We start from the raw sequence: 61,616 nt of genomic DNA on the forward strand, positions 1-61,616 counted from the left end.
GTAAATTTCACTTGAGACTTTACAGTATACAGCACTTTACATGAATGGCAACAAATACCTAGTAAAGACTGGGTGGCACATATGTTTTAGCAAACATCTTCTCACAATTAAGTAGGAAGATGGCATGTACTGGTATAGGATGTACACTCTACATTGGTAAGATATAGATTACATACACAAAATCAATACCTAAGAAGTAATTGGCTGGGCAAGGGGCTTAATACACCTTTTACTTAGTTCTGGGTAAGCACTCTCTCGTTGAGTTATGCCCTCGGCACTGATCTCACTTCATTCTGAAAGAAAAATTGGATACTTCTCTTTACAGTATTTAAATGAAAAATAATCAAACACATGCACAAATTATTGCAATCAAAGATTAGTAACAGTAAATACTACTCTAATAGCATTAGAATTTAGGGTTGATGAATAATCCAAATGGAGTGGGTTGGGGTGATAATTATTCAAAGGCAAACTTCATGTTGCACCCATGTTCCTTGCGGCGATACTCCTCAAAGGCCTTAGTAACTTCTTCTACCTTCCTCTGCATTATGCCTATAGGGGACAAGTCATATAATCATTAGTCAATGTCACATTCCAGAGACACAACCACGTGCCCTCCCCTCAATTATGACATATAAAACTTTACATCTCAATTTTAATAGTTTTAATTCTTAGAAAATGAGAGAGAAAAAGTCATCCTTTTGGAAACTATGAAAACAGTGGATGAGAATAATCTATTTTGTTCTCGAGCTTTTGGACAATAAGAGTCTACCTTAAGTTTGTGTTTTGTTGGAGGGAGGACTGACTTTATTTTTACCCTTCAGTGCCAAAAAGGTGCTCAGGAAACCAACTGCATAGATTTTGGTAGGTCTGAGCTACCTACAACTCTTGAGTTCATTGGGAATATTTACATCTCTGTTGTTTTTTAATGATTTATTTACCTTGGTGGTTCTTAAGTTTGCTCAGGGGCAGTGTCCTGCCAAATGCCATTAATAGTTACCATATCAAATTGCACTTTTCTCCCATGAAAAATAAACTGTTGCAGGAAGTATGTTATTCAAAGATTTTCTACAAAAATGTACAAATAGAACCGGGCATTAATGTGTAGTAGGTGATAAATAATAGTTGGTACCCCTAGGGAAAGAAAAGTTTTGCAAAATAAAAACTAAAATTCTAATTGATTTACTTCATTTCTTTCAGTCAACCAGAACACTCTTAATGTCTGCTCAGTTTCTTTAAAAGCATAATGCCTCCTCTTATCATATAACATATATACATTCTGCAAGATCACACTCTAAGAATGGACAATTTAAATGATGATTATCTGTTGAGGGGACAGAACAACAATGAATAATGAGCTTGACTAAATAAATCTCTTGTTGTAATAACAAACTGCAGGGTGCAGATCCCCCCGACCCCAAGTAACTGTTTTAATGTGATGGAATCATAAAGGAGCAGTGCAACGAGCCATTAACTTCAGACTAGAGATGGCAACATAAGCACAATTCACTAATTTGCTGATTGATACATATTAAATGCAAAGAAGTACATTTATAACAATCTTAAAAATCAATAAAATGTCAAGAAACACAAGTCAGCATTATTAAGAGAAGCTTACTCTAAACATTTTGTCATGTCTTCTAATTGAATTCCCAGGGCTATTTTTGTATTAACTCACTTTAAATGTTTTAGGCCTTTCATTCATTAAGAATAAACACTGCACATGTTACTTACTGCCCAGAATTCTGGTCCCAAGACCAGCATTATTGATTTGTTTCTGTCAATATATTAAGTTAATACATCATAGATCATAGCAGAAGTAAATTGTAGTAGTAGTCACTTCGAAGAAAATATACCATACACATTTTTCATTATTAAAAATACACCTGGGCTGGAAAGATGGCTCAGAGGTTAAGAGCACTAATTGCTCTTCCAGAGGACCCGGGTTTCATTCCCAGCACCTACATGGCAGCTCACAATTGCCTATAACTCCAGTTTCAGTGGGTTCAATACCCTCACACTGATACACATGCAGGTAAAACACCAGTGCTCATAAAAGAAAAATAAATAAATTTAAAAAGCTTAAGAGATAAAAAAAAAAAGCCAGGCAGTGGTGGCACACGCCTTTAATCCCAGCACTTGGGAGGCAGAAGCAGACAGATCTCTGTGAATTCAAGTCCAGCCTGGTCTACAGAGTGAGTTCCAGGACATCCAGGACTGTTACACAGAGAAACCCTGTCTCAAAAAACCACACACACACACACACACACACACACACACACACACACACACGGAATACAGAAAAACAAAAATTCTTTTCCCAATAGGAAACTTGGGAGCAAGGAAAACATTCAAACACTAGAATGCTTGATGTTTGTACAACTCTACAGAATAATTTAATTGGTCTGTGGCAAAGATTATGTATTTAGGCATGAAATCTCAACAATATATTTTCATAAACATGACATGCATTATGATCACAGCCAACATAGTCGGGGGGAATTTCACAAGGTCATGCCATTAGATGAAGTGCTATAGACAGTCAATGGCTTCAGAGGGAGAGAAAGCTAGTTTTCTTTGGGGATGAGCTCCCTTGATAGTTAATCTAATCCCAAGTGCCCAGCCCTAAACATATGTACATAGGTGCAACACTAAATGGACACAGTAGGTTTTACACATAGACGCATGCATGTACACACACTCAGTTTCCTTTCTTAAACACACCAGGACCACCTGCCCATGGGCTGAGCACCACCCACAGAGAACTGGATGTTCCCACATTAATATCTAGAAAATGTCCTACATACTTGCCTTCAGGAATCTGATAAAGTTCTTTTTCTCAAATGAGTTCCCAATGCTCTGCCCAAATGCTAGCTTGTGTTAAGTTGACCCTCCCAAAAAATAACAACAAAAACAAGACATCCCCCCACCAAAAGATTTTGGTAAAACTACTCCCAGCTCATCTTCTGATTTGAGGATATATTTTCTTTCAACTTAGCCTGACTTGCAAATGTTTTAGGCAATGATGTATAGAAACTTCCCTAGAAGGTTACAAAAAGAAGAGATTTTTTTTGTCATTAAGTTAAAACAGTTTTTAACTATAATTAGTATTTTTAATGGATGGACTAGAAAAAACCATCATGAATGAGGTAATCCAGACCCAGAAACACAAGCACAATGTGTACTCTAAGTGGATATTAGAAATAAAGCAAAGGATAACCAGCCTTCAGTCCACTACCCCAGAGAAGCTAGGTAACAAAGAGGACCCTAAGAGAAACATTAATGGATCCCCCTGGGAAGAGGAAATGAACAAGATCTCCTGAGTAAATTGGCAGGGAGAAGAAAGGGTGGAAGGAGGGGGGGAGAAGGGAAGGGGGAGGAGAATTTGAGGGAATGGGATGATCTAGTTGGGGGAAAGGGCAGAGAGGGAGAACAAAGAAAGATATCTCAATAGAGGAAGCCATTACGGTTTAGCAAGAAATCTGGCACCAGGGAAAGTCCCAGGAATCCACAAGGATGAACCCAGCTAAGAATCTAAGTAATAGTGGAGAGGGTGTCTGAACTGCCCTTTCCCTGTAATCAGACTGATGACTACCTTATTGTCATCATAGAACCTTCATCTAGTAAGTAATGGAAGCAGATGCAGAGATTTACAGCTAAGCACTGGGCCAAGATCCTGGAGTTCAGTCAAAGAGAGAGAGGAGTGATAATATGAGCAAAGGGGTCAAGACCATGACGAGAAGAAAACCCACAGAAACGGCTGACCCTCGAGCATAGTGATATTTCATTTATATTTTAATAAATAAAACTTACCTGAAGTTCAGAGAGTAAAACAGCCACACTGGCCAGTCTTACAGACCAGGCCGCAATAACACACACCTTTGAACCCAGGAGCCATGCTAGTTTGCCATAGAAACTGGGTGGCGCACGCCTTTAATCCCAGAACTAGAGAGGAATATAAAATGGGAGGAGACAGCTCTCAGTCTCAGTCTCATTCTGAGATTCCTGGAGGCAGGATCACCATTTCAGACTAAGGCTGAGAGCCAGTGGCTGGGTGTTTACTTTTCAGATCTTCAGGTTGGACCCCAATTTCTCTCTCTGAGTTTTTATTAATCCTGCTTCATCCAAGCTCATGGGAGCTCACTAATTCCAGAAAGACAGTTGGTGAACCTGCATAGGACTGAACTAGGCCCTCTGAATGTGGGTGACAGTTGTGTGGCTTGGATAGTTTGTAGGGTCACTGGCAGTGAGACCAGAATTTATCCCTGGTGTATGAACTAGCTCTTTGGAGCCCATACCCTATGGAGAGATACCTTGTTCAGCCTAGAAACAGGGGGAAGCCTTGGTCCTGCTTCAAAGTGATGTGCTAGACTTTGTTGATGCCCCATGGGGACCCTACCCTGAGGGGTGGATGGGTGGTCGTGGAGCTGGGGGGGGGCGGGAGGAGGGAAGCTGGGATTAGTATGTAAAATAAAAAAATATTAATTACACATAAACATTGGATACTATTAAATTCACTGTAGAAGAAGATACTGTACTCTCAAAAGCATTGTTATAGTGTACTACTTTCTCCTAGGAAAATAATTGGGGCAGTGAGAGAAAAAAAATACCCTGACAGAAAAATGGTCAGAAACACAAATAGGCAACTCATTAGCTGGTATGTAGATTGCTTACAAGTATTTCAAAATACTTATCATAAATAACCTGGACCAGAGAAATAGTTTTGCATGTTTTGTCAAGAAATGGCGGTAGTGGTGTTGCTGGTAATTACAAAGGCAGTAAAAGGAGTGCAGAAAAATAGGTCCTCTAATGAATGAATGGTTGATAGAAATACAAACTAGTTCACCTTATCTGAAAGAAAACACACACACACACACACACATATGCACACACACAAGTCTTTAAAACAACACTGCTTGTGATTTAGCATTTTAACTTGTAAGAACTATATTTACATCCTCGAATGATGGTGTGTATTAAAATCAGTAACAGAGGAGCTGGAGAGGTAGTCCAGTGGTTCAGGGCAGTTGCTAAACATTCCTGATTAGTTCCCAGCACCCACATGGTACCTAGTGACCATCTGTAACTCGAGTTCCAGAGTTTCTGATGCTCTTTTGGCCTCTTTGGGTACAGCATGCACATGGTGTAGAGATATACATATAGGCAAAACATCCATACATATAACCTTAAAAGAAATAAATTTCACAAAACTATTGATAAGTACATATAATATAGAACAATTTAAAATAAAAAACAAATTGAGAACTTTAAGGCTTAACAATGGGTTCTCAAAAATCTTTGTATGTATATACATATATACATGTAACAACAATTAATTTTAAAAGGTGCCATGAATTTGAAAGAGGGAAAGGAGGGTACATGGAAAGTCTAGGAGGAAGGAAAAGGAAGTGGGAATGATGTAATTATATTATGATCTCAAAACTAGAAGAAATAAAAACAAACAGTATGGCATATCCACATATGTAGCAGTCATTAGCAGAATGGAAAGATATTCATGAGTACGGGTCTGTCAGCTGTCAGTTTTGTGTCTTCTCTTTCACCAAAAGCTGACGAGTTGGGGAAGATAGCTCAGTTGGCTAAACGCTTGCTGTGTAAGTATGAGAGCTTAAGTTCAAGTCCCAACACCCTTGTAAAAGGTGCTGCAGAAGTGGAGACAGCTAGATTCCTTGGGCCTGCTGGCCAACCTGCCTAGACGATGAGCCCAAGGTCCCAGTGGGAGATCCTGTCTCAAAAGACAAGGTATGATAGCTCCTGATGAATGACACTGAGGCTGAGCTCTGGCCTCCCTCCAATGACACAGACACACACACACACACACACACACACACAGAGAGAGAGAGAGAGAGAGAGAGAGAGAGAGAGAGAGAGATACACATACATGCACATTTGTATACACACACAACCATAGCCTTCACAACAATAACATTCATTAACAGTAACAATAAGAAGCTGAATATAGTGTGCTTGGGTACACATTGGGGACAGATAAACTGTAACTGTCTACTAAACCCTAAGGTCATAGCTGCATTTTGAAAATATGGAAACACTAATGCACAATCTCCGTGAATAAGTTAAAAACTACTCTGTGTATCATGCCAAGAACAAGAATTTATTTCTGAACAATCAAAAGTAGAGGAGCTTTAATGAAGAGATAATCATTTCATGAGGATCATTCTGGCAATAGTGTGGGAATGAACTGAAGTAGAGTGAGATGAGATATGAGCAGATCACAAAAAAAGATCAACAAAGGATTTCTACAGGATAAAGCCATAAACCTGTAACATAGCAGTAAAGACATGTTTAAAGGCGGTAAAAGACAAACGCACCAAAACATTCAAGATACAAAGAAAGGAGCAAAACACTTTAAAAATTGCGACAAGTTTTGCACTAGATTTACGGAATTAGTAGGACTAGATAATTCCAAATTTCTAAAGTGGAGTTCAAAGTTCAAAGTGGAGCCGAAAACAGGATGCATGACTAAGAGGCGCACCCTCCCCCTCCTCCCTATCTTACATTTGGCTCACACTCCCTCATCAAGTGCTGCAGAAGGGTTTTCCTTTGAAGACTGCGAACAAGCTAAACTATGGAACAGAGATAGCAGACCAAGTTAAGGGCAGGCATTCTGTACGAAAACTAAGGATTAATCAGAAGTTTCCGAGATCTTAAGTGGATGCTCACAAAGGAGCATGCCGAGCCTACTTCTCTATAGCTCCAAGATTGCTGGCTTAGTGCGGACCTTACTAACCTACAGCCAGGGACTGGAAGATTCTTCTCCAGAGACTTTGACGGGCGGCTAGACAGAGGGATTCTAAAGACAGTGGCTAGAAGTCCTCCAGTGAATGGGAAAAAGGGGAGGAGAATCTAATCAGATTAGCCCACAGTCAGTTAACAAGCCCAGGTACGAAAAAGGCTTCATGTAGCTTTTTTGAGTATAAGAACATTTGAGGGAAACTTCTTACTTTGAGAGAAGTTAAAACAAAATGAAAAGCTGAAAGCAACAAATTAAGAAGGACAAACTATTTTTTTTTGAAAAAATTGAACCCCATCAGGAATGATCCTGAATCTAAGAAACAGGAATGCATGCTACTAAATGCATATACACACTGTCGTATGACAGAAAGCTCTTGCACATGGAAGCTGTGGCAGAAAGTAAAGAGCAACAAAAAGTTTAGACTGCAGATCCAAAAATTTTAACAAAAATATAGTGACACTAGGAAAGAATAAAAGTGTAGATGAGTTCAGGGAACCAAACATTAGATTAAATATATTTCTGAAAAGTGGAACACAGATAACATAAGCAAAAAAAAAAAAATAGCAGAAAGTTATTTAAGAATACAGCCCCAAAATTTTCATTACAGAAAAAAAATGAAGAAGTCCATCAAAAGTTCTGAATCAGAATGGCCATCAGAGTTAGAAGGTAAGAGAACTACTTCATCAAAAGGCCCCAGAAAATTATTTCCAAACTATAATTCAATACATAATATTATCAGTCAAGTGTGATAGTGGGATATCTATCTTTTCAGAAATGGACAAAATCAAAATATTGATATACCATTTACTCTTTCTGGAAGCTACTGGAATATGTGCCAAACTGGAACCAAGGGGATAAACAAAGGGACCAGAAATAAGAGCCATAAAATCAATTTGTCAGTTCAGTAATTGGACAGAAGGGGAACCTACCAGAAGAGTAAGTTCAAGACTCACTCTTCAAGACAGCAACTATTTCAGAAGGTGCAATAGAGGAGGCCTGGGGGTATAGTTCAGCTGTAGAGCCTATGCTTAGCAGGTATAGGTCCTAGGCTCAATCCCAGGGACTACTACCACCATCAAAAGGCAAATCAACATCCCAGGAAAGCAACAGTACAATGGAGCTTAAAAGACTATAGAAGAGAGGAGTCTTGGAATTTGAACTAGGTAAAACTTTAATTTAAATTAAAAGCAGGGATTTTGGTACTAACATACTGATAAGTATATAGAAAGCTAAGTAAAAACGTAAAAATAAAATTCAAAAGTAAACAAAAAGTTGTAAGAAGAAAGAAAACATAATATTCTAGGCTGTAAACAGCACCTGTATGATCATAATGAAAAGAGTAATGATCAAAGTGAAATTTATGATATATATCATCTATAAATATATATTTACCAAAGATAGTAGAGACTTAATGAAGGATAACTAAAAAGTAAATAGGTTTTGGCAAATTTCATTGAATCTGAGGTGTCTTTAGCATATCGACGTGCAAACGCTTATTAATGCAGAGTTTTGACAATGAAAATAAAATAACCATCCAAGAAAGTGAGGGCTGGAGATGACAACTGGGATCAAACATACCGCTGGCTAAGAGAAATGCCTTTTTACAGGCATACCATTAGAAACAAGGAGTGGATTCCAATTAGCATTCTAAGTACCTACCTTAGAAAATAGAAAAAGGACAAAATTAACACAAAGCAAGCAAAGGGAGGAAATAATAAAGAGCGGTGTGCAATACAACCGCAACCAGAATCACCGGAGAGAAAAATCAATGAGCTAAAAAGCTAATTCTTTGAGAAAAAAGTCAATAAAATTAATAAACTTCTGGGCAAGAGGGAGAAATTTAAGCTCAGAAAAACGTTAGTCACCAGCATCAGTAAAGAAACAGGGTCCGCCACTACAAAACTACTCTATATTTACAGTTTACCAGCCTAACAGGGATGTACCAATTCTCTGAGAAACCACAAGGTTTCAAAATTTAACCAAGATAAAATCCACCATCAGAAAAGTTTTAAAAACAAGTGAAAATATCCCCCTACAAAAATACTCAGGTCCAAATAGATTCACTGACGATCTAGTGCTCAAGAAGAATTAACACCAATGCCTCACAAATCCTAATAAAACAGTAGTAATACCTAAACCAGGAAAAGGCAGTACAAAAACAAAAGAGAAAACTACAGACTGATAAATCTGAAGAATACTTAAAATAGCCCATAATATTTAAAGACCTGTTGCAAAACAGATCCAAATAAAAGTAGATTTTTATTCTGCATATATATGGCTGACGCTGTATCTGAAAAATGTCCCTGTTTCCATTATATAAACAAAATAAATTAGAAAAATAATGTAACAATTAATACAGATTTGATTAAATCTAGTATCTACTTAGGATTAAAACAAAATCACCTACCTAGAAATAGATGCATATTACATGAACTCGATAAAGAGCATCCACCAAAACCCTACAGCTCATATTCTCTATTAAGAAGAAAGACTGAAGGCTTAGTGTATATGACCAGAAATGTACAAAAAATTAAGTAAATAAATACAAACAAAGTTAGGGCTGGGGATATAACTAAATGGTAGAGTGCTCGCCTAGAAAGTACAAGACCCGAGGTTTGATCTCAGCAACACATACAGGAAGGAGAGAGAAACAAAACAAGGATGTGTATTCTCATTTATCATATTTGAGAGAATTTCTAGAAGTTCTAGCTCATGAAAAAAATGCAAGAAAAAATAATGGCATGAAAATTGGAAAGAATGAAACAATGTTTATTTGAAGATCTCTTAACTGCCTATTGTAGAAAATTCTAAATAATCTACAATTATTTAAGATTATTTAATTAATTAAGAAGTGAGTTATAAATCAGGCATGGTAGCACATGCCTTTAATCTCAGCACTCAGAAGCAGAGGCAGGTGAATCTCTATTAGACGAGGCCAGCCTGGTCTACAGAGTGAGCACCAGAACAGCCAGGGCTAACACAACAAAAACAAAAACAAAAGTGGGTCATTTTTTTAACAATTAGATTTACTTATTATGTTTCATGAGTGTCTTGTTTTCGTGTATGCATATGCTCTATGTGCCGTTCTGGTGCCCACAAAGCACGAAGAGGGTGTCCGATCCCCTGAATCTGGAGTTACAGATGTTTGTGAACCACTGTGTGGGTGCTGGGAAGGAACCCTTGTCCTCTGTGAGAGTAACATGTGTTCTTAACAACTAAACCAGCTCTCCAGTCCTTGTCTTAGAAGATCAAAAGATGATCGATAAACAAAATTGGTCTTATATATTACCAATGAACATATGAAACACAATCCACTTAAAAATCACTGTAAATAAAATAAAAACATGTATGTAAAGTGTGTGAAAAAATTACAAAATGATGATGAAAGAAATCAAAGAAGACCTAGTAAAACTTTGAGACACAATATGTTTGTGGCTGGGAAGGCTCATAATATCGTTAAGATGTCAATTCCGCCAAATCCATCTATAGTCTAAAATGTAAGCTTTAAATGCAATTCTTAACAAATACCATAAAAACGTTTGTAGAAAAGCAAAAGAACTAAAATAGCTAAAACACTTTTGACTGAAGGAAATAAATATTATTTATTATATTATATTTATAATTATACTTATAAAATATGTAGCTACAACAATGATGGCAGTGTGATATTTAAGCGGAAAGAATCAAAGATCCACAAAATAAAGAGCTCAGAAAAAAATTCAAGCATACACCAAGCAGACTTTTGACCAGGCACGAAAGCAAATTCAAGGACCAGATATGGTGGTTCATATCGGCAATCCCATGTTTAAGGAGGTTGGGGCAGGGGTATTGCTGTGAGTTAGAGACCAACTTTGGCTATGATGTCAGAGCCTGTCTTTAAAAGGGAAAGGAATTTGCATTACAAGATGGCTCAGCAGGTAAGAGTGCTTGCCACCAAAGTTGAGCACCCAAGTTCAATACCTGAAATCCACATGGTAGAGAGAACTGACTCCTGCAAGCTGTCTTCTTACTTTGATATGCGTGTTGTGGCATGTGTATGCATGTGAACACACACACATGCAATAGAAACAAACAAACTTAATAAGAAAATAAAATAAACCCAACTGACCAAGGACAGCTTTTCCAAATAGTATTGGATCAACTGAATGAGTTTAGGCAAAATTAGCAAACAAGAAAAATCCTTGATCTAAACTTATTATACAAAATAAAACCAAAATGGATAACAACCTTAAAAAATATAAAAAGATAAAATTTTCTGAAAAAAAAATTAGAGAAAAATCTTTGGGATATAAGCAAAATTAATCAAACAAATGCTGAGAAATTGCCTATCATCAAAATCATACTTCTGTTCTGTGACTAAGTCCCATAAAGAAGATGATAAGCTAGATGAGATATAGAGGGGGAAGATTATCTTCAAGCTACATATCTGATAAGGAGCTACTATCTAGAATACAAGAAAAATCCTTAAAACTTCAGAGTAAAGAAGAATTATAAAGGGAAAAAGAAGCATGGAAGACATTTTACTGCAGTAAGCCAAGGAGACTTAGATTACCAAAAAGTGGTAAGGGACACACACACATCATACAACTCATACATTGCTGGTGCCAATGTAAAGCGATACAACCACTATAGAAAACTGTGACCCTTTCTTGCTATGTGGCTGGGCTTCGTAGAGTATACCTGTAATCCCAATACTTGGGAGATGGAAGCAAGAGGATCAGAAATTCAAAGCCAATCTCAGCTACACAGTGAGCTCAAGGCCAGCCTGGGCTACATGAGACCCTGTCTGAAAACAAGTAAACATGCGATTGCCATAGCATCTAACAACTATAGTCTAAGACACTTATCCTACAGAAGTGAAAATTTCTATCAACTTAAATATCTGTCCATGGATGTTCATAGCAGCTTTCCTCAATTTATCCCCAAATGTCCTAGATAGATTAATAACAAGTTAGACAAATGGTGCTATACCTATACTGGAATACTGCTTACCAACAAGGAGAGTCAAATTGGTCACATGCTCAACAAGCCAACCAAATCTTTAGGGAATTTTGCAGAATGGGGAAAAAGTCATTCTTCAAAGGTCACGTTCTACACAATTCTATTTATATAATAAATCACAATACATTTCAGCAAAGCAGACTAGATCAGTTGTTTCCAGGAGGTTAAAACTCAGGCTTGAACTCTAAGACAAGGACGGGCTCTGTGTGAGCCTTGTCAGTTTGGTTGCTCACCTTCCTGGACCTGGGGGGAGTTGGGAGGACCTTGGACTTAACATAGTATAGGGAACCCTGATGGCTCTTTGGCCTGGAGAAGGAGGGAGTGGAGGTATAGGTGGAAGGGAGGGGAGGGAAGGGGGAGGAAGAGGGGAGGAGATGGAAATTTTTAATAAAAAAATGAGGAAAAAAGGCAAAAAAATCTCAGAGGTAAGGCAGGGATCAGATGGGAAAATGGGCGTGGTGATTAAAGGACACATGAACAAGCCATGTGGCATGGAACTGGTGAGCATTTGTGCTGCTGTGATACATGTAAAATCCTACACATATACAATAAAGCTGCATATAATTAGCATGTATACAATTAAAACTGAACAAATCCATGACAGGCTGAGTCAATGTCAGTATCCTGATTATGGTATTATACGACAGTTTTGTAAACTATAACTGGGAAAAATAAAGTTACAATAAGTAGGGTTTCTATACTATTTCTTACAACTATGTGTGAAGCTAAATTGACCACAGAAAGATTTTAATAACAAAAAGACCAACACATATAAATATGGTATTTTGTTATTGCTGTTGTTTGAAACAGTCTTTTTTCTCTGTAGTTAAAGCTGGCCTGGAACGCACTATGACATTCAGGCTGGCCTCAAACTTGTGACTATCCTACCGTTAGCCTCCCTAGGTATACCACATGCTAAGGTTTTAGCTGTTGCGGAATATATCCTATATATTATGAGGTTAAGTTGCTTCTGAATTCTTTTGAATTCTTGGAATTTAATATAATTAGTGTTTCCTTGCAATTCAGAAAATGAGAGTGAAGAGAACAGCGGGGAGGGGGAGACAGAATATGCGATTATCCTCTGACTAGTCACAGCTACTTGAAGACATTTCGTTTATTGAAATTCAAGTAACGGATGGACAGACTTAAGTTCTTGGTGGCATATACTGATGGATAGGCGAAGTATTTAGAGATGCTCAAAGCTCTCACCTCCACCATAAGAATCTATCTGGTCTCCTTGTTGATCTATTAAAGTGATGATGAGATAGTATGCTTGGTACAGCGCTGCTCTTCAGACACAATCAATGAAAAACACATTTCAAAGAGCAATAAAGAAGAAAGATGACCAAATGGCAAGGTGTCCTGAATTATTGCAGACATGTGGTAAGTAGCCCAGGTAATAGAGTTATTTTACATTTTTATGTGGCCTTCATCTGGGAATTTATCAAAATTATCAAAATATTACTCATTATAGAAATCTCACTTCAAATACCCTCTTTCAGAAAATAAACAAAACAAACAAAACCCCGCTGAGCCATTTTGCCCACCCTGTTTTTCTTCTTTATCACACCTTGCCTCCTCCTTTTGTACCTGCTGAAGGCAGAGATAATACATTGACATAACATAAAATGATATTATAACACTGATAATAATATATGCCTGCTACAGAGTAACACAGGGCCTTGATACATAGTGGGTGCTCTACTCAACATCTAGACAACTTATAAAACTACAATATCTAATCACATAGCACTGCAGTGATAATTTGTTCGTATTCTAACAAAGTTTGCCTGAAGATCAGAGTGCAGAGCTAAGCCACTAGCTAGTCATAGAAGTCAGGCATTGGTGGCACATCTTGAATCCCAGCACTCAGGAGACAGAGGCTGATGAAGCTCTGTGAGTTCAAGGCCACTCTGGGCTACACAAGATTGAATCTGTCTAAAAGAGAAACAGAACTCACACAAAGGTGATCCATGGGATCACATGTTTTTAATCCCAGCACTAGGGAGGTGGAGACAGGAGTGATATGGTTGGGCCAAAAGAGGAATATAAGATGGGAGTAGACAGGAGCTCAGGGGCAGGCTGAGGTTTCATAGAGATAGAATTTTAGTCTGAGGAGTCATAGAGACAGGGCCACCCCTTTAATCTGAGCATTGGTAGAGGTAAGAACTCTCTAGTGACTGGCTGCTCTGTTTCCCTGATCTTTTTCAACATTCGCCCCTGATAGCTGACTCTGGATTTTTATTATTAAGACCAATTAGAATTCATGCTACATAGCACTTTGATTGTTTGTGTGTGTGTGTGTGTGTGTGTGTGTGTGTGTGTGTGTGTGTATGTACAGTGTATGTGTGTGTGGTCTATGTGCATGAGTGTGCACAGCTGTGCACGCAGAGGACATCAGGTGTCCATGTATCACTCTTTGCCCTGTTCCATTGAGACAGGCTATTGTACTGCATAGGAGCCAGGCTAGCAGCCTGTCCCTTACCTTTTCAGCGCTGTGTTTATAGGCAGAATTGGCAACACCCAGCTTTTCATACCAGTGCTGGGAATCTGAAGCCAGGTCCTCATGACTGCGCAGCAATTACTCTTACCCACTGAGTCATCTCCAAGCCCATCACTTGTGTTTCCAATGCCTGTGGATGCTACTTTGATTCTCACAATACTTTGTGGTGGCAAATAAAAGTGTAGGAAGGCTCAAACAACTTCTCAGAGGCCTAAGCTAACTAGGATTCATAGTTGGGCTTGTACCGTTGACTCCTATCTAACAGTGCTTTTTCTATTAATGCACCTACTTGTCAAATCTTGTGAAATTTTGAATAGACAGCATATAATACATGCATGTATTGAAGTATCACACTGAAATTCATTGATATGTACAATAAATATATGTTAAATCCATATGTTATATATTGTAATAAACTAAATGCTGGGCCAGCAAGATGCCTTGGCCCAGGTAAAGGAACTTGCCAAGACTGACAACATAAATTAGATCGCCGGAGCCCAGATGGTGGAAACAGAAAGCCAACTTCATACCCCAAATTGTCCTCCGAATTTCACAGACTCACTGTGAAATATACATGGCCCCTCCAAATAAATAAACCTGATAAAAACTTAAAAATACATAAATTAAGCATTGAGCGGAGTATGGGGGCACAGAATTTATGAAACTGAGGCAGGAGGATCACCATGAATCAAAGTCAACCTGAATTGCATAGTAAAACCATGCCTCAAAAATACAATACAATAAGCATGGCGCTGAGCTATAACTTGCACCATAATGGTATTTGTTGTTCTGTCAAACACTCAAGTGCTTAAAATGAGGATTGCCTATCTGAACATTATCTGGGAGGCTTAACTGAAGAAAAGCCATCAGGTTAATTCATGTCTGAGGTGGCTATTGAGCACAGGCCCCAAACAGCTTTATCATGGGGTTCCAGTATACTTGAGGGTTTGTTTGGGTTTTTGTCACCAACAGGAAGAAAATTGCTTCGGAGGGAAAAAAAAATCCATCTTTCTCACAAACAATATAAATTCTGCTATTTGGAAGTGATTTAAATTATGCTGCATATAATTCATATGGGGAAGCTCTCCAGCTTGAGGAAATACACTTGGGCACAAAATGTACATAAGTAGGATTAGTGAGAAATCTAATTTTGCAGATGTATTGAGGGTATGTCAAATCTGGATTTACATATAGAAAAAGAAGTTTGAAAAGTCAGCTCTGAGAATGTTAACCATCATACACCATTTCTTAACAGGAACTGAAGATTTGTTTAATTCTACTGTTAGTCCCCCTAATCTAAAGTGCAAGAAGTTCTTTGGAATTAAGGGACAACATCTGTTTTGTCTGTAAAGAATAGCAAAGATGATCAAGTGGATCATTTCAATGGTGGAAAGACACAAAATGCCTTTCAATTAACTGCACTGGGAAGATGCGAGTGTCCCCGTTGAGTTTAAGTCTACATGAGCAAAGTTCGTTTAGGTGGCTTTGTGCTGCTGTTACAGCGCTGGCAGAAGCCATCCAATTCTCAAGTATCTGAAGTGGAATGTTCAATTCCAGAATATAAGTAATGACTACCAATCTACCAATGTCACCAAGATTGCCCAAAGAATGTAAGAAAAGGCAGAGGTAAAAAGAGCCTCAATCAGTGAATTGGAGTCTATTCTAGAAGATGAAAAAGGAAGAGGACTCCTCAATTGCAATTTAAAGGCATCTTTTGACCGCTCAGTATCTGATGCTCTTCATACGAGACAGCTGAAATAACTAACAAAATATAACTTCCCTTTTTCTGTTTGTTTTGACACAAAGTCTCATACAATACAGGCTAGCCTTGAACTGGCTACTCATTGTGTAGTGGAGGATCACCTTGAATGCCCGATTCCCGTCTTTATTTCCTAAGGTACTGGGACTAGTGTGTTGATGCCACTATGTTTAGCTTTAATAAAATATTTTTTATTTGTATCAAGGTGTCACTGCTTAGCCTTGCCTAGCCAGGAACTCACTCTGTAGATCAGGCCAACCTAGAGTTCACAGAGATTCTGTTTTTTTGAGTTCTGGGATTAAAGGTGTATGCCACTATGCCTAGTTAACAAAATATTTTTAAATCATTTATTACCTGAATTAAAACCTCTTTAAAAGCATTTAACACCAAAAAAATTTAATCTGAAACAGTCACCTCAAATAATAACTATTAATATTGGGCAAAACTAAAGCATGATTATAACACATTATGCAAAACAGATATTCTAAAATGACATTAAAAGCATTTCATGCAAGAGTTAGTAAAATACAGTTGATGACTAACAATATTTAGCATAAAAAGTAAAATAGTCACAGGCTTGGGACTCTATTTTGGAAACATTATAACCCCCAAAGCCATTTTATTTACTCTAGAGAGTAACTCTTTCTGCCCTAAATAACAATATGAATATGAGAAATCTATAAAACAAATACACAGTTCCACTCTTTAGGAGCCTGCGATGATTACAGATAAAATATATTTCGTCTTATCGCTTTGGAACACTTCATGAAATAAGTACAAAGCCATCCATGATAATATTGAAGTTTCAAATAATGACTAGAAGTTTTTTCATAGCCTACTCCTTTACTATTGTGCCATTTGGTAATTATTCACACACACACAGCAGTGATTTGGTGGTATATGAAGCAATAGGAAACATGGATCCCTTATTCCACCTTCCTCCCCTGCCAGAAGTAGCTCCACATACTAAAAACAAATCCATTGCCTCAGGTGGACTGCCAATTCTGTCTATGTGGTCCCAGAAGAGCTAGAGTTGCTGCAGCTTCAGTGACTGCCAACTCAGAAGACAGATGTGTGACTGCAGCAGCATCATCAAGTCAACCTTGAATAATGCTGTAAATTTTTTCAAAAAGGAATACAAGACATGGAATACATATTTGGGTCTGTGGCTACTACATGCTCTCAACTATACAATTTGCAAGAATAAAACATGGATAATGTCTAACAGTGGATAGGCATCACATCTGAAATCCTGAGTGTGTTCAGACTCCCCTAAATCTGACAGTCTCTGATTCCCTTTCTATCTCTGTCCTATCCCTATAAATTGTGTAGAAGTTAGAGGACAGAAGGAGCATGGTTTGCCACACCTTCTTTGTGTATGTTGAAGAGTTGAATTGGACAATGAGTTTAATGTGTCAACATACTTGAATTGTACACAATGTTCAACTTTCAATTCATTTTAATTTATTTCATTTATTTTTCTTTTGAAATGAAATGGACTCTTTGGAGTAGCTTTCAATTCATGGAACTATTGCCCAGAGAAAGAGATTTCCCGTATACTCACGGCTCTACCCTCAACAAGCACAGCCTCCCCAGCTACCAATATCCCACACCAGAGAGGGTCATTTCTTGCGGCTGAGAAGACTACCATTACCACCCTAAGTCCACCGTTTACCCTGAGGTTCACACTCGATGCTCATCATATTGGTTGAAGCAAAGGTGCAGTGATAGGCATCCATCATTACAGTACCTTAGATACTATTCTTGCTGCTATGCGTTCTGTCTATTCATCACCACATCCACTACTGATCTCTTTTTTTTACTGTCTCCACAGCTTTGCCTTTTTCAGAGCACCATATATTTGGAATCACACAGTGTATAGTCTTTTCATTTTAGCTTTTCTCAGTTAATAATATTCATCAAAATCACTTTTAAAGAAATGATTTTCAGTTAAATATGTGATATTTTTCATGTAACAGCTGCCATGTTTTATTATGGAAAATTTTGGTGCCAATATTACAGATATTAAGTCACAAAAACATTTCCCAGAAACCTTTTAAAATAAAGATTTGATTTTATATGAGTTAATGATTTCTCTTTAGTAAAATATAATATTTGTATTGCCAGAATAACACACTCATTCATTTTTCTATAACTGCTCTCTGAATGTGAACAAATGGACTCATTTAATCTTAAAACTTTTAGTCCACAGACCATTTCAGCAGACATGATCCAATTAACTATTAAAAAGCAAAAAGAAAACAAAAAGAAAAATCCTCTCCTGGATAGCATAATTAAAGCCTGCCATGCTCCATTTCTTCATCACCCCATTTCCTGATATGAAAAGGAAAGGCTTGTTGGGCGGGAATGGCAAAAAGAAGCTTGCACTATCAGGAATTAGCAGGCTTCCCCCACTTTTCAGCAGAGCCCCCATCGCAAGTGCATGTCTACATTTCATTTATGATTTAGCTCAAATGATTCTTTAGCAAATAAGGAATTCCTATTAATCATTACTTTCTACTACTGTCTTATTCTGGCTCCCAATTCTGACTGAGAGCTTTACCCGGACACCTAAAATTTACATCCCATCCAAAATATTACTGTATTTTGACAACCGTGTTATCTACTGTTTTGTACATGATTAAGATTTGTTTTTATATCTAACCATAACCACAATGTCTGAAAAAAGCACACCAGGATTAACAATCTTGTTTTGTACATAAGGAAATCTAAATCGTGGTCCCAGTCCTTCTATGATTGGTCTCAGCCGCATGTTCTAAAGAAGTCATTAAACCTTTCTGGGCCACAATTTCTTCACTTATATAAAGTAAATCCCTGGCAACACTAGCAACTTCAGTTTTATAAAAGCAACACTGGCTGGGAGCCTTGTGATTTCATTTATGACAAAGAGGATCCCCACCAAGAAAAAAAATCACTGCAATTTTTCTTTATAACCCAAATTACCCTGTGACACCTCCTTTAACTCCACCCCAAACGTACTGTTCACTGTAGAAAAATAAGCAACACACAGGAAAACTTCGTATAAGCTCATTCTTTGGCATTGCATGGTTATTAACATTTTACCACTTCTTAGTTAATCTATCAAATTCTCTATGCAAGTGGTATTCAATGACAGCCTACCTGGAACTAGCATCTCTAGATCCAATTTAACAGCTACCTTTGAACCCATGACCTTTCTTATCTCCCCCTCTCATACACATACAGCACACATTTGACAACCAGTAACTATTTCTTCCTACTGTCATTCACTGATTACCAAATATGGACAAAGCACAATTCAAAGAAAGCTATACACTGCTTCTTTTAATCTTCACAGAGACTAAATGCTCACTAAAAGAGGTAATAACTTGACCTGAATATGTGTGTGATGGCGGCGGTGGCGGCGGTGGCGGTGCTGGTGGTGGTGGTGTGTGTGTGTGTGTGTGTGTGTGTGTGTGTGAAATCTTTCTATTGTCATGACAAAACACTATGACAAAGGCAATGAACAAAAGAAAATGTTTCATTTGGGACTCGTGGTTGCAGAGGCTTCGAGTCTATAATGATCATGGTAGACATGGCAGGAAGCAAGCAGACATGGCATGGCACTAGAGAGTAGCTGATGATGTACATCTCAGTCCATAAACAGGAGGGAGGGAGGGAGGAGGAGAGGGAGGGAGGGAGGGAGGGAGGGAGGGAGGGAGGGAGGGAGGGAGGGAGGGAGGGAGGGAGAACTATCTGAGAATGACCTAGGTTTGGAACCCAAGATCCCATCCCCAGTGACACATTTCCTCCAAAAAAGCTATACCCTCTAATCCTTCCCAAACAGTCCCAACAACTGGGGCCTACGAATTCAAATCTATGAATTCATGGGGGCATTCTCATTCAAGTCGCCACAGCATGCATCTCCTTATTTTAACAAATGCATATGCAAACATTATAGAACTTAACTTCCCTGCAGCGATTCTAAACACAGTTTAGAGAGGGACAGGGCATTTATTCCTGTAACTCAGGGAAGAAGCAGGTAATAGTGAATGATAATATACGTATATTTCTAAGAGAAAGACACTGAAGAAATTCACTGTAGCTGATGTCTAGTAGTTCAGAGAATGAAGAGTCCAGAAAGCCAAGTAAGAAAAAAAATGGACTATTTTATGGTTATGTCTTGAAAACTTGTGATTGTTTGCTTGACTGAGTTTCATATCATTTTTCCTGATATTTCATTGTATCCCTACATTTAGGCAAAGCATATAAAATGTTTTAATTAGTTCATTCAGAATTTTGTATAATATGCTTTGATTACATTAATCCTTTCCCCCCTAACTCACCCCATCTCCACACACCCTTTCCTACACATGTAACTTGGGTATCTAACTGTCAGTGCTTATAAACCCTTTCCATGTATAGAACAAAAAAATCCAAATTTATTAATGATATTTGACTTTTAAATTTATAATACAACTATATAAGAGAAATAAATTACATCTCATTTCTCAGTAAAAATCCTAATATATGGGCTGCCCTTTTCTGAAGGGAAAGGAGGAAGAGAGGATATAGGGGAGAGTGGGATGGAGGAGGGACTGGGAGGAGAGGAGGGAGGGGAAACTGCAGTTGGGATGTAATATATGAGCGAAGAATAAATAAAAAGAAAACAAAAGAGAGGAGAGACTAGTCCCAGATCTATAATATCTTGCTAAAGGTTACTTGGTGCTCCTGACACAAAGAAATTGTGTACAGTAAGTGGTATTTATCATAGAAATGTGTCAGGCTGAAATATAACTGTGTACCTGAAAAAAAAACCCTAATTTCTATTAACATTAATATATGCATACATTTTATTTTTTCTATAGCTATAAAATGGTGGTGGTATTTGTTCTATATATAATTCTGACACTGACAATAAAACGATTAAGAAGGTTTACTCAGTTCTGCATTTCTTTTCACCTAATAAGAACGCACTAAGAATACTATGCTCTGGGCTGCTGGAGGTGGCTCGGTTGATTAGGGCGCTTGCTGCTCCTATCATCAAATCGGTGAACCCAAGGCTCAGAAACGCTATCAGCAAATAAGACAGAGAGGCATAGAAGGAGATACTCCATGTTGACTTGCCCAGTCTCCACAAGCATGCGCACACACGCCTCAAACACACAAGAAGGCATACATATGCACACACACCCTCACACACAACACACTCAAAAAGGAACGTTATGTTCAATGGTTATCTGCACCGATATAGGATGCTATAAACTGCACTGATTTTGGGGTATCTTCAGTATTTGTCTTTCTTCCCATTTGGAGGTTCAATGCTGAGTATATGAAACATTTATTTGGCTGAAATCAAAGCTGTATACAGAAAACAAATTTAAAGGTTCTGCTTCTGTTCATACTGTCAATACACTACCTCTATCCATTCCCGGTTTTCATTAATTTCTTGTTAATGCTTCAGAGCTCATATGGGCCTGCGCCGGACAGGAACCATGCAGCAGAGCTCTTATGTCAGTGTGCTCATGGAGAACACAATGTGTGTTGTCCAATATTTTCAGACCTCCAACACGATATATAGAGACACCCACCTGAATTCTGGCTGATCCACTGCAGAGACTGCATGTGCGCATTCAGAATTCTGCAAATCTGTTGAAGCTGAAAATACACCCAAGATTTTTAGATCAGGATTATTCTAATGGAGTAAACAAAAAAGAAACATCGGAAATTGAAATTAAGAAGCAACATTTAATTTTCTTCTGGTAGATGGAGCACTGACAATGAACTCCATATTAATGGTGCTTTGCCATTTCATACTTATAACACTAATTACTTTTATGCATTAGTTCAATCTATTCATTTTGTAACTGTCAGGGATTAGGTTCCTACAAACTAATAAAAAAAAAACCCTGAAGAGCACAACATAAAAATAAAGGACATTAAAAGATATTTCAAAAGAAAGCAAACGAATCAATCCACATACAATTAAGAATATCAGATTTGTCAATCAAATCAGCAATTGCATGTTTTGGTTTGGCTTTTGAAGCAGAGGCTTGTGAAGCACTACAGACCTATGTGGAACTTAACCATGTAGCCAGGGCCCTTTGCTCTGCATCGAGTGCTGGGACTACAGGAACCTACCAACGTGCAGGGCTCCTCAAATTCGTTGTTTTCAAAATAGTAGCACTCAGCAGTCAAGTACAGGTTGATTGCTCCTCACCCAAAATGCTTGGGAAAGAATTGTTTCAGGTTTTTCAAATTTTTGGAAGATTACATTCTATATAATGAAATATCCTGGAGATGGGAAAGATGGCTAAACATGGAATTTCTATGTCATGCCTAGCTTGTACATACAGCCTGAAGGTGATGGTATATAATATTTACATTATGACTCCAGTTGTGTGCGTGTGTTAGTTTGTTTATTTTCTTGTTCATTTGTTTCTCACATGTTACACAAGACTCTAACCACTGAGTTCTATCCCTAGCCCAGCTATGTCAGTGCTTTTGGCTGTGACCCCTTCCATGGGTGTGGACTTTCCCACTTACACATCATTTCATCACTGAAAGAGTCTTAGATTTGGGAGCATTGAAGATTTCAATATTTCAGATCCAGAACACTCCATTTGCAAGTAGGAAAAATCAATACATTAATATACACTCGACGGTAATATAAATTGGTCCAGATTTCCAAATGTAAATTTTTACAGCATGTGTCAATAGTTTTAAAATATTTATACCTTGTTACTCAGTATATTCTACTCTATATGAGCCTACCCAAATCTAAATATAACTGGTCATTACAAGGCTATATTAGATTGCCCAAAATTTGAAATCAATATCTCAACTAATAAAGATGTTAAAAATATTATAAAATTCACCTCTGGTGAAATATCTTGGCAGCATTAAAATTCACATTGTCAAAGAGTGACTAAAATTTTGAGAGAGAACCATGAAAACAGGAAGTAAAAATCACTATATGTATATTTATGATTGTATTTAAACAGAAAAACATTTTTTTCCAACATTATAAAAAGACTAGAAATACATCAATATAGTAAGAAGGGATTGGTAATATTGATGCTTTAATTTTCTTTATTAAAGAAACTTTATTAAAACTATAGCTGGGTAACAGAACATAATGTTTAATGAAAAATTTAAGTATCATGTGGTCTCTCCCATTTACCCCATTTACACACATATACAAAAGTAATAGAAGTCATTGAATCCCAGCGCTATGAATGCTGGGATACACAGCTTCTACTTTTGTGCTGTGATATATAATCCATTGTAGCAGGGCTTTGAGGTGATATTTACATTATCCACAGGGACAGTATCATTTAGCAGGTGTGTTTTCTCCTACTTTCTGTCCCATGGTTTATGCTATCTGAAAAGAGGGATAATTTCTTGCTTCCTTTGTCCTGTTATCACCAGTAATTGCCTTTAACTCAGTCATCTTAAACATCTCAATTATCCCTACAATGAAAAAATGAAAACATAAGACTACTTGCTATTCACTAGTTAAAATAATTATGGGCAAAATTGGGGAAATGATAAAGATAGGATTTTACTAACTCTGCTAACTCCAGTTCTGCACCATGTCTAAATCTGTTTGTGTTTATCGATGCATCAGAAATCTAAAGAACAAAACCATTTTGAATCTTGAAATTGCATTTCGAATGTAACAGAAATGTACTTTGTTGACTCAAGATCATCGTTGTGAACACAGGGCAGATGGTAGCATTGGTAATTCCAGACTAATTTATATGTGTCATTGTTCAATTTTAGACTGATGCTAAGTAGAGAATAGCATTGTTTTATGGCTGAAAGGGACTTACAAATCATTTATTCTACCCTTGACATTTTTCAAAAGAAGGAGCCAAGACCCAAAGAGATTAGGTGACAAACAAAATTCTAATAGTTTCTCAACTGTAATTGGCTGTTTTTTCGTGATTAAAAAAAATTCAGTAATAATATGTGTGTATAGAAAGGACAGTCTGAGTCTAATCGGACAAAGAAATTGCTAGAGAATAATCACCACTTATGTATACGTTATTCACTCTCATCTCCCGAGAGCCCAGCCTCACCGCTACTTATAATTAATGATAGACGGTACAATAGAGGCTCCTACAATGGGAGATCCCTCTTAGCACTAGTGCCATTTATCGGGAGTGGGGAAAAGAGGACTTCATCTGTGCTGCCCAGACAAAAGGACAAGGTAGAGGAAATAAGCTCTTTATAATTAGAGTATAGGAAAAATGTAAGAAACCCTGTTTCTTTCTTACTGACAAATTAATTCACAGAATCTCGATTCTAACAGGATCCTAAGCCCTACATTCCCATAATATAATGTATTTGCTTTATGAACTAAGTAGTATTCTACGAGGCAGTTAGAAACATAATGACAATATTTTAAAAAAAAAATCCTATGAGAAAATGTTATGTCTTAAAAGTTAAGTCACTACATTCTAAAGATATAAATTAAAGAGTGCTCAAATATGTCTAATAGACCTAGACATATCTGCTTATATTTATATGGGTAAATAAATTATATGTTATGAAAAATTAACTAGCGAGTAAGTGAATTAAAAAGTACCAGGATATGTTTAATTATGTAGAGATTAAGTCCTGAACACCTTGGAAGAGTCATTTATATTACCCTCCTGGGAATGACCACAAAAATTTACATCTGTAAATATTTACTAAATATTTACTGTCCCACTAATCATGCCTAAGAGCATCATATCTCTAGAGGGAAGATATGAAGTACTCTGGAGGACATGAGAATGTGACACATTAAAAAAAAAACGTATTGAGGGCCAATTTCACGTCAAATCTTGGCTTTCTACAAAGAACAGGGAACATACTGTTTCGGCAGTGTCATCAGGACTTCCAAGTGAATTCAGGTGAACAATAATGTCCTTGAGATCTTGAGACATTCTTTTGAGCTCAGCATCTATATTTTCTGCTAATCTGTAGCTACACAGGCAAGTGAAAGAAAGAGATTAACAAGAAACATTTTCTCACCTCTACCATAACTGACATAGAGAGACGTAATTACCTACTGGATTTGTTTCAATTCCCCTATAATCACATGGGTTCTCAATTATGACCGAGGACATTGTCTCATGGATTCAATGTTTGTAAACTTATTGCTATCACAGCCTAAGACTACAAAGGCAAAGGCTCTCTTCTCTGATGAATGCTACAGCAAAGGAACCCTTTGGGAAACACAAAATGTATGCATAGGACATTTACCTAGATAGAAGGCTAGTGTTTAGCAACATTCAATAAATGTTGAGATTGTTTCAATTATAGAGAATATACAGAATTTCATAGTAAAACTTTATATGATATACTATAGCGAGAAACAAAGAATAATCTGAGAAACGAGCTTTACAACAATAAAAAGTAGGTAAATCTGAATTTACTACAAACTGATTAGTGATCTAATTTCCACTCAAAAATGTTTGTGAGACAGAGTGGGAAGGGGAGAGGGATGAAGAAAGATTGATTGATTAACGTAGTCCAGCATATTGATGTGTTTACAAGAATTAAAAGTGGCCAGAAGATTTTTCAAACTCACTATCTATAAAATTAAAGGACTCAATCAGATGTCTTGGTAACTATCTATTGCTTTCTGTGCCAAATCACCTATATGTAATTGGTTGCCTAAACTGTTGAAAATTCTGGTGAAAGATTTATTGCAATATAAATCTGGCTACAAAAGAGACATTGGAAAGGAATTAATGTTTTTAAGCCTCCCAATCCACAGTTAGTATATTCTAAAAATGTTAAGTATTTTACAAACAAACAAAAAAGATAGAAGAAATTGAGCTTGGTGGCACATTCCTGTAATCACTGTACTTGCAAAGTAGAGATAAGAGGATCAAAGATTTCAGGCCAGCCTTAGTCATTACAGGGTTTGTGCTAGACAAGACCTTTTCCAAAAAAGTGATAAATAAATAGAATATGTCAGATATGGTGTTGCACACCTATAATCCCAGCACTCAAGAGGCAGAGGCAGGAGGATCTCTATGAGTTTAAGGAAAGATTGGTCAACAAAGAGAGTCCCAGGCCAGCTTCTTCTATATAGGGAGTTCTGAGCCAGTCAATTAAAAATAGTAAGACCCTGTCTCAAACAAAAACACTCTCTCTTTCTCTCTCTCTCTCTGTATATATATATGTGTGTGTGTGTGTGTGTGTGTGTGTTTGTTTGTGTGTTTATTATCTGTGAAATATATCTGTGAAATAGTCTGTGAAATATGTATATTTCACAGAAGTAATGCCAAAGAATAGAGCAAAGAAAGAAGAGAAAGATAAAAAGGGAAAGAGGAGGAAAACAAAGGCAGAAATATAAAAGTAGAAATAAAATGGAGGTCAGTACAGATTAGCTGTACTAACCCACATTTAAAATCCTACAAAATGTTAACTTTAAAGCCTTAAAAAAATTAAGTTCAGTGGCAAAGGATTTGCGAAAGCTCAGCTGGGCAGTGTGAGGTGTGCTTGCAACTCAGGAGTTTGACAGAAGCCTGGGCAAAGCCGGATAGAACCTGTCTTAAAAAATGAAGAAAACAAAACCCAAGACATAAAAGCTCCATCTCAATTCACTAACAAGCAACTGACAAAAATGAGTCCAAGTTAGTCTCAATTTAGATTATGTAGCATGTTCACACAACGTTTCTTAATGTTTTATAAAGTGGCCTGATTATCAAATCTCGGTTCTGGAGAGAGTTACCATGGGAACACTGACAGTGAACAGACACAAGGTAAAGCCTGAACAGTACACAAATAAAGCATACCTAGTCTGAAACGCTGACAAAATCATTCCAATTTTGAAAACCATAGTTCATCCTCAAATGAACAGTCTGTCTTCAAAATATCAAATAATGTATGACAAAAAACAACTGTATAGATACTAGGTTTGTATGTATCAAAATTAGGAGACCAGGAATATTCCACAATACTATGACATCATACATAAGCTTTGTATTTCTAATTTAAGAACACACTTGACAAATATAAAAGCTTCCCAGTAGACAAACATGAGCTTGAGATAAATAATAGTGAACAAAATGCTCTAAAACAAAGCTGCTGGAACGACTCTTTCATTTCTAAGCCCCGCCCCCCCGCAAAAGATAAACACGGAGCAGTCAAACAACTTGGTAAATAATACCAACTAGAAGAACTTGCCCTTTTCTACGGATATCTATTCCCTGCTTTATTTATGGTCCAGTTTCTCCCTCCTTCTGCCCAATTCTTCAGTCTCCATTCCGTTACTTACATTCTCTCATACTCTTTATCTACACAGAGCAGATTAAAAGGCCCATTCTGTCCCTTCACGAACTCCTCTAAAGGGGTCAACAGATGTTCCAGCTCCTTCTGCTGGGACAGGATAAAATCCAATTCCCGTTCCAACCTGAATAAAACAAGTCAACAGAAGGGCTGATGAAAGCAATTCTGGGTAACAAATTAAATGTCAATAAACAGCAGGGGGAAAACAACAGAACAAAAATATCTTGAATCTTTCAAGCAAAGAAGTCCAAGGTTCTACCTGCTCTGATCCAGCTTCACTCTTTCCACTTCACGATGCAGAAGAGTAATCTTTAAAGGGAAATGGGAACAAAACGGTGTCAATTCAAATTGTCTATAATTTTAGAGCAATACACATTTTCTCGAACACACGTCAAATGCCAAACACTTCCTAATTCAAGGAGCATATTAGCTTAGGAAAATGTTTTAAAGTTACTCATCAATACTGCAACAGAAAACTAATCACAAAACCAAAGTCTATTCTCTTGTGCTTTTCTGGGAATACTTGTACAATACAGGAAGGTTAATGAGAATATCTCCCTACCTCATCACCACTCTCAATCAATGCCTGGTTCCAAACATTGAGGTGGTTGGCCTGGTGGAAAAAGTGCTTTTCTTGCTCCTGTAGTTGAAGGCTCCACTTGTCCACCATACTTTCCAGGTGACCATAGGTCATCACAGGAGTTGCGATTGAGCTAAAATATAAAAAGATACACTATGATCATAGCTTTTAAAGTGAGATCATATTTTAAAACAAATAGTACAGGAAGACTAGGGGGAAAAGACTGTGGGGGAGACTCTGACATCTTGCTTTCCCACAAAATAATACCAGATAAAGGTGATTTTAAAACAGCCTGATGTAGGAGGGTCATCTGTCTATGTGTTACTTTCATTGGTTAATAAAGAAACTGCCTTGGCCCTTTGATAAGACAGAAAATTAGGTAGGCAGAGTAGACAGAACAGAATGCTGGGAAGGGAAGTGAGTCAGTCGTCATGCTTCTCCTACCCAAGACGGATGGTGGCTACAATCTTCCCGGTAAGCCACCACTTTATGGTGGTACACAGATCATTAGAAATGGGTTAATCAAGATGTGAGAATTAGCCAATAAGAGGCTGAAACTAATGGGCCAGGCAGTGTTTAAATGAATACAGTTCCCGTGTAATTATTTCGGGTAAAGCTAGTTGGGTGGCGGGAAGCGGCCTGCTCCCTTCGCTACAACAGCCAGTTAAGAGCCAGGTGGTGGTGGCACACACCTTTAATCCTGGCACTCAGGAGGCAGAGGCAGGTGGATCTCTGTGAGTTCAAGGCCAGCCTGGTCTAGAGAGTGAGATCCAGAAAAGGGTTCAAAGTTACAGAGAAACTCTGTCTCGAAAAAGAAAAAAAAGTCCATTTAATGCTCTGAATATTATCCTAAGGGAATAGAGCAAATACTTCTTAAGATGTCTACTAAATCACAGTCTGCTTCCATACTTTCTGTTATATCAGAACAGCATGGTGGATGCTCCCACAACCATGTTAGTCCAAGTGTGCTTCTGAGCACTATTCACAAAAGATCAGCATCCCTTGACCACAAGGACCAGAGAGGAACTCCAACTCCCCTAAAAATTGTATTTAAAAAGCTGAGCATCCCTTGATCTTGGATTCTGTGACCAGGGCAGCTAGCGCACACTGACTCTAGCAGGAGTAGTATCAGCGCAGCTCAATGGGAGGTAGCAGGTAATACTCCTGGCATAGCAGGCAGCATTCCAATTTCCTACTGGGCTCCTACTAATGGTGACATGTATGGCAGGCTGAATGAAGCTAAATCCTTACTCAAGAGCAACAAGACTTAGATTGAGTAAGGCAGGATAGTATCACACAAACCCAGTAGAGAATCTAACCTCTAAAGCCTGAATGAACACTCTAAGACAAGTTTGGACTCCCATTCCTCCATTCTGGGAGTCAGCGAGACTTGGTGGGGAGTTTAACCTCCACCTGAATGGGCAAAACAAAAAATGAAGGAGGCCAATCAAGACTGTGTCCTTTCTTCCATAAGCCTTGTGTCAGCGAGGCCCAGCAGAGGGCCAAGCTTCCATGTCAGTAGAGCATCAATGTAGCATCAATTCTACCATACAAGGTAGAATGAGGTAGAGGAGTTGACATCCTTTGTCTTCTCTGTCAGCAAGGTCCAAGCAGCTGAAATTTTGCCTACCCCTGGATCAGCTAAAGCACTGAGTTAGTTCATCACCTGCCACTTCATCTGGGGCTCCAGGGTCCACCTGCAAGCTGGGCTCGCATTCCTACAAGAGGGAATGAAGTGGTGGGGTACAGTGTCCCACTTGCTCAGGAAATGAGTCAGCAGAACTAAGAAAGTTGAACTTCCACGCCACCCAGGTGTAGTGAGGCAGTATGACTCAGTGCTCCATTTTTGCTGGGGTGCTGGGGGGCAAGGTCCAGTGGGAAGCAAAACATAAAAGCACACCCACCCTTCGCACTAGGTCTCAACAAAGGGACTATCTAGTGAAAAGACAGCAGATATAAATAGGACCCAAACACTCCTAACATAATAGACAAATGGCCATGAAACAATAAAAGTGATCTGTATCAGACACTGGGAAAAATCACTCGAAAGAGAAAAAGCTAGCATCACAGATGACAACATTAAGAGGTATCAGACACTGGAAACTGTCTGAAAGAAATTTTAAAGCAGTCACTAAAAATGTCTGAAGAGGGCAATTTTTAATCCTCTTGAAATAAATAAAATCATCAAAGATATGTGGATTATAAAGACAAGTGGAAAATATACAACTGAAAAATATAATAACTAGAATAAGCCTACTTGAAGGGTTTCACACTAGAGTGGCGCTTATAGAAAACAATCACTGAACTTAATGGTAGATAATTAAAATTTACGGACCAGCAAAGAGAAAACAGAGACAAACGAAAAAAGTCTCAAGGACATAAGAGGACAATAATAACTAATATAAAAGTGTATGCAAGAGAAGTTCCAGAAAAAGAGAATGGGCCTGAAAAAAATTATTGGAAAGAAAAGGTTGCAAACTTTGAGAATTTGGCAAAAGATATAAACGTGAAGATTCAAGAAGTTAAACAAACAGAAGTAGAATAGCTCATGGAAAGCCACGGGTGATGACCACTATGTTATGGAAATGGCCCTACAAAAATCCATGGTGAGACACAGAGCAATTGGACTTCTGAAAGGTAGAGATAAGTTTTTAAATTGTGGAAGCAAAAAAAATAGACGGAGGGAAAAATGTGTTTAAAAGAGAAGAGCTTTTAAATGATAGTTGACTTTGTACCTGAAGCTGAGGTTAGGGAGAAGTCGTACACTTTCAAAATACATGAGAAAAAGATAGACTATAGATCATGAAAAGAGAAGAGGGAACTATTTAGGGGGAAGAAAGGGATTAATAACAAGAAGTGGGTGTGGGAAATAGGGGACAGCAGCAGGGGCGAAAATAAAAGAAAATTTTATGTCTATATCTATATGGAAATTTTATAGTGATGCCCATTTCTTTGTGTGGTAAACAAATTTAATAAAAATAACTATAAAGGGCACTAGAATATTCTCAAAAGAAAAACTGATAAAGCTAAGGAAAGAAAATAAGACGAATCCAAAATTATTTGATTGAGAACTCCAAAAAGCTATTCTTCACAATTGAAGAAACTACTAGAATAAAATATGGCAAAACTCCAAAATCTGAAAATACCATAGCAGATTCTAACAGACATACACAGAACATTACATGCAATACAAGAAAACAGAATGTTTGGGTTTTCACGGAACATTCTGCAAGATGGACCATCTCCTCCTGCACAAGAAAAAAAATCTGGATATAAAATAGCTGAAATCATATGGTACATTCACTGGCTATCACTAATACCAAAATAAAAAAAGAAAATCTCAGAACACTTGGAAAGTAAACAGCATGTTTCCAAAAAAAATCCATGGCTCAAAATGCAATCAGAGCATAATGAAAGATGTGGGCCGCAGGAAATGCAGGGCACTAAAGGCTGGCATGAGAAGAAAATGACTCAAATCAATAGTCTAAGATCATCCGCCAAGAAACTAGCGAGAAGAAAATAAACCCAGTATCACCAGGAGAAAAGAACCAACAGTGGATAACAATGAAGCTGAAAACAGGGAAGTTTTACAGAATAATCAATGAAACAAAAGCTGGTTCTTTAGAGAAATATTAATAAAATTCACATGAGAAAGACACAGACCACCAACATCAGAAATGAAACAAGAATATAGCTCCAATATGGAAAGCCAATAAGGGAGGACCACAAACAACTTTTTGCTCATGAATTTGACAATGCAGAAAAAGAATGGACCTGTTCCTTTAAAACCACACACTGCTGAAGCTTATTAAAGATGAATTAGACAGTCTGACTGGTACTGGATCTATTAAATACGTTTATTTTTAATTTAAAGGATTCTGCAAGAGATTTATCTGGGCGCAGAAGTTTTCATTAAAAAGTAGTTAATGAATTAGTATCAACTCTATAATTTCTTTTAGAAAATAGGAATAAGAATGACTCCTGGAGCATTTTATAAGCTGTAAAGTTGGAAGTTATTCGTTAAATGTTATTCTGATATCAAAACTTAAAAGCAAAAACAAAATCAGCATGCGTACATACAAAAAGTACATAAAATACTAAAATACACAAAAATATCTATCATTGTATCATAGCTAACGAGAATCAAGAGTATAAGAGTCAGAGGTAGTAGATGACAATAAGGACCCAGTAGGGCAGCTGTACACATGAACTCGCGGAGGCTGTGACAGCATGCATGAGACCTGTGCAAGCCCAAGCCAGTCCAAATGCCAACATGGAGAGAGGAGGTGGGCATGAAGTCTCAAACTTAGTCTGGCTGCTAGGAGAGGGACAGTAAGTTTTCTTCAAGAGGGTAGCTGGAGAGGAAGTTCACATATTCAATAATTTATGGTCAGGGCCAATCAGACTTAATGGGTGTAAAAAAAAAAAAAAGAAAGAACAACCCAAAGTTGGGTGAGTAGGATCTGGATGGGCCTGGGAGGAGCTGGAGGAGAGCATGGACGAATATGATCAAAACACATTGTATCGAGTTCTCAAAGACCTAAGAACATAATTTAAAGATGTCAAAATTCATACCACAATAAGATCACTTCACATCTTTAAGAAGGGTAGTAAAAATATGTCACATTGTCACAACCAAGCAAGAAAATATGGACAGTCTGGGTAATTTTAACACTACTGGTAGATACACAGAATGCCATAGCCACTCTGGGAAAGTATTTGCAACCTAAAAGTAATAAATATACAAACGTCATACTGACAAGCACCTATGTGCCTGGGAAGATAACTCAGCGGTTAAGAGCGCTGCCTGCTCTTCCAAAGGTCTTGAGTTCAATTCCCAGCAAACACATGATGACTCACAACCATCTGTAATGGGGTCTGGTGCCCCTCTTGAGGAAGAGACCTGGTCAGGTGTCCTCATCAACTTAGATCATGAAACCCAATATGGACAAGTTCAGTAGAACTCCCATATATGGGCTGCCCATGCATGCTTCAGCAGTGCCAGGGCATACATTTCATTTCATTTTCAAGTAAGACTTGTATGCACAAATGTTCATACCATCAGCTCCAAACCTACAAATGACCTAGATGTCTATCAATACTTCCATGCTTAAACAAACTACATTATACAAAATAGCATGGAATACTGCTGAGAGAGAGAGAGAGAGAGAGAGAGAGAGAGAGAGAGAGAGAGAGAGAGAGAGAGAGAGAGAGAGATCAAGCTATAGGGTGGAACTTTAGGAATTATGCTGAAAGAAAAGGCCAATTATTAGAGGACACCTGTGGGCCATGGCTGCATCCACATAGCATTATTAAAATATTGTGAATATGTAATGAAGAAGAGATTAATTACTGTCAAGAATTAAGCAAAGAAGGAGAGGGGTGCTCATAAAAGGGCACCAAGAGGAATCTTTGTGGAGACAAAACTATTATTTATTATTTTTAATATTTACTTTTATTTTTTATGTGTGTATCTCTATGTGTGAGTGCCTGTACATGTGTACAGGTGTCCACGGAGACCAAAAGAGGGCTCCGGAGCCCCTGCAGCTGGAGTTCTAGGCAGTTCTGATCTGAGGTCCAAACTCTAGCCCTGTGCAATAGCAGCAAGTGCTCTTAGCCACGGAGCCTTCTCTCCAGCCCCCTACTCTGATTCGTGACTGTATCAATGACAATATTCTGGCTTTGTTTGACACTATAGTAATGCAAGGGTCTGTCATCACAGGAACGGTACAAAGGGCACACAGGATGCCTCATTTAATATGCAAGTTATATATATTAAGTTCTAGAGTTTGCTTGAATCTTTATCATGATGCACACATTACAATGTGTGTGACCAGTAAAGAACTACCTAATCTCTGGGTTCCGGTCTGCTATAAAACAGGACCCCAAATAGAGTCGATCTCATAAGATAACTGTGGATATTAAATGGTATGATGTTCCTAAAGAATTGTCATCTTGCTAAATATACAGATTGCGCAATAAATTATAGCTACTAGTAGTAATAGTAATGACTGTATAACAGTATCGCAGAAGCCTGTCAACTGCCTGAGCTACATATGAAAAAATCCTGCCCTGTTCCCTCAACTGATTTATAAAATACGAGCTTCAAGCTACCCATGCAATTATGCCTATGAAGTGATAAGCCATAACACAAAATTTCAAATAAACAAGCTTACTTTACAGTCATGGTAACCGGCAGAGAAGCCACACTGATTAAGCCAGTGTCATGATGCCAAGGTAATGTTGGTGGTTTGAGATACAGGTTGAATCCACTTGTAATTGTAGTAGTGGTGTTGGTGGTAACAGTGGTAGTGGTTGTCGTTGAGGTTGTGACTAGAAAACAAAATAGTGTTGGTAAGAATTTGCAGTGCTAGTAAGAAATGAGAAGCTTATGTCAATTAAGCCTCAGTCATTCAAGACTCTTTTTTTAAATATGGGGAGTCGTTTGCTAATAAGAACTTGAAATCAAAAACATAGATTTCAACTCAACTCTGTTGCAATATGAAGTGATATAGTGCACAGCAGGCATCTAAATTAACCTTTATGCTGAAAATTAAAACTCCTGGAGAGATTCATTAAAATATAAAACATAACTTAACCAGCTCTATAACCATTAAGGGGATTTAATCAATTCTCAAAACTCTTCCCATAAATATTGAAAATGCCAGACCCAGATGGCCTCACTTGGGAAGTTCTATTTAAGTTTCAAAGAAAAACCCCACAATTTTGCAATATGCACAAAATTTCTGGACATATTTTGGATAAAAAACATAACTATTTGTGAACTAATTCTCCCAAATTAATTTGCCAAATCATAGGGCTAAATCATCAGACTAAATCAAGAATATATTCTAAATCTTAATGTATATTGTAAAAGTGACCTACTAAAGCGATTCTGAAAAAAATTAAACCACTGCATTTTTGTCAATAGGGAAAAGTGCCTACTTCTCTACATCTTAGCTAACACTGGACATGCATATCTGTCAACCTGATTAGTAAAAGCTTCTCAAAGTTTTATTTACATAGCAGAGACCTTGGGTTGTTTTACCCCTTCTAGAAAGCCCTCTTATAGAGTAAAACTAAACAGACTTCACAGCCTAAGTGCTTTGTTTCCAACTTTTGGCTGTAGATCAGAGCTCTCAGCCTCTGTTCCAGTGCCGTGCCGGCCTGCTGCCATTTTCCCTATCATGATGGCCATAGACTCCAACCTTCTGAAACTCTAAGCAAACCCCAAGACGTTCTTTTTTCTATAAGTTGCCTTGGGCATAGTGTCTTACTTACCACAGCAATAGAAAAATGCCTAAGATATTAATCATAATAATTTTTAAAAACCTCACAGCTAAAGTTATGGCAATAAACCTTATGCAAAGCTACTACTGATATCAACCGTCATCGTTGGAATCAAACATCGAGATTATTTTTAAGATGCAGGAAATCCGTAGCCTCTATGGGCAAACTGAGTTAAGCAGGCTCATGAAAACAACCATCTCTTTAAAATGAGTAAAACTTACTTGAGAGTTCCTGGGAAGCCATACAGGCAGGAACATTTGACATTGTAGGAAACATGGTACTTGAATTGTCAGTGGTGGCCACAGTAGTAGATGATAGAAGCAACCTAAAAATCAGAGTAGCAAGGAAAATATAGTGACTAAAAAATAACTCTCCACAAGTAGAGCACCACTGCAAGATTCATTTGCATTGGGGAAATATGAGCAAAGAATGGAGACACACACAACTACAAATAAAATATCTTTGGTTAAAAAACATAGTAGCAGAAGCCGTATTTTTAAAATGCTCACCAGTACTGCCTGCTAATAGCCTTCTAGCGACCTCACTGAAACAGTAAGCAGATGAGAAGCATCCCCTCCCCGGAGGGGCAGCATAAGAACTCCTGCGAAACTGTTTGAAACCGGTGAAAGTGGTTTTTAAAAATTGTAAACTGCTGGAAATTATCCTAAGGGGATACAGTGAATGAAGCTTTCTTCGAGAACATCTGTTAAAAGTCAGTGGTCTAACAGTGATGGGCTACATATGGCATATGCGCCATAACTCACTGCCTTCCTCCCACCCCCTTGCTTGCCTTTGTACAAATAACCCTCCAGATAACAGCGGCTTAGTAGACTGGGTGCTCTCTGGCTCGGGCTCTCAATCAAGAGAGACGTGGCTTCCATGAGAAAGCAAGCAGCCAACATTCTCATCACCTCCAACACGGATGTGAAGGGCAAAATTCCTGGTGAATACAGCCAAATCTTCTGGGGCTTGTTTCTTTTAGCCAGTTCCCCTTCATAGGATAGAAACTTCATGCCAGAAGGCGGAGAACCAGCCCACTCTGATCCCATTGCCTAAGCTTATTCGCAGCTCAAAGTTTCCCATGTGAAGAGGCAATCAAGGCCGGTGGCTCTTACCACTGCGCAGCACCCAAAGCCCTGGGTCAAAGAAAGATTCTGCCCCAGAGCTAACCGCTGGTCCTAAGAAGAGAGAGCTCCAAAACTCCCCCCCAAAGAAGTGACTTTATGTAAAAGAGAGCATGAAGTAGTTCCAGTTGAAGGAGTTCCTCTTAGAAGGTGAAGATTTGGTGGTAAGTGATTAAATGGTGAGAGCTTTATGCTAACAAGAAGGTAGGCTCTTGGTCCTCTAGTCTACCAGAATTAACAAGGAGGAATTAAGCACTGTTGTATGCTATAGCACGATCAAATCTTGGAACGACCACGCTAAATAAAAGAAATAGGCACAAAGGCAATGTATCGCATGATTTCGACTGCATAAAATGTCCAGAACAGGCAAAGTCATAGACAGAAATGTATTGCCAAGGGTTGCCAAGGGCTGCAGGGGTGGGGAGGGAAGTGGCTTAAGGAAGGGTGGACTGCTAACTGGTTACAAGGTTTCTTTTAGGGGTAATGAAAATGTTCTCAAGTCACATTCTGGTGGTGGTTGTATACTCTGTGGCTATATTAAAACCCACTGAATTGTACAATTTCAAAGAGTGAATTGCAAGATGTGAATTATATGTCAATTATACTGTTATTAAAAAACACATTATCATCTCAAGAGAAGAAAAAAACTGCATTTGACAAAAGCGCAATGCCCTTTCACGATAAAAACACTCAACGAACTGGAAAGAGAAGGGAGCGTCCTCAGCTCTTACTAGTGGTTTTTAATAACATGAAGTAGCAAGGCTATTTATTCTGCCATATGTTGTAAATAGTCTCCTAACCCAGTTTGTCAATGGCTTTTAATTTCTTACTATTCTATGAGTAGTCAAACATTTCCATCATTTTTCCCTTTATAGTCTAATCTAAGTCTCAAAATTATATTTTAAAAGACTTTTCCTCTTAGACATAAGAAAAAGTGCTGAATCTAATTTTAAGAGAAAACTGCAAATTTTAACTACATTGAAAGAAATTTCACAAAACAGATGACAAGAACTTCAAAGCTATTAACACTTTACTAAGTACCAAGAAAAAAATCAGGCAGCGTCATAGATTCCTAATGAGAGTGTAAACTGTCATGGATCTTGTGGAAAATGGATGGTCAACGTTTTAAATATTACAAATGCATCTATCATTTGAGATAGAAATACTCTTAAGGAAACATCCATAAAGAATGCATATATAGTCACAAAATCCATGTGTGCGTAGAGTCAAAGAACTACATACCTAGAAGTGACTAACTGTACACTTAAAACGGTAAAGCTTTTAATGTGCATTTTACCACAATAAATATGCAAGATGTTCTTGTGTACTTGTGAAATACCATATAAAATGATACCCAGGGCTAGAGAGATGGAGAAGCGGGTAAAAATGCTTGCCACCAAGCCTAAAGTTTCATACCCAGCATTCACATGGTGGGGTGGGTACTTCATGGAAGGACTAAATGGATTCCTGTTGTCCTCGAACCTTCACACGTGTTCTGTGGCACACACATACACACAAATACATAAATGTAATAAAAATCATACCGTTTGCATCACCACATCGAGGAAACTAATCCAACAATTACCAAGGGAGTGGATATGCAAATTCTAATAAATCTACAACGTGGAATACTATGACGATATTAAAAAGATACTGAAGAGCCTCTCAGTGATGTGAAATGAAATAAGGTTTAAAAGGTTTCAAACAAGTATAGTAGAACATTTACAAGTTGAAAAAGCAGGGTACACACTAGGATATAGAACATATTCTCCACGTCTGAAAAAGATGGAAGGTTGGAGCCTCCGGGATGGTTCAGTACCACAAGGTGATGGGCGATGCAAGCCTGACAATCCGAGTTCTGTTCCGGGAACCCACTTAAAGGCAGAAGGAGAGAACTGACTCGAGAAAAGTTGGTCCTCCGAACGCCCCGTGCAAGCCATGACATGTGTGCCACCCCCCATTGTAACTATAATAATCATAACTTTTAAAGGTGAAAGGCTAAGAACACAGAGGGTGCAGTGCAGAGGGGGTGTACTACAGCTATTTGTAGGATTTATTTTGAAACCATTTGCCTATATTAAGAATATTAATATTAATAATAATATTAAGAATTAGACATAAATACATGTTCTTGAAGCCAGTGTGGGAAACATTACTTACATAGTTTCGTATTCACCTACACCCTTAAAATATTTATGCACTCTATTTTCTACCTTTAATTCATACAATATTTCTTATGATTAATATTTTAAGCAAACAACAGTTAGCCAACTATTACAATTCATTTATTCATTATTTTGCCCTCTCCCCCCACGGAACTGAAATACCACCATCATACACACAGGCTTGTTTCTGTGTCTTAAAATATTTCACTGATATTTTTTTCTTCCTGTGCTTGCTACATACTAGAATCTCAATTATTACAGCCCTAGAATTATTTAAGTCTACACTACATAACATTTTAAACTTACAGGAAGAGCATCAACTTATGCATTTTGATATATTTTCCCGAAACCACTTCGTCATTACTTGTTTAACACAACATCAGGAACGGCAGGTCTCCTGCATTTATTCCTACACTTGAATTTTAGAAATTTTCAAGTCCTTTGCTTGAAAATTCTTCCTTCTTCCCCAAAACAACTATGGCTTCACCAGAATTTCATTGGATGGATAGATTAATTTGGAGGTAAATATCACTTTGATATTACCGAGTCTGGTCATTCAGTGATCCTGCTCATTACTCCATGTATCTTCCATATATCTCAGTAAAACTTTGTTTGTTTCCCCATCTAAGTCATGCATATTTTCAAAAGCTTATTCCCGGGCATTTCATAATTTTGGCTGAAATTGTTAATGGGCCTTTTCTTGGCTGTATTTCCCAACAACTATTGCCTAAACATAGCGAAGCTATTGATTTTTATATTATTTAGTTTGCAAATGGCCGTATTACTGAAACTTCTTCACTAGCTCTAATTAAATTTCTACTTGATTTATGCCCATATTTTAAAAATCCTGATCATTTATCTCAGATACTGGCATAATTTCAGAACCTGTCCTTAAATCACACACCCAAAGATAACTAAGGAAGCAAATATCATTTAATATGGCTCACTTTTAAGTTAAATGAATCTTACTGTAACACAGAAAAGGGTTTAAGACACAAAACCTTCTTTTCCTCATTAGAACTAGAGCAGGATTTAACAAGGCACTATTGACAATTTGGGTCTGATTATATTTGGTTAAGGAAGACTGTCCTTCACAACACAGGACACTTATTGAGCTCTACCTGATATGTGCCACTCCCAGGTATATACTCAAAGGACTGTAGATTCTACTACAGTCTTATCTATATACAATGTTCACTGCTGCTGTAGTCACGAGTTAGGAAACGGAATTAATTTGGATATCCATCAACTGATAAACGGAGAGGGAAAATGCAGTATACACAATAGAATATGACTTAGATATGAAAAGGGAAAGCATGAAATTTGCAGAGAAATGGATAGCACTGGAAAAAATATATGGAGTGAGGTCACCTAGGCCCAGAATGCTGCATGTTCTCTTTCATATGTGCATCAGAGCTCTGGACTGTTTTGCATTTTAAACTTGAAGTACAAGTTGAACCCAGGAAATTAGAAAGTGGCCAATAGGAATGGATACTGTAATGGAGTGGGGAAAGTAAAATCACGGAGAGTGGAAAGGTTCAAGTAGGGAAGGTGGAGGGAACATGGGGAAAACAAGGGGGCAGGAGGCAGGTTAACCAAAATGAAGGGTGTATGGAAAAGCCATACGGAAACCTACTACTACCATGCATCCCAATTAAAAATATAATAGGGATAGTAGAATTCATGTAATATGTAAGAAGATGTGGTAAAATGTAAGGGTAAAGGTTTAAGAATTAATGGGATTTAGGGGTGGGTGATGGGGGGGTAGGGAGTTGATAAAACTAAGAAGTCTTATGGAAATCCACCACCATTGGGTAGCTAATTATAAAATAGAAATTTTTTTGTAAAGGGAGTTTGAAGGGTTGGTTCCACCATGTAATGGTTAGCACTCTGGATTTAGAAGAAAAAGGAATTTGAACAGCAGTATCCTGCATGGGTGGACAGTGCTGCTCCCAGAAGACACAGGATACCAAACAAAAATTTCAGTGCCGGGCATGAGCTGCCCCCTGAGAGTTATTGTTCAGGAAGACACTGGTGGTACCCAAAACAACACGGGCTATGCCACTGTTCTTGGATGCCTACCCTAACGACTGCTGAAGACACCACATACTTTGATTAAAGGACATAAGTTAATCCATCTCAAAATGACCAGGAAATTTCTTCCCTGCTAGCTAGATTTCATAGTGCCAGAATGTGCTACATAAGCCACTGGAGAAAATATTATCACTTGTCTTACCTGACAATGGACCCTGAATGCTGCAATACCAACCTCCCAAAGTAAGATGCACTAACTGTGCAATAGTGGCATGAATATTGGAGTTAGCTGACCACTTTCTGACTGGATTTGAGTTCTGCTCCATAGAGGGAATTCATGTCAAGTACTGTATACCTGGTTAAAAGCCCATAGCTTAGGAGGTCCTAAGCTCAAAAGGGGACACCTACTATTGTTACTTTGTTAAATGTTCATATTGTCAGCCTGCCTTCTAAATATTTCTATTTGTACCCAAAGACCTGGGCTGCTCTTAACCTTGGTCAGAGAAGCTTCCTTTTACAGTGAGGAGCAGGTAATAAAGTCTTAAATGGTCAAAGTACTAAGAAAAATTAACTGTGAGTATTTAGCTCAAAATGGAACTTTCATACCAACCTCCCAATCCTTAATGCCCAGTGAGCAGCACTGGAAAGGGAGCAGAGAGAATGTAAGATCTCGAGGATGGGGGGGGGGGCGGGGGGGTACTGTGAAATGCTGTCTTCGGGACATGACACGTTTATTGCACTTATGAACTCATGGTAGCTGCACTTATGAACTCATGGTAGCTGTGGTCACCGGCATAAGACCCACATAAGATTAAGCCAGTCAGTAGTCTAGTGTGAATGGGGTAGGGATACATGAGGCTGCACCTTAGCTGCTGTGCTATTGATAGTTTATGGCTGCTGGGGTACAAAGAATCATTTTCTTTGTGGGTGTTGCAACTTATAGGCTGCCCATTTGCCTTGTGCTTATGTGGGCAGCACTAAGTGGACAGAGAGAGAGAGAGAGAGAGAGAGAGAGAGAGAGAGAGAGAGAGAGAGAGAGAGAGAGAGAGAGAGAGAGAGAGAACGGGTCTGGGAGAGGTGACAGCCAAAAGTGGTGAGTGGATATTATCAAAACATATTGTATATGTGTCGAAAATTCTTAAAAACATTAAAATATTTTAAAATCCTTTGCATAAAAAGAAAAACCTGATCAACCCTCATTCTAGGAGGCCACGCTCCCTGTGGGAGGGGGATACTGTTGTTTAGCTAAATTGACATAGCATCACACTGTATTGTAAATATTTGTTTATACCCATAGACAAATGTTACCCTCAGCCTTAGTCAGCAAAGCTTTTCTTGCTAGTGAACATCAGTGAACAGACTCTCGGGGCTGCACAAGGTCCTTATACAAAGTGACAACTGAGTGTTCAGCCAAAAACAAGACATCTATACCATCCCTAGTAAGGCTCAGAGAACACTGCAGAAGTGGAAAAAGGGAAAAAAATATAAGAACCAGAAAACAGTGAAAGTGGCTGTTAACCATCTTCTGTGCAAGACACAGCCATAGCAATCATGAACCTCCAGCAGCTGTGGGTGCCTGTGCTGGGTCTGCAAAAGAATGGCCGTCAACTGTCAGGAATGGATGGGGGGCACACGAAAGACCCTAGCCCTCATTGCACAGCTGTTTGCTCCTGGTAGATCCAGGCAGAGGAGGATGCCTTTAGTTGTGTTCACACTGGTGACCCCATCAGGTTCCAGTGAATAGTTCCAATCCAGGGATCACACAGACAGCCCTACTAATCTAAAGGGATAACAAAACCAACCCAAAAGTCTGTAGAGGGACTGGCAAGGAGGATGAAGGCTTGATTATAATAGGAAGGACATAGGAAAGTATGGGGAGGGAGAGAGTAGTCAGAGTGCATTATACATATGTATGAAATTGTCAAAGAACAAGCTAAACCAACTTTCATCATTTTAAAGTATCATAGGAAAGTAAATGAGTTTTTAAAACATCCAAATAACAACAGGAAAGGTGGGGGTGAGGAATAAAACAGACATGGAAAGCAGAGTAAATGACGAAACTATAGAGGCACACATCTGTGATCCCAGCATGTGGGAGATGGAGGCAGGGGGATTAAGAGTTCTAGGTGAGTCTCAGCTACATGGAGCCTTTGGTACATAAGACTGTCTGTCTAAAAAAGAAAAAAAAAACTCTAAAGCAAAACCACAGCTAATGAAATAGAAAAGACACTGCAAGCCAGGTATGGTTGTACACACCTTTCATCCTAGTACTGAAGCAGGAGAATTATGAATTCCATTGCAGCCTGGCTTATAAACCAAGACTCCATTTCAAAAAGCAAATAATAATAAAAATGGAAATGTCAGATTTAAGCCCTAATATAACAATAATTACAGAATATGTTAAGTGACCTCTGTATAACAATTAAAAGAGAGCTTGAGAGAGGAATTTAAAAGTCATGAATGACGAACTACGTGTTGTCTATAAGAAATTCATTTTAAGAACAATTACATAGGCAGGCTAAGGGTAAAAAGATGAAAAGATATGTTCCATGCAGCATTAATTAAATGACAGAAAGATTCAGTATATTATTATCAGATAAGTAGACTTCAGAGTAAAGATGGTTACCATGGATAGAGGAGAAAGTTATGCAATAATGAAGAGCCAATCCTCTAAGACATCTGGGCAATCCTGTCAATGCACCAAATAAAAGAGCTTCAAAACACACAAAACAGAAACTGGCAAAATGGCAGGAGAAAATTCTGTCAGTGGAGGCTTTAGCATGACTCTTGCAAGCTCATAGAACTAGTCAGAATGTTAGCAAAGATACAAAAGAACTAAAAACAATCACTAACTGTCCATATCTAGTTGATGTTTGTAGAACACTTTGCCCCAAAGTGGAATACATTCTTTTCAACAAATTTTGAAGAATTAAACACACACACACTCACACAGTGTACACACACATGCACAGAGACACACAACATGTGTGTGTGTGTTCTACAATTGCAGTCAAATCAAACTAAGCATATAGGTGGTGAAATTAGAAAGGAGGCCATAGAAAAGGAAAAAAGATTTTACTAGGTAGGAAGAGGTTAGAGGAATACATGTAACAGAAAAGTAGAAAGGAGCCTGTGGCAGGAGTCGGGAAGACAGGAGAGGCTAATGGAAGAAGGGAGTTAACGAGGACAAAGTGTATGTGGAAAATGCTCTAATGAAACTCAGTGCTTCGCATGCTAATTTAAAAAAAAATAATAAAATTTAAAGCTCATAGAAATCAATAACAAAAAGGTAACGAAATTTTCCGAACATCTGGAAACCAAACACACTTTAAATAATTGGTGGTTCCAAAAGTAGGAAATTTAAAAATGTGTTGAATTGGATGGAAATGAAAATACAGCCTCTGAAATTTTAGGGGAAAAAAAGCAGCCAGCCAAACACATCAGCCATTAAAAGACAGCAAAAGCATCATCAAGAATATAAACTCCCAACTCAAGAAATATCAAAACAAGGCCAAGCAAACAAAAGACAACACAGGGCAGAAATCAATGAAATTAAACACAAAAATGACAGAAAAAAAACAGTGATATAAACTTCCAGTTCTTAAAAAAAATTAATATAACTCAAAGCAAAAGGGCTGGAGATCGCCTGCCTCTGTGGGTACAAGGGCTCACCACACAGGCCCAATGCCCTGAGTGTGTGTCTCTAGACCATGTATACAAGCCAAATGTGTGATGTCTGTAATTCTAGTATTCCTAAGTGAGATGGGACCAGCAGAATTGACCAGAAGCTTGTTGGCCACCTAGAGCAGCATATGCAGCAGTATAGCAAACAAGACAGACCCTGCCTTAAACAGGGTGGAAGGGAGGACATTTGAAGTTGTCCTGTGATGTCTACATGCCCACTGTAGCACACATGAACCATCACACACAAGCATGTATATGCACACACACACACCCCGAAAAAACATGTACACACACACACATAAATATTAAAAATGAAGAAAAAATCCAATTAAACAACACTTTCCGTCTTTTGTAAAAACACATTATCCACTAGCATCCAAGTTCCTATAAAAAGGATCCATATAACAATATGTTGTTGGTTTTTTTTTTTCTGGCTGAAGAAAGACATTCACAGACAAGATATATAGATGAGACGTTAGCACTGGAAAAGATATTCAACATCATTAGCCATCGGGGAAATTGCAAATTAAAGGCACAATATGGTATCATTATCTACAAGGGAATAAAATTTAAAAAGAAAGATGACACTAAATGATAGTGATAATGCAGAGAAAGTGGATCACACACATATTGCTGGTGAGTACGCAAGATGGCACAGCCAACCTGGAAACAGTTTGGCAGTTTCTTATAAAACTGAATATGCAACTACCATATGACCCAGCAGTTACATTCCTGGGCATTTAGCCCAGAGTAATGAAGGCTTATACTTGAAAAATGTATAAAAATATTCATAGAAGCTTTATTTGTAATAGCAAAGAGTAATACATATATATATACCCATATATATATATATACCCATATATATATATATATATATATATATACATTCATGGATGTTATAATTTGAAATGTGTCCCTCAAAATTTATGTATTAGAAAATTAATACTTGATACAAACCAAGAGGTGGGCCCCTTAAATATGTCATTAGATCTGTTCATATGAGTGGCTATATCTGTTTTTTTCTAATAAAGGTTACATTAAAACAAGATGAGTTTGACCCCCTTCCCTCTTTCTCATGCCTAATATTGTACCTTTGGCCCTGTAATAGCACAGAATAAAAGCCTTTGCCAGATACATGGCCCTAGATTTCTCATTCTTCATAATTGAAGGGAAAACACTCATTACAAATTACCCAGTCTCAGAAACTCTGAAACAATGAACAAATAGTTAAACTGCAGTGCATCTCCATGATGGAATAGTATACACCAATAAAAAAGCAAAGAATTGATGTACACAACAGTAGGGGAACCTCCATACAATTATTACAGTCACTAAAAAAGTCATTCCCTGAATACTATATATTATGTAGTTTAATGTATATAATTTTGTATATTGCTGAAGATTAAAATAGATAACCATTTTGAGATGGCAATCATTATTAGAGAACAGATCAATGATTACTAGGATGAGTAAGTGGGGACAGGGGGAATGTGGATGCCTCTATAAAAGGAAAACTGAAGAACATATCCTTGTAGTGGCAGAGATATTCAATACCTTGCCTGTATCAACATTAACACATTGGTGATGATATTTTACTGAAGTTTTGCAAGATGCTACAGTGGGAGAACATGGGATAAAAAGTAAGGGGGGGGGGGTTCTTTGCATTATTTTTCCAAGCTGCAAGAAAAAGTATGATTATGCCAAAGGAAAAAAAAAGCAACAGATTTTGCATAAAATGCTTGTTAAAATCAAGCATGAAACATTAAGACAATTCTTTCATTGTAACTAGGGTGTTTCTGGTTCATTGAAAGCATAACTTTTCTCAAAACATTGCTTAGCTTTAGACTTAAACCTACAAGCCAGGAGAGGCAGTTTCTATTTCATTTCCACCACATTTCATTAATTACACAAATTGCTAATGACATAAATAATCACATTCAGATTTCAGTCAATCAAATCAGAATCTCAATATTAACCTTGAATACTGTACTTTTCCATCAGAGAGTGAAATCCAAACCATATACAGGGAATAGCTGCCAAGGTGAAGAGCAGCCCGGTAGCAATTGTTCTACTGTTGGTCTGAATAGTAGGAACGGGTCAGGGCGGGGGTCTTGCAAATGCTATGGATTGAACTGCAATCACTATGGAAACAGCATTGAAACCCATGTTTTCAGTCTGAGGCATGCTCCCACAGATAAATAAATGAGAAGCCGAAGTAGACCAGAGGTGTTAGCTGAGCTTAAAGCAAAAGAAGTGGATGCTGTCACCTAATGTGATAAAGTGCCACTTGCAACATTTTTAAAGGTACTAGTACCCAATCCAAAAACCCTCGCAAACGTTGTAGGTTGTGTAGAAATAGTATTGCATAAAGTTAATTTGTTGAATTTATTTTACATTTTTTTTTGAGACAGGGTCTCCCTATGCAACTCTGGCTGTCCTGAAACGCACTATGAACACCAGACTGGTCTCAAACTCACAGAGATCTGCCTTCCTCTGCCTCCCATGCTGGGACTAAAGTTATGTGTCACGACACCCAGCCTTGCTGGATTTATTTTTAAGTAAAAAAGGCAGAAAAATTAAACCAACAGTACTCTGCGATATTAAGTGGCATCTGAATAACATCTCTTGTCATATTGTTTTAAAACATGAATAGTTTACATGATTGTGTTTTATAGGTTATTTCATCTCAATACAGAAGATAATAAAATATTAACATAGGAATACATATAGTAATACCCTTATTTGTTCAGCCATAAACAAAAATTACTGGATTTGAATAATTTTAAAGAGAAAACTGTTTTCATGGGGGAAAGAATAGTTTAGGAGCAAGATGTGTTGACATGTGTAATCCCAGCACTCAGAAGGCGGAGGCAGAAGGATTGATGTAATTTCAATGCCAACCTTGTTTATATAGTGAGTTTTAGTGAAGCTTAGAAAGGGCTACATAGCAAGACCCAATCTCAAAAAAAAGTAGTTCATAAAATTTTAATTTTGGCTGAGAATAGGTCATGCACTTTTACTTTCTGCCGATCTTCTGGAGTTGATTAAACAAGACAAGCCTTAGTTTTAGAAACAAAACTATAGACCACAAGAAGCATCCCCTCAATAAAGTTTCTAGAAACTTTAAATTTTTAATATTTCAGGACCTATGACAAAGTGTTTTCGTCAGGAAAAGATGACTTATTATAATGGGATCAAGGAGAATTGCCTTTAGGCACTTCTGAATGCTACAAATCCAGCTGCCTTTACCTAGACGATGCTGGATGAGTATTTCCCTAAAATTCATTTAGGTCTAGAAGCTTGTGCCTTCAGAAGGTTGAAGAGAAGAATTAACCATGAGTCTGAGACCAGCCAGGGTTACAACATGACATGCTGCCTCAAAAAATAATTAATTCTGAAATGCAGGAGGGACAATCTGCACAATCAAGGTCATTATAATGATGATAAAGTTTTCTCTATAGAGAGGTACTCAGTAAGTAGCTTCATTTCAGCATGATATACGCCCAAAACTCAGAATACTTCTATGGCTCACAATAAATGCAGGGGGCACACAGAACAGAATTCAGTGTACTCTGTGCCTCATATTTGAGAGGACTTTGCTTTCTAAGACTCTCATGGGGATGAGTGGCATAATTCCAAATGTTGGAGTTAAACATGCCATATTTTTAAATTACTCTGTTGTAGCATGATTAATAAAAATCCAGAGACAGATGTTGGGGTTCAACGTGAAGATCAGAAAAGCAAAACGGCCAGCCACTGGTTCTTACCTCTACCTCAGTCCAAATGGCTATCCTGCCTCTTGGAATCCTCAGCATGAGACTGTGTCTGAGAGCTGTGTCATCCCGTCTTATAGTCCTCTTTTTGGCTGGGATTAAAGGCGTGCACTGCTACCGCCCAGTTTCTATGGCAAACTAGTGTGGGTACTGGGATTAAAGGTGTGTGTCACCACTGCCTGGTCCGTAAGGCTGACCAGGGCAGCTATTTTACTCTCTGAGCTTCAGGCAAGCTTTATTTATTAAGAAAACAAAGGAAATATCACCACACTCCAACCACACTCTAACCCTGAAGTCTGTTTTGAAAGACGAACCTTTCATATTCATGAAAAGAACCACAAGCTGTTTTGTTCTCGCCCTAAAGAAATATGATTTCTGCTAAAGCGGGACTTGATATCAGTGGAGGCACAATCCTGCCGTCTGTGCAGCTGGATACAGGATGGGTAGAAAATGGCTAGGGCAGTGTCTCAAAATGAGAACCAGCTGAGTAAAAGTAAACTCTGTTAAGTGAAGCTGTTAATGTTGTCACTGCAAAGCCAAAAGTGAGCCTACCTGGATGTGGTACCAGTTCCTCCGAAATTAAACTTGCTCATGACTCCAGACCCTAAAAGGAGTAAAGGGGTGGCAGGAAATAAAAACAACCCTGGAGGTCTCAATGAGACTTTAAAGTGAGTATTTTGGATGGAGGTCAAAATGGAATCACTTCCTCTTACTCCACACTCCTAGAAATACAAGTTTAAAATATTGAACGACATGTTTTAAAATATAAAGCGAAGTTTTTCTTTATCAGAGGAAGACAATCATTTAGGCATCAGACAGGCGTGGAGTTATTATTTATGAACAGAAGGTGAGGCAGCTTACTACAGATGTGAGATATGTGCCTTAGCAGCTGGAAACCCAACGATGGCTGGAGAACAATCTGAGATCCCAGGGTTGAGGTTAGAGACTTGTAAATCAGCAGACACTTGGTGAGACTTAAATCTGAGAGGGCAAAGAAGAATAGGAGGATAACTCCCTAAGCTGCTCCAGTAGATATGCATAGAAAATGTGAGTCAATATCGCCTGCGTGGTGTGGAAACCTCAGGAAAAGCTCTTAACTTGAAGCTGTTGAAAAAATTCAGGGTCCAGGCGATTTTCCCACAGTATCACTCAATACTGATGTCTTCACTTCCTACATTGCATACGTGTTACAGTCCCCAAAGACTAATCCACATAAAATAAAAACCACGGGATATCCAAGTCAACTGTCTTGAGGACATAAAATGAGAGAACACTCTCCCAATGAAATAGAGACCATATAGTAGTCGGAAGAAAACATTAAAACAAGCTTTGCATATGTCCGAAGAGTCCAAGCAAGAAGCAGTGTCCACAAAACAAATTAATGTTAAAAACCATGGAAACCATTCAAAAAAAATGGATGTTAGCATTAGAAGAAAAAATATTTGAGCCGGAGATACAACCTAGCATTTTACAATGCCCTGGGCTTGATCCTCAGCACTAAAAACATTTCAAACAATAGACTTAAAGAATAACTACACATAACCGGAGAGAATATAAAGTCTGTGAACTGGACAAGAAAAACAGCAAAAGACTGTCAGAACACAGGGTGACTGGAAGCAAGAGAGAAAGCAAAAGACAAGAAAAAAGGCTACACATACTTATGTACATGTAACACACAGGGAATACAGAAGGAAAAAGCAGAATGTCAGAGACAGTATTCGTGGCATTAATACATGAGCTAGCCGGAACTGAAGAAAAGCGCTTCTTCAGATTTAAAAGGTCACTAAGTACAAGCAAGCAATTTCCCCCGCACACGCATGATATTCTGAAATGCTAGAAAATTAAATATATTCAGAAACTTAATAGAGAGAAAAACGATTTATCTAATATGCAGCAACAAGCAGATTGACAGCAGGTGCTTCATTATCAGGAATAGACGTTAGAAGACAATACATAAAACATCTTAAAGTGCTATGGGACGATCATTGTGAATTTCTAAACCTATCTCAGTCAAGAGTAAGAGTGGGATGTGCCTAAAAAATCTGCTTTTATACAATGGCTATAAAAGGTAATGTTAAGTAATCAGGATTAAAAATACTCCATTGAAACCAAGAGTCTCATTATTTTACATGCCACGAAGAAAGGACAGACAGGAGAAAGACACCAACCTGTCATACTTTTAATCACTTAACTTTTTCCTTTTCAAAAAAGCTTTCTTCATTGATTTTTTTTTTATCAAACATGTGGGCACTAAAGTAAAAAGTTAGGCATGGTGGCACATGCCTGTAATCCTAGAAATCTGGTGTCAGAGGTAGGATGCTCACGGGTTCAGCGCCATCCTGGACTACATAGTGGTTCCTTGTTTCAAAGAGCAGAAGGAAAGGAGAGAGAGGAAGAAGTAGAAAGAACGTAAGAAGTAGAGGAGAGCAAATAAAATGGGGGAAAAGAAAAGGAAAACAAAAAAACGCATAAGTAATCACATTTATAATCCAATTTTCATCTCAAATTACCTAGTACTCTGTCACGAACAGCTCTGTTGAAGATATCCATTCATTTATATTCATTCATATTCTTTCTCCCTCCTCTTCCACTCTCTCTCCCTTTCTGCCTCATTTTGAAACACGGTTTCACTATGTAGCCCCGGCTGCCTTTGAACTTGAAATCCTCCTACTCTTGTTTCCTTAGTGTTGGAAATACAGTGTGCACCACCACGCCTGACTGAAGCATCATTATTTCTTCTTTTCACAGAACTTTGTATGTTTTTATTATATACAAATGGTACTGAATGTAAAGTTTATACAAAATATAAAAAGTTAGACAGACAAAAATATTCTTGGCCATAAAAGCCATTTATGCATGTGTACATGCAAACATACACATACATTCATAGCATTTTCCATCATAATAATTATACATGTATACAAGTATACTATTTAAATTATTTTACATTTTTCCAAAATGAGAGGTAATTGGATAATCGTAAAAACAAAAATGAACTAGAAGGTGAACTAAATAGTCATTGCATTAAAAATACGATAAAACTAATCTTTAATCTAGAGAATGAAGTTATTTTGTCCAACTATTAAAACTAAAGTTTTCAAATATTAGGTTCCTGTTGCTGTTATTCTTTCATTTTGATAAATAACAATTTAAAAATAAATATTCTGACCAGTAATGGGGATGTGAAATCAGTTGATCTGAATAACTGGAGTACATAGACCATAGAGCAGAAAAACACAGATGATCACCTAGTCATCAAAACGGAGGTTAAAACTCCACCTAATTCCCCACTTAAAAGAAGAGCTTCTGTGTAAAATGAAATATCAGCAAATCCCCATGCAATCCAGCAGCTTATATGCATTTTGGCTTCTCAAAGAGTTTCTTTAGCTTGCAGCGTCACTTCTTTAAAAAAAAATCTGAAAATCATTTTTTCAGTGCTTTTTAACCAACTTTTCAAATATATAAGCTCTCCCTTTGTCTCCCATTTTATTATCCTGATAATTACTCTGTGGAACATATGCTCTGTTCACGGCCCGCAATCACTGCTTCCTAGGAGTCAAAATCCATCCCTAGCATCTTAAAGATTTTCACCCCAGCTGTCCATCACTCAAACTTTGATCCTGGAGATTTTCACGTTACCTGTGTGTTCAGCGAGGATTATGACATCAAAACGACCACCTGGATAGCAAATAATCTCTACTCATTTCTATTTCTGAGGTTAAAATGTGAAGCAGTATATACTTCTTAAAACCGAGGATTACTATCCTGGGTAGAAGAGGAAGGCAGTAACTCTAAAGGGCAATTTTGAAAATGCTAGTTACTACATGTTTATTTTTAAAGTTATCCATGCTTCCTACAATGTTAAAAATGTGATCTCAATTTGGTGATTCCAAGTGGAATCAATCAGTCTCACTTGGTACCTTATTTAATTTTATATCCCCAAATGTGCTACTCTCTTGGGGCTCCTGATATAAATTATATTATTAGATATTTTATAGCATGTAATTACACGCCTTTATATTTATGGATACCACTGTCATAAAATACAGCTATCTATGATATAACTACACAAATTGATAAAAACTCAGTGTTGTCAATCCTGGTGTTGATTTTATAGCAGAATTTTTTTTAACAAGGTCTCAGTCTGAATCCCAGGCTGCCCTTGAATTCATGGCAATCCTTCTGACTCAGCCTTCTGGCTGCTGGGCTCTCAGGTATGAACCACTGTGACTGACATTTAGACTACAAATTAACAAACACTTTCAGATTTATGTACTGGCATTGTTACCTGCAATACACACTGCAAACGAAAAGTTTTGGAGTAGCCATCAAAAGGTGGCCTGCATTCGGGGATTTACTATTCTTCTGCAAGTAACTGAAACATCTCTGTATTAAATTATAACATTTGCTTTTGAATTGTTTCTAATTTAGTAACTTCGGCTATAAATCCTCTCCAAATCATTACTTTCACAGTTAAAATTTTACTTTTGTCACTAAAAATTGTGAATTAAAGATTATTTCTCATCCATCTAATTTAGATCTTAGCTTGATTATTCTGAAATTGATTTTACTTAACTAGTTTCTGATAAAGGTGCTTTTCAAAGCTAACCATCATTATTCATTAGGGATTCAGTTTCTCTCTATAATCCCATTATGCTTTACTTGATTATTCTGAAGTTGATTTTACTCAACTAGCTTCTGATAAAGGTGTTTTTCAATGCTAACCATCATTATTAGGGACTGTCAATTTTTCTATAATTTCATTATGTTTTGCTTCAGATGTGTACGAAAAATTATGCTGTTGCCGGGTGGTGGTGACACACGCCTTTAATCCCAGCACTCAGGAGGCAGGGGCAAGTGGATCTCCATGAGTTCGAGGCCAGCCTGGTCTACAAGAGCTAGTTCCAGGACAAACAGGACTGTTATACAGACAAACCCTGTCTCGAAAAAACAACAACAACAAAAATTATGCTGTTGAGGGCCTACGTTAGAACTTGTGCTTAATTCTCTCTCAGTAACCCATTTTTCCTTCATCAGTATGGAGTATCTGTTTATTGTTAACTTGCATTAAATCATATTTTGTCTGATATTAATGTTGCCTTACTATCTTTCTTTTGTTGATATCTTCCTATTACATAGTCTTCCAAGCTAGTGTTTTTGAGTGTGATTTTTATAAAGATCATAGTTAATTTTTTTAATATTTAGAATGAGATTAGTGGTTGTGCTGGTTTAGTAAAGTGGCAATTGTAAGTTCTTCTCCAAGTTCCATGACTTCACTAGCCCTAGGTAGTTGGCTATGTTTCCAATACCAGGCCTGATTTCCAAGGAAAGCGGGAAATGATGCAATTACATTATATTACCATTTATTTAAAACTTAAAAATATCATAACTATCTTTTAATGACTGGTTATAACTGGTTGATATCTAATACAACTGATACAGTTGGGCTTTTTCTTCAATATTACTTGGTGTATTTTATTTGCTAGGATTTATGTACTTTTTATCCTTTCTGGAAATTAGGTTGGCAGAATTTTCTTTACTCATTTAATTTTCTCAAGTTTAGAGGTTATATATTCAAATTACATTAATTTACTTAGCGTTTCTTAAATTCTTTTTAACAGGAATAGTTCCATTCAAGCATTTCTAACAAAGCCTGAAGACAATGCCTATGTCCTATCGCACTTTGATAAACAGGACAATGACACACTTTGATGTCCCTGTACAGATCAGTACTTTCTTTAAGAATGAAAAAAAAAAAGGCCCATGCTTCTAAGCATTCTAAGATTATCAGTGGAAAAGTCTGTTTCTCGGTTGTTGACTTGCTTTTTCCATACTATTTCCCTTTTGTCCTTTCTATATCCACGGGGCCTAACAACTTCAACTAAGTAAATCACAGCTTTGCATGTTGAGCCCAGTTTACAATTCTGTCTTGGATGACTCAACAGAAGTACACATGTTCAAAGACATATAGTTAATGGTCAACACCTTCTGCAGAAAGTTTACCCACTAGGCCCAGAAAAATCATTAGAGCTCACCGTGAGGGCTATTGGAAGTGGGCAGATGTTCTTGGCCTGGCTATAAAATCTGAGTGAGGCTTCCTAAATTAACTAAATTGCTGGAGGGAAATAATAAAACAACTCACTGAGCATGGATACCTGCCAGACTGTTTGAGACCCAAATGCATGGCTGCGTCTTGTTCCTCACTTCTGCAATTTTGCTGGTTCCACTAGGTGAGAAATCAAAATATTTTTTTTAAAAAAATAAATTCACTAAAGACTCTCTGCATGAGTTAGTTACCTTATCTAATTCAACTGAATTAAAAGTGATGTGTGAAAGCTTTCCGAAGTGAAGTATAAAGCTGGGCTAGCCTGATGTCAGGGAAGGATCAGCAAATCCAGAGAGCACTTTCTGCAGGGCAAGAGACTGAACATAAATTGAACTTCAATTACAAAAAAAATCATACCATGCATTTATCTTATTTATCAGCATGCAAATCAACTACACTCTAGATTCCCCACTGTCACTTATTAAGCTTAGGAATATTTGGGGTAGTAAGACCCTGGTCTAGGATCAATCAATGACGGTAGGATGCTTCAGGACACAATACTCAAATTCTTGAATCTCCTATAAGCAGAGAATAATTATGAAAGGGAAAATGTATTACATCCAAAATTCCATAGCTTTAATAGCTCATACAAGGGGATTCTGATCACAATTCTCTCACTGAGGATATTCAGGAACTACAGCGCCACACAACTTTCCGAAAGTGAGGCAGCTGGTAAGTAAAGAAAATGGTCGCAATATTTGTATTTTGATAATAACTTGAGCACATAACATTAAGAAGATAAATCTGTGCCCCAAACAAAAGAAAAAGGAATTAGAGCCCGGGTACCTATCAGAAGTCATTTTGGCACCAATATGTAGGAGTTCTGTCTCTCCGGGTATAAACATTTGTTTCGGATTATTTGTACCATTATTTCCCTATAATTGCTTTGACAATAACTGTTGAGAGGTAACCAGCTCAGTCGTATAATTCATTAAAAATCGTTCCCACTTTCTAAAAGCAAATGAGCTATTTTCCTTGGAGATAGAATTTTCTCCAAAATGCCTCGTTACCCGACAACCTTTGAGCTCCATGAATACACTTTTCGTCCTTGGGAATATTGTGATGAAAGGATCTGGCCAGAAAATGCACAAAATGTGACTATTAAGTAATAAAGCCATTCCTATGAATAGCAACTTCTGATGGCGTGAGCGATTCTTTAGCATACCATTCATTAGAAAGGCGGGAAAGCAAAAGAGCACAAATTTGCTGAAGAAAGCTCTGATTCTACTAAGACATAAAGCCTTCCAGAAAAAAAACACTGAAGAGGAAAGTCAGAAAAACTAACCCTCAAAACACACTGAAGACTTTATTTCCCACTAATGGCCATGGATGCCAACTCCGAATATTTTAGTTAATGACAGCTTATTTTAAATGAGTCACTGGTAAGCAATGGCTAAAGAAAGGTGGAATTCGTACATACACTTTGAAAAAAAATAGGGAAGAATCAAATGTATAAAGGTGGTCATATTATTTGAAGTCAAAACAAAATATAGGGATTCTGAAAACCATGTGCTGGTTCCGAGTCCATGTTAAAATATTTTATGGAGCAGAACATTCTGATTATCTCACTAAGTACATTTCCCTCCTTCCTGGTAGAATGTCGTAAAGCTGGAAGATCAGAGCTTCATTTTCAGAACTGGAACTGTAAAACAAACAAACAAACAAAAAGAAAGAAACCCAAAATCCCTAAAGTCCAAGACATAAAAGCAAGAGGACTATTTAGGGGGTAGAAGGGGGCTTGCGAGGGGTAGTAGAAGAGAGGGTAAAGGGGTTGTGTTATTTCAGCAAATTAAAATACAAGGGCCATGTATGAAAACGTCACAGGGAAAACATAATTTGTATGCTACCTAAAATAACAATAATAATGTTTGTAAATCTCAAAGAACAAGTCTCCTGGACTTAGGGGGAGCTGGGAGGACCTTGGACTTAACATAGTGAAGGGAACCCTGATGGCTCTTTGTCTTGGAGAGGGGTGGAGTGGGGGGTATGGGTGGAAGGGAGGGGAGGGAAGGGGGAGGAGGAGGGGAGGGAAGGGGGAGGAGGAGGGGAGGAGATGGAAATCTTTAATAAAAAAAATGAGAAAAAAAACTACACGTGTGATGCTGGTGGTGTGCCAAAATGCTACACTGCTTCTTAGTGTGTGAGGCCTTGGGTCCATCTGAACACTGAGAACAAAGAGGGGCAAAATGTGTGCTATTGGAAAAACTGCTAAGTTGCTATGCAACAAGTCTCATTGTGTGTGTGTGTGTGTGTGTGTGTGTGTGTGTAAGAGAGAGAGAGAGAGAGAGAGAGAGAGAGAGAGAGAGAGAGAGAGAGAGAGAGAGAGAGAGAGAGGTTAGCAGTCATTGGAAAAGACCACGGTGGTCCATACCAATGGGAAAAAAGATGGAATTTTATGTATCCCAGACTAGCCTTCAACTAAATAGCCAAGAATAAACTCAAAATTCTGATTCTTTTGCCTTTACCTCCCAGGTACAGAGGTAATAAGCATGTACCACCATATTCAGTTTTCTATGAGGTGCTGGGACTTGAACCCAGAACTCCATGTACGCTAGGCAGCACTCTACCAACTGTGTTATTATCTCTAGTTCTAAGGTAACTTTAAAAGATTTATTTATTGCTATTTTATGTGTATTGGTGTTTTGTCTGAGTGTATATCTGTGTACCACATGCATGCAGTGCTCACGGAGGCCAGAAGAGGGCGTCAAATACCCTGGAACTAGAGTTATGCCTCGCATCTCTACACCACCATGTGGGTGTTAGAACCTGGATCCTCTGGAAGAGCAGCCTGTGCTCTTAACCACTGAGCCATCTCTCCAGCCTAACAGAATTTTTAAAATTTTTTAAACTTTTTATTTCATTTTATTTCACTGCCTTGGTGATCTGTATATATGTCTGTGTGAGGGTGTCAAATCCTCTGGAACTGGAGGTGTGCTCTGAGATCATTATAGCTTTCCTTGTAGTCAACTCAATTTGCTACCTTATAAAAATTAAATTAAAAATTAATACACATTTATACAATCTTTGGAAAAGATAGTAATAAAGAAGGCTAATCAACACGAGTGTCATTAAGACACTTGAGTCTCCTTGAGTCTTCTACGTTTCATATATTTTAAAAAATCATTTTGAAAATGTCTGTTTGGAAAAAAATGCATTCACAAAAGACGCTATAGCTGATCACTGCTACTTAAGCATAAGAAACTAGACAGCCACATGCAAACACCCGCGGAGGCTAGAAACTCCCATGTAAGTGCAGAGCTCTGGTCTTCCCTTTAGGCTTCTTGTTAAGTCAACAGAAACTCAAGTTGTACAAATGATTTTTAAGTAATCAAGACTTAATTTATAAACACATAAAAACTAGAAATAAGTTTCCTGTTGCTGGCTTAGTTAGGCTAAATAAAGTAAAACCAAGTCACTGAGTGAAATATTGTTTATGTTATTAAGGCAAAATTTAAAGAATATTGAATGTGCTTTAAAAAAATTCCCAGAATAAAATTAAGCAAACACTCACTAAATTTATAAACAAGTCTCAAAAACGTGTATAAAATCTGGGATTATGTGGATAGATGTGGGGAACAAGATTACGATATCATGATACAGGAATGGGTGAAATTTTCATCTTTAATTTCTTTGAATGTTGGTTTAATAAATTATTTAACTGTTTAAAAATATATATATTCTAAAATATTATCTAAGTGATATCCCCCTTGTACAGCTAGTAACCTTCAAGTGTATTTTGCTTAGTTTTTAAAACATCATTCAAATTTCATTACTTTAAAGGAGAACTACAAGTCCAGTTCAGTTACCTGTGCTTTGGGTTGGGCACTAGGTACTTCATTTTTGCCCTCTAGATCTGACCTACTACTAAAGCACACTAGGCAAGAATAGTGATCTTAATCAAGTGAGTACTAGTCTCTGAGAACCACTCCCTGACTGACAGCAGGAACCCAGGTAACTCACTGAGTTCTTCAAATCCCACTGTTTCCCGACTTCCGAGTTTCAAGACATTTATTTAGAAGCCAAGTGTCTGGAAGGTTCATCTCTGCTCTGGGAACCACCATTCCCTATATCCTCAACCCTTTGGAAAACTGTGCTTGGCAAAGGAGTCCATCTTCCAGAGGCAAATCAAATCTTGAAGGGTCCATTTTATTCCTAAAATAAAATCACTTATTTCCCCAAGGGGAAGAAAAACTGAACACTTTTTTATATCTGACACAGTACAAAACACTTCATATCTGTAACATAGATCGATTGCGCTTTCTTCCTGGGTACTGTTGCAGACACACAAAACCAGTTTCTGGAGTGTTCCAGAATGATCTGTGTTTTTCATAAATTCAGTAAAGGCATACAAAAGACTGAAACCCAGAGATCTAAGGCCAGTCTTTTTCACAATGAAAAGCAATTTATTAATAGATCGTGGAGTATATTTTTTAAAAATAGAACTGTTAGATTGCATTGCACATAATATTGATTTTACAAACGTGACAATTATATACAGCATAAACTTTATTTTTCTTGTTGTTTTTTTAAAGACAGTATCTTGCTACTTAGTCCAGACTGGCCTTGAGCTTGGGATCCTCCTGCCTCTGTCTAGTGCTGACTGTACAGATGTACTCCCTCACATTCATGTCTTAAAATGTATTTCTTTTTGTGAGTGATAATCAAAAGGTTTCCAAAGCACTGGCTGGATATTACAGATTTAGGATGAATGCACAAAGAGACACAACAAAGACAAAACAAGAGAACCAACAGAGATAGCAGCCCACATATAACACGCAGCACATCGAAGTATCTAGAGATAGAACAAAATGGAAGGCATTTAAACTGTGGTCATCCACGGTAATAAAGGGATTATGGTGTTGCTTATTTGACTAAAAAGCCAATAATTTTTGAAATTCTACTCTCATCTTTTTCTTTATCTTGCATAATAACAAGGAGAATGAATACATTACTAAAACTTCATTATCACTTCCTCTTTGCCGTATGAGGTAAGTTATGAAAGGCACAGCAGCTGAAGCAAGGGCAGTAGTTCCGTACCTTCGTAATCAAATTCCACTCCCTGGATAACAAAAAGTATTCATTAAAACCATCCTATGTCTCCTAGCTTAGCACTCAAATCATACATCCAAGTAATTTTGCACCATCACTCCTTCCTTTCTCCTTTATTTAAAATTAAATCAGGTAATTCGTGGGAAACTCTATCCCTAAGGTGAAGATACTCCGTTCTCTACCGGCGGCTAAGAGTCCGCACACCTAGGCTTCCCCCCCTCCAAAGCAGGCGAAGCTGGGCGGCCGGCCAAGAGACTTTCCCAAGACTTAGGAGGCACGGTGGGCCCCCACGGGACATCGTGTCACCTGATCCTCAGCTCTCCTGGGGGCTCCTGGACAGACAGGATTTGCCTCTATAGGGAATAAAAAGCGCAATCCCCGCGACCACCACCATCACCCCCCCACTCCCAACTCTCCACCCCACTACCCCCCGCAACCACCACCACCACCGCGACCACCACCGTACTGGGTCCCGATGAGCCAGTGCCTAGTAGGGAAAGAGGCACAACACGTGTGGGAGGGGGGCGTGGAGAGCGAGAGCATCGCAGACACCAAAAGCTTCTCAATCCTAGCCCAGGAGCCCTACCATTTCCGTGTCCTCTGCTCTAGATTGCTGAAGGTTATGAGTTCTCGGACCCGGAGTTCGCTACCGGGGAAGGGGGAAAAAAATAAGATTCATGCAAAAAGCCCGAGGGGTAAATGTAAACGTCGTGCACTTACCTCCTGTCGGAGCAAGCTTTCTATCCCGTCCGCAAAGTACAGGCGCAGGAGGGCGAGGAGCAGTTGGCGAGAAACCGGCGGACCGGGACCCGGACCTACTCCAGCAGGGAAGCAGCGAACTCCCAGGAGCTAGCCGCGACAGATCCAGCAGCTTAACCGGGGTCGACCTACTTAACTAGAAAGGGCGGCCATAGACCCCGAACGGGACGCGCTGGGATTGGTTGCCTCTGGTATTGTTTCAAAGGAGACTCTTCTGTGATTGGCTAGCAGAGTCAAGCGGGAATCCGAGGTGGGAGGTGGGAGAGGGGTTTAACAAAGTTGTTACCCAGGCAACAGAGCGACGCACAGCGAGCGGCAGTCTATTTTCGGAGCCTAGGCTGTGACCGGAGCACTGACCAAGGTGAGGAAAATTGAACCTTAGGAGGGAAAAACAGAGGGGGTCCTTGAATACTGTGACATTTGAAGAAACTAGGGAGAATTTAAAATACTTAAGGGCTTGGCGACAGAGCCCTCAAAAGCCCTAAGCTGCTCAAAGTAGGGGCGAACGTTCCAGAAGTCCCGCCCTCCTTAACCCCTGAAGCAGGATGTTGCTTTTGCTTCTAGAAAAACTCCCAAAGAAGGAATCCCAGGTACTGGCCTACTGTAGGAAAAAGAAAGAACATCCAAATATTTCCCAATTTTCCTTTCTCGGGTCTCACACACCCTCAATACGTCCCTTCTTTCCGTTAAAAAATAATTTGAGAGTGTAAAATGTTTCCTTGTAGGTAGGTCTGGGAGGTCAAAGTTGAGGGACTCACTGTATCTTCCATTTTATGTGAAGAAACCGTGTTAATTCTGTACCAGCAGGCCTTGGTTGGGAAATGGAGGAAGAGTGCGCTCTGTAAAGCCTTTCAGACAGGAAAATAAAAATAAAATGGCCCCTGCCACTTGCCTATGGAGCAATATTTTTGTGGGAGAGAATTTCAGCGGCCTGAGAGTTCTGAGGACGTTGGTTACATCCTTGAGGAGTGGAGAACAGTCACACACACATTTACTGGGTGGGAATATAGTGCACAAAGCTTCCAGTTACAAAAAAGTTGTACCTTAAAAATCCCGCTATGCAACTTGAGGCTGATTAGGAGAATATTTTTTCATTCGACTATACCTTTAAAAAACACAAAACCAAACTGTGATAAAAATTGAATCCGAGGAATGAGAGAGAACCCAGTTTGAGCAAAGAGATAAGAATCATTAATTCTAAGAGTTTCCTGTTGTGGTAGGGATTCAAAACACTGGCTATAGAGGTAAACAAAACTAGCTCTTCCTTCTTAGGAGAACGTTCAAAGAACTGAAAGAAAAATTACCATTCAGCACTCTTTTTATTTATAAGTTGAATATGAACTAAGAAAGATTTATTGCCAAATGTATTTTTTTGCCTGAAATGTGCTATATAACACCCCACCCCCCCTTTGCTATTTAGTCCAGGCTCCCTTAAACTCATGATCCTTCTGCTAGCAGCTTCCCAAGTGCTAGGATTTTGAACATACTACATAGCTTTTGATGGCTCAGGATGAGCCCTATAAAAATTAAAAATTTCCATCTCAGTATGAAAACTCACTTTCAAGCTCATACTGTACCAGTTACTAGGGAGCCTGAAGTGTGAGGTTCCTCTGAACCCAGGAGTTCAAAATCAGCCTGGTAAAGGTAGGAAATCTCAAAAACAGAGCAACAGAACACATCTTTCAAAGGATGGTAGAGACTCCATTTTTATAAATAACCTTGATAAAGTACAGACACAGGAATTAT

General features: G+C 38.1%; 1 protein-coding gene across 1 annotated transcript; it reads right to left on the reverse strand.

The window, feature by feature from the left end:
- Positions 1 to 457: 457 nt before the first annotated feature.
- Nup62cl (nucleoporin 62 C-terminal like) lies at positions 458 to 35,476 on the reverse strand. The gene is made up of 8 exons (XM_038315639.1): positions 35,398 to 35,476; positions 34,063 to 34,219; positions 27,869 to 28,019; positions 27,566 to 27,615; positions 27,296 to 27,430; positions 24,879 to 24,990; positions 21,606 to 21,672; positions 458 to 552 (listed from the first exon to the last, which is right to left on the reverse strand). Exons 1-8 carry the CDS (start codon positions 35,450 to 35,452, stop codon positions 458 to 460), a joined length of 822 nt encoding a protein of 273 aa, XP_038171567.1. The 5' UTR covers positions 35,453 to 35,476.
- Between the last annotated feature and the right edge of the window lie 26,140 nt (positions 35,477 to 61,616).

This window comes from Arvicola amphibius, chromosome X, assembly GCF_903992535.2.
Source record: "Arvicola amphibius chromosome X, mArvAmp1.2, whole genome shotgun sequence".
Classification (NCBI taxonomy): Eukaryota; Metazoa; Chordata; class Mammalia; order Rodentia; family Cricetidae; genus Arvicola; species Arvicola amphibius.

Bases quoted from the DNA above. Each gene is read 5' to 3' on its own strand.
- Nup62cl (XM_038315639.1), bottom strand. From the start codon at position 35,452: ATGTTTCCTACAATGTCAAATGTTCCTGCCTGTATGGCTTCCCAGGAA. The intron at 27,616-27,868 runs GTAGGGAGATAT...TTCCCTTTAAAG, and splicing joins TGATTGAGAGTGGTGATGAG to ATTACTCTTCTGCATCGTGA. The intron at 21,673-24,878 runs GTATGTTCCCTG...GTGTATTTTCAG, and splicing joins CTGATGACACTGCCGAAACA to CTTCAACAGATTTGCAGAAT.